Source organism: Pan troglodytes, chromosome 14 (genome assembly GCF_028858775.2).
Source record: "Pan troglodytes isolate AG18354 chromosome 14, NHGRI_mPanTro3-v2.0_pri, whole genome shotgun sequence".
Lineage (NCBI taxonomy): Eukaryota > Metazoa > Chordata > Mammalia > Primates > Hominidae > Pan > Pan troglodytes.
Window position 1 is genome coordinate 67,651,071 of NC_072412.2, and position 72,089 is coordinate 67,723,159.

Below are 72,089 nucleotides of genomic sequence, written 5' to 3' on the forward strand. Positions count from 1 at the left end.
ATAAATCCTGAAGATTCAAATAATATCTCAACAGTCTTGTAGTTATTAATTTGAATGTCTTCCTTCCTCTGGAATCAATAGGTGCTACTATTATGCAGAATAATGATTGGCTTCTCACCCTGTTCAAGGCCTACATGAATAAGGCTGCCTTACTACTCAGTAGCTGCTTTTTGATTACTAAGAAACTCCTATCTTAGTAAGAACTTAATAAATTATTTCTGTTTGCCTTCCTTTTTCTAAATCATTATCTGTTGTAAAACAAAGGTGATAGTCTGTACTGCCAGCTTTATTATTTTCACTGTCATCATCATTACCAGGCAAAGTTTAATCAATTATTTATAAGAAAAATGCTTAAATTAGTTAAAGACCACAATAATGACCTGAGTTTGCTTTTCTTTGAAGGTGTAAATATTGCATTTTTGCTTATATTTTAAAATTTAAACACCCAGATGGATTCTAAAAAAAATCAGAGCAGAAGGGAAAATCCTGTTTCTCTTTAGATGAAATATTTCTATAAATCCTCATTTTGCATTAAATTTCCTGGAAATACATTATGTTATTCATTAGTATTGACTGATTGTCAGCTACCACTTGTATATCAGCTTTATATGTTCACTTGTTCAGATTTTTTCCACTCAGATAAAATAAGCAGTAAATATTTTGGAACAAACCTCAAGAATATTTATTGATATTAAATGTATTAATGAGTTCATCATTCCAGCATGTAAATTGTGTTTTGGTTTTTGTCACATGGAGTGATCACTATTCTTCTTCCTATATAACATTCCCAAAATTTGATGCAAATATCTTTATACATGCCTTATGAAACTGCCTTTGCAAAAATTATAACAGGGAGAAAATTATGACAGTGAAAGAGATCTGTTCTAACCAACTCCATCTTGCTTCTCACCCCCAAGCTCCCCTTGTTCATTTCTGGGCATAGGCTGAACTAACTTTGGGAGAAATTTAGTTTATATTTTAAATGATAATAGCCCTTCCCTAAAACAAAACCAGATGACAGGGGCCAGAATTCTGCTAAGACGTATGGTTAGTTAAATCTTACCAGCCATTACTCAGGAAGTCACAATGGTTGTAATTTCCCCAATTCACTATCGTAGAACCTATGAATGCCCTTTTGAGATGTCCTTTCAGGGTTTTGCATTTCTGACCACCTAATGGCCCCACTCAAACCCACCATTCTTGGCTCAACTGGTCGTGTGACCCTCACCCAGAAGCATACTCACTACACAAGGACCATTTTCTATATCCCTATGATTGCATGCCCAACCAATCAGTAGCATCCATTCCCTTGTCTCCAAAACTATCCTTGAAAAGCTCTAGCCTCCGAGTTTTTTGGGAGATTGATTTGAGAAATCACTTCATCTCCTATGTGGCGTGGCCTGTCTCATGTTGATTAAACTCTATTTACTGCAATGCCATGGTCTCACTTAATTGATTTTGTCTGTGCAGTGGGCAAGAAGAACCCATTGGGTAGTTGCATTTAGATTATGCTATTAAAACAAGACTGAAGACAAAATCCTATGCTACATTCTCAAAATATTTCTACATTAACCCATTACATACCTACCTGCTTGTATTATACTCTATCAGTAGGCTCAGCTACTTTATATCCACAAATATTATCATAACCTCCCTGAGAAAATGGTGCTGAAATCTGGACAATTTCCACCAACTACCTGTACTACTCTAGTACTTGGAATGTATTAATCTGCTATGTCTTGCCATATGTAGAAAATATTTTTCACTTTTTATTTTTTGAATCATTTAAAACTTTTCCTGAGGCAAACAACTAAAATTGTAATTAATTAAATATAATATTAATATCAAGGAGAAAAGTTCACTCAGATGTGTAGTTCATATAAAGTCTCAATAATAATCATATTATTTAACTTTAAAGCATCTCCCCTGAGGCAGAGTTTTGTCCCCATGGCCTTTACCATCTGATGTCATGCCTATAAATATGTTATGTTACAGGCAAAATGGACTTTGCAGGCATAATTAAGTTTACTGATTAGTGACAATTAAGATTAGGGTATCATTCTGTATTATAGAGGTAGGCCAAATATAATCACATAAACTCTTACAAAACTTTCTTTGTCTGGAGGCAGGAAAAATGTGACAGAGTGAAAAGACAGATTTAAAACATGAGAAGGATGTGATGTGCTCCTGCTGTTTTAAAGATGAAAGAGCCTGGCCAGGCACAGTGGCTCAAGTCTGTAATCCCAGCACTTTGGGAGGCCAAGGCAGACAAATCAACTGAGTTCAGGAGTTCAAGACCAGCTTGGCGAATATGGTGAAACCCTGTCTCTACAAAAATACAAAAATTAGCCAGGCATGATAGCGAGTGCCTGTAGTCCCAGCTACTTGGGAGGCTGAGGCACGAGAATAGCTTGCACCTCTGAGGCGGAGGTTGCAGTGAGTCGAGACTGCACCATTGCACTACAGCCTGGGCTGTGACAGAGCGAGACTCCATTTCAAAACAAAAAACAAACAAAAAAAAACCCCAGGAACTTCAGTCCTGGAACCACAGGTAACTGAATTCTTCCAACAATCCTAATAAGCTTGGAAGTAATTTCTTTAAGCCTCTAGATTTGTTATTTAATTATTTATGTAAATTTGCTGATTTATTACATAGCAATAGAAAACTGTGTATCCCCAAATAATTATTAAGTAAAGATTGTGTCCATAAATTATACTCTTTATTTTGTAGTTTTCTAAATTATCCAGAATGGCAAATTAATCAATAAAAATGTAAATTATTTCACCATAAAATAGTTTAAACAAAAATGAATATTTTATTATGTTTATTTTTATGTACACACAAACACATATATTAGTCATATAATCAATGATAAATTATTGGTTAGACTACTTAAGAATGAATGTAAACCCAAATTTCTTCACTTTTCAAACCCTTGTCTAATTTGAGTGTAGAGGAAATTTTCTGCTTTAGGGATGATGAATAACTAATAATTAAACAAGATATTTTTTCTCAGTGAAATAATCTGTGCTGTCCATCTTCCAGGAGGTAAGAGAAAACTATTTCCCCACCTGCTACCATTACCACCCCACTAGAAAGAAAGAAGTCAACAGGTATGGGACCTGGTCTGGGATTGCAGTCAACAAAAAGGGTCAAAGTGTCTTTTCTTGAGACTAGAGCACTATGGTGGCAGACAGACAAGGCATGGCATTGTATTTGAGTTTCTTCTAGAAATGCAAGAAGGGTTAAATAATAAAAATCTTTAAATGGCATTTACTGCATTAGTAATTTAAAGAAGAAAAACTGTAAGATAGTCTCAATAGTCAATGATAAATTATTTCATGAAATTCAATAATCATTCATGCTTTTTACAAAAATACTCTTATTAAGATGGGAATACAGTAGTTCGACGACAGGTAAAACACTCCACAAACAGAATAGAATTCTGGAAATAGACTAATCTTGCGTAGATGGTCTGAGAATTTGAAGCTCTCATCGTTGGTATCTACTAATGCTGGCTGAGAGCTGGAACCTGGGAATTTAGGCTGGACAGAGACTGAGGGCAATTGCTTGGGGATGGAGCAATAAGCAGAACTTTTGGCAGTACCATAGAATGCAATGGCAAAATTAGACATCACTGGCATCGGCATATGTTTGACTTATCCTTCAAGACAGTTGCTGAATCCCATAGCTATTTTGGACAAGAGACTTAAGAACAAAAGTGAAAACCTCAGAAAACCCCATTAGGATTTCGGTCTTGCACTTAGAAGACAAATGCCTATGCAAGAGAAGGTCTAGAAGATTACATGTGAAGGATTAAAGTCCTCGAAAGAGTGCCAAATTGGTACTGAAAATTCTTATTCTTCCACCCTTTTGAGGAGTTATCCTGTTTTAGCAGGCTTGATGTCTCGTTGGGTACCACTCCTGGAAGGCAGAGAAATCAGCTAAATTTTAGTAGCTGAAAGTTAGGGATGGAAATATGAAATTGGAGATTTGAGGAATCTCAAGGGTACAAATTAAAGATATTTGCTATCTTTTCAACCAATGTCAGGCTAAGCCAAAACTTCTAAAAAGCAGCATAAATGTTTTCACTCTTTCAACACTGAGACATGCGAAAGTCACAGTGAAAAGTGCATGGAAGTCCATTCATGAGAAACAAGGGCAAAGTAGAGGTGGACTTGTTCTTCCCAAAACTGCAATCCAGGTTGAACTTAGGTGTCTGTGATTGCCTGCACTCTATCTGCTTAAGAAATAAACCTTCACTGGCGGGAGATATTGTCTCAAATCTCTAGATTCTGGTAAACACAAAAAAATTATTGAATTAAGAATGTGTTATGAAAATAGAAAGGGCTGTATAAGAGAACAAACAAGACAGTAAAGCCAGACACAAAAGGAACCCAAATATTGAAATTAGCAAATAAGAACACTGATTTATTTGTGATTATTAAAATCAGGAAAATATTTTTAAAAACATGTAGAAAGTAAATGAAAATATGGAGAATTTTTACTGATAATTTGGATAAAAATAGGATCATATAAAAATTCTAGAACTCAAAAACACATATTTAAATTGAAAAGCCAATAACTATATTGTTTAGCAGCAGACTGAACAGAGAAATCAGCATTAGTGAAAGGATGGCGGGTTATTAGAAATGTCCAAACTAAATCAAATATTCCTTTTAAAATGAGAGAAAATTGGCTGGGTGCGATGGCTCATGCCTGTAATCCCAGCACTTTGGGAGGCAGAGGCGGGCAGATCACTTGAGTTCAGGAGTTCTAGACCAGCCTGGCCCAAATGGCAAAACCCTGTGTCTAGTAAAAATACAAAAAAACTAACCAGGCGTGGTGGCAGGCGCCTGTAATCCCAGCTACTTGGGAGGCTGAGGCAAAAAAATCACTTGAACCTGTGAGGCAGAGGTTGCAGTGAGCCAAGGTCGCACCACTGCAACTCCAGTTTGGGTAATAAGGTGAGATGATCAACTCCCTATGTCAACTATAATCAAACAAAATGCTATAACATTAAAAATAAAGTAAAAGTATAAATTTTCTGAAACAATATAAAACCAGAATTGCCTGTAGATTATGCCTTTGGTGATAGAGTATGCCGAAGAATCCACAAAGAATTTATTTAAAATAACAAGAAAGATATAAAAGTCAAAATAATAATAATGTACTATTAACAAGTAAAATAAACATATCTTAAAATTTTTCTCTACTTATTGAGCAATATACTTAAGAATACATTTTACAGAAGATGAAAAGTACCATAACTGGAAATTTATACAATTTTTCTGAAAGAGGTTAAAGGAGACTTAAATTATTAGAAATATTTTATTTACTCATGAATAGGAATATTTAATTTTGCAAAAATATTAGCTTTTTACAATTATTCCATTGATATAATCCAATTTCAATCAAATTAATAAAGAATTTTTATGGGCTCTAAAAATCTGATTGTACACATTTTTAATGATGAACAATGGTTCAAATACCTAATACTTTCTGTTTTTTAGGTTTTATCACACTGAGATGAATGTAAAGCTAGGTTTTATTGCCAATCAAAAATAACATTTGATATATTAATATCGTATATTTGCAAGTAGCTTGGAAAAAGAGGAGTACCTTGGTAAGAACTCTGTGGTTTTGAAGCTTTAAATTACATGTTTGAATTTATAGTTTACCTTTATTTTGAGTATATCTTCTAGATTTGATTGCATTCATGATGAAGAATTGAAATTTGAATACTCGTACCTTTTTGTAGTGGTAGTTTGCTTAAATTCTGCAAAATCACTGGTTTTGTGTTTCTATAAACTTGTAGAACTGCTTAATGAATTCAACAGACATTTTATTTTCCAATACCAATGTATTACTTTTAACATTACAGTTTTAGCTTTAGAAAATAATATAGTTCATCTAGACTCCAAATGTATTAGCATTTCATGTTTGGGATAATTATATTTAAAGCTAGATCACTTTAATATTTAACCAATTACAATTCATCTCTCAAATATTGTCTACAGTCAGTAGTAAAAACAGAAAATACATGAGGTCAAACTGAAAATCATGGAAAATCTAATTGAGATCTTTTCCTTGAGCCAGTACCAAATTAATTTTCTCTCAACCTTTTATAATTAAAATCAATATTCTGTGGAACAGTGCAATTAAACAGCAAAGCAGATGGTAACAGAGGGGATAAAAATTATTCCTTAACCACTTGTTGAGTTATGAGCTGCAGTTTCAATTTTGCAAGATGTATTATTATAGACTACCTAATTCACTAATGGGAATACTTCAGCTTCCTCTGAAGTCAAATAAGGATTGAGAGTATATGTTATCTTATCTATAAAATTTAGTACAATTTTTAAAATATGATATTAACTGTTCACAAATTATATCTCATGTAGCCATATAGATATCATCATAGGCTAGCCAAAGGGCATAGCTGATTAGTTTACTCCATGTTTTGAAACTTTTAGATGTGTATCCATTCAATTACAGCAGAGTTTCTGCACCTTGGCACTCCAGACATTTGGGGTCAGATAATATTTGTTCTGGGGCTATTTTGCTCAGCATGGTAACGCTGTTTAGTGGCATCTTTGGTTCTATTGCTATCTCCATGAGCAGCTCCAACCTCAAGTTGTGACAATCAAATTGTTTCCAAGCATTACCAAATGTTCCCTGGTGGGCAAAATTGCTTCCAATTGAGAATTATTTACCTACAGTATAAAGTTGAAATTATTAAACAGAATATGAAGGCCTGTGGTTACTTTATTTATTATCATTCTTTTTCCCTGATTTTTGCTGGGAAAATATTAGTCCCTTTCTGTTATTCTGCATTGCCCCTGTGATTTTCAAACTCTGTGTGTTTACTTCTTTTCTCCCTTCTATCTAATCCATCTTTGTGACCCCTTCACCTAGCAATGGGATTAGCATCTTTTAGAACTTGACTTAAAAGCAACCCCTTAAAAAAAAGTTTTCCTAATGCACCAAAGATGAGTTAAGTGGTTTGCTTTGGGGATTATTTACTTCCTTGAGTCTATCTCTGACTTTGCACTTCCACATTGCAAGCAAGGGTTACCAGAGAAAAGTGTCTCAAGGTCATTTAACAAAAACACCTAACTCTACAGACAAATTCTGGCTGTTATTCAAAGAAAGAATTGTGAAAGTAAAGCAGAAAGATGCTTTACTAGCAATATTAATTTTAGTGTTAAACTATCATCTGTCTGTCTTTCATCTATCTACTATCTACCTTCTATCTATCAATCTATCAATCTATCTATCTATCTATCCATTTTTTTAGTGTAGTTGCCTCCAGTCAAAGAAGGTGATGGTGATGCTATATACTCACACACTGATGCACTCATGTACACCATGAGTACATTCATATACGCATGCACACCCATCCAATGCACCAAGTCATGGGGCTGGACCTTGGGCACATGTGAGGATTTGCACTCATCCCAAAGGTGGTCCTATGCCCCAAGAAATTTGCCATTAAATAGCAAATACTAACACCATGACAGGTAAGGAAAGAGACTGCAGAAAAAGAAAAACACATTTTTAAAAAAATAGGGTCTCCACATTTTAAATTTGCTTTTGGCACCACAAATTATGTAGGTCGATCTACTTCTGGATGTAAGGAAAGATTCACTTCTGTTCAATTGAAAAAAATCAGACCAACACCACAACTTAAATTTTGATCATTTTAAATTTACTTAATACCACTAGATTTCTTATTTTTAAGTCTTTGAACTCAGAATCCAGACTTTGAAGGTTATTTTCTATATGAGCAGGTAATAGTGTCATAATACATGACACTATTGAAATTAAATATTGTCTTCAATTTTTAGTAGAGAATATCAAAATGAATGAACTACAGCTGTATGCATGTATGTCAATGATTCAATAAAAATATTGATGTGAAATGTTGTCTTTAAAATTTTTATAGCTCGATTTAATTTATATGACCTTATAGAGCCCATGTTTTATTGCCAGTATCACAAAGGTTCAATTCATTAAAACACTCATTTTCATTAGTAAGTCACAAAATTTAATATAAAATGAGGATATGCAATCTCACAATTGGTAGACAGCTATTAAGACTACATAAAATTTAACATCATTACATAAAAAATCAGACAGAAAAAGTGAAAATGTGAAAGAAGTGACTTTTAAAACTATTATAATAACATTATATGATTATTTCACATTTTATTAGTAAAATTAAGGCATTTTACTTTTTAAAATCTGTCATTATTCTTGTATTTGCAAAGCCAGTTATCCACACAAAATTAGGTAGCTAATGGGGACTAAAAATTATCCTCTTGCTTCAGTTATAAGAAAATTATAGCATACAGTACCTGTCATTTTGTGACTGGCTTATTTCACTTAGCATAATATCCCAGGTTCATTTCTGTTTTCATATATGGCAGGAATTTCCTTTTTAAGGATCAATAATTTTCCATTCTATGTATATCACACTTTTTAATGTATTTATCTGTCAATGAACATTTAAGTTGTTTTCATACCATGGCTATTGTGGGAAGTTGCCTTTCAACAGGTAAAAAGTTTCAGTTATTCATGATGAATAAGATCTAGAGATCTGAAAGGCCATGCTAAGAAACCATTCATTTGCCAAAAACGTTATTCAAACATTTAGGTCAATGGTCTCATGTTCCCTTGTTCCCTGTCCATCAAACTGCTATGCAGGGAATGCTATTAAAAACAGTTCTTGCAATAAAGAGCACCCATGCTTTTAGATGTTTTCTTCAAAAACACTGACATATTTTACTTAATTTATCAGATTGATTGCATTTTGTCCAGTAAATGTATTTTCAGGATGTATATATCTTCACAGAATAGCTTATTCAATTGTTCCACGCAAACCTTTGAATAATATACATCAGCTTTAGATAGCACTTGTTTCCATTTCTAGTGGTGGGAAGCCCTTCTTAGTACTTACAAAAAGAAATCAGGTATTGTCCATGTGTAACAGCCCCTGCACTCATCCACCTCTCATATAGTTAGCAGTATTTTTAAAAGTGAGAATGAAATTAAAAGAGGCTAATATGTTTGACAACACAAATTTAAATTGTCCTGATATCTTAGATTTATAAAAGTGAGATTATACACTATATGACCTTTCGTTTCTGGCTTCTTTTACTTAGCTTAATGTTATCAAATTCATTTATATTATAGCATGTATTGCTATGTTATTTATTTTTTATAGCTGGGCACTATTCCATTGTATGACTATAACAAATTGTGTTTCTTCATTTTTCAGTTGATGAACATTTTGTTTGTTTTCAAATTTGTGATATTATGAATAATGCTATGAACATCTGTAAACAAGTTTTTGGGCGGATACGTATTTTGATTTCTCTTGGTTATATGTGTAGTACATACATATGTATGAATTGCTTCAATATATGGTAACTCTATGCATAAAATTTAGGGACTGCCAAACTGTTTTCTGAAGTGGGTGCACCATTTTACACTCCTTCCAACAATATATGAGGGTTTCAATATCTCCTTAACCTTGCCAACATTTGTTATTATCCATCGTTTTGATTATAGCCATCATAGTATATGGGAAGTAGTTCCTCTCATCATGGTTTATATTTGGATTTTTATACTGGCTAATGATGTCGAGCATATTTTTATGTGATTATTGGCCATATGCAATAGAAGTTTCCTTCTGCTACTAGTTTGTTGAGCGATTCTCATAAAAGAGTGTTTGAATTTATTAAATGTTATTATTGTGTGTGTCTATTGAGATGATCATTTTTTGCCTTTAGAATATAATATATTATATAGATATGTTTTATTATGTTGAACTAACCTGGCAAGGCTGGAGTAAATCACACTTTGTTAGATTGCGTAATTCTTTTTAATATCTTGCTGAAAGTGGTTTTATACTGTTTTGTTGAGAACACTTAACATCCGTATTCATAAGTAATATTGGTCTGTAGCTTTCTTTTCTTGTGATGCCTTTGTCTAGTTTTGGTATAAAGGTAATACTGGCCTCATAGGGTGAATTGAGAATGTTTCCACCTCTTCAAATTTTGGAGAAAGTGGAGAAAGATAGGTGTTAATTGTCTTTAAATATTTGCAGAATTAACCAGTGAAGCCATTTGGCTCTTGCCTTTTTTTTTTTAATTTTTTTGTGAATGATTTTAAAATTATTAATTCATTTATACTTACTTGTAAGTACATTCATATTTTCTATGATTCTTGATTCATGTTTTATAGTTTGTATTTCTAGGACTTTGTCATTTTTTCTAGACATGTTACCATACAATTGTTCATACTATTTTCTTATAATTATTTTATTTTATCATTTTTTACTGATTTTAGCAATTTGAGCTTTCTTTCTTTTTAGCTTGATCAGTCTATTAACTTTTGTTAGTTGCCAATCTGTTCAAAGAAGCTGCTGTTGGTTTTAAATTATGTATATATATATATATTTCTGTTCTTCATTCAAGTTCTAATCATTATCATTTTATTTTAGCTGCTGGTTTAGAGTTTAATCTTCTCTTTTTTTAGTTTTTAAAGTGAGACTTTAGATAATTTTCTTAAAATATAGTCATTTACAATTATGTCTTTATCTTTCAGCTGCACTTTTGTTGCATCCCATAGGCTTTGGTAAGTTTTGTTTTTGTTTTCATTCATCTCAAAGTATATTCTATTTTCCCTTGTGATTTCTTCTGTGGTTATTAGGTTATTAGTTATTTAGGAGAGTGTTTGTGGTTTGAAAGAATAAAATTATTAACAGAATATGATATTTACATAATTAACATAATATTTTTGAAAAATACTGATATATTGGTTTCTCCTAAGAAATAATTGGGGCACAGAAATTGTGTAGTAATTATAACATCAAAGGATGAATGCATTTGAAGCAGTTGATTGAAAGTAGGTAGATAAGAAGATATTACAGCAAAATACAGGATTACTTTAAGAAAATTTAAAAATTACACTACATAAGAAAATTTAATAAAATGTCAGAAATTTTTTAAAAGACTTCTAAAATGTTATTTAATACAATGTTAGACTAAATATATGAAGCTATTATTAAAATAGAAGTCAGTTATGTTTATTAAATATAATTAAATTAATTTATGGAATTAAATTGAATTTATTATAATCAATGAATTATAATTACTTTATACTAAAACATTAATTTTATTATAATTTTAATGATTCTATTATATAAGATAAAATTTATAATATATGAATTCATTATAAAATATTAATTTGAAAATAAAATATTAATCTTGGTGACTCATAATAATTTGAATTATTCAACAAATTATAATTAATTTAGAAGAAAATATTAAATTCAAAGGATAAAAATGAAATTAACATTGAATCAAGCTATTAAAAATTTAATAGCATATGAGGTACCACAATTAGAATCACATGATTTTATATATTTTATTTTTACTCTTAAATATTTTGTATATATAATTTATAATATTTTTTCAAACTTTTAAAGCTATAAAATTTTGTTTTGAAATTATTATTTGGTGATCTTGATGATAACATATATTTTCCTATATGAGTCAATGAGAAGTAATTTGTAATATTACTTACAAAGAAATTAAACATTTCAGTTAAGTTTTGAAGTTAGTAAATGTGTTAGATAAGTTGGGCTGACAACTTGGTAAAATGATCCTTGGATGAATTCATTTCCAATAAGTTGGTTTCTGGAGAGCTTTTAGTAAATGTGGCTAGATCAGAACAGAAAGGAATTTTTAAAGCAACTTATAGTCAATTTCTGTGTGAACAAAGGGTGACTTTCTAACAAAGGGTAAAATGGTTTTCATGGTGAGATTGAACTTAATTTTCTTTTACTTGCTCTGGATATTAAAATAATGAGATTCATAAGCATAACTGTACATGCATGTATATACATTTGCATATTTACGTAAAAGAGTAAGGAACAAAGACAAATGGAGGAAGAAAGAATAAAGGAAGTTTGGAAAGAAGGAGAAATAAAGGGTGCATAATAATAGAAAAAACATAAGTTCTAAATAAAGATATATAGAGAATTAGCATTTGCTATTTAGTCTGTTTTGAGACAGGCTACCTATCTTTCGATCAACATACAGCAGCTTTGTTAGCACTTTGCAAAATAATTATGCTATTATTCTATTAGTTCCATTTACTCTCATTAGAAGGATAATTAGGTAATAAGATCATGTCAATGACTTTATATATTAAGATATTTACTCAGAAGGTAATGCAAACATACACACATGAATATACACGCAGATAGAAGAAAGAAACATACAATTTTATTCTGTATAAATATTACAAGAATAAAGACCTTCAGTAAGAGAAAGATATAAAACTTAAAATCAAAGTAGTTAATTTTAAAGACTATACAATTCTAAGTTTGAAAGGAAATACTATGAACTCATAATATATGTTCTTTTAAAATAATATTTCTTACACCTGTCAGCATAAAACATTGACAATTATGTCAGCTGTTTATTGTTGTACTAAAAAAAAAACAAAACAAATTTTTAGTGGCTTTAAACAACAGCATTAAATTGTTCACAGTTCTGAAGTTCAGAAAGTCAGGACCAGATCATTAGGAACAGCTCAGATCTGCTCCCATAGCATTGTCTGAGAGGCCTGGTAGAAGCCAGAGGCTCTAAGAAAGTTTCACTCTGGCACCTCAGCTGGAATGGCTCATGTGACTGGGGGGCTGCTGGGAATGGCTAAGCATTTTTCCTTTCTTGACCATTTTAAATATTTGGATCCTTATCCTTCATATGGTCTCCCTCTCCATATAGAGTCTTATCCTGCAGGTCTTATCTCTTCAAAAAGATAGCTCAGGTTTTATGTGGTGACTGGCCTCCCAGAGAGCAAACAATGGGAGCTGCAAGGTCTCCTAAGGCCTAGGTCTGGAAGTCACAGCATCATTTCCACCACATTATAAACGGCCTTCACATACACAGTGGCTGAAGAAATAGACCTGACTTCTTGATGGGAGGAGTCAAAATTTCATTACCCAAAAGTGTACGTGATGGAACTGTTGCCTCTACCTTTGGAAGCATTCTACCACAATCAAATGGCAACAGAACAGGCACTTGTAGCATGAATTTGGGTTAGCTAGATAACATTCCCCATTAAAAGGAACCAGGGCTTTTAAATAAACGGCCAAACCTAGCTGTAGACAGAAAACATCCAAAATAAATTTGTAATATCTTAACATAGGAAACAAAGAGAAAGACAATCATGTAGTGTATGCCTCTTGATGTGATGCTTTAGAAAGTACATAGCATATAAAATATTCTTTCAAAAAATTATGAATGTTCAAATATTTAATTATGACAAACTTACTGGAAATTCAGGAGTCAGAGGAACATGTTAAACAATAGCATTTTGACAGCATACCAATATCGTGCTAATTTGTGTTAGAAACTAAGTTTTATAATTAATTAGCTTTATATTTTTGAGAAAATTATTATATAGAGACAAATCCGTTGTCTATATCATGGAGGTAAAAAGATACAAGTTTATGAATACATAGCTTATGCATATAAAAATATAAATTGCATAAAACAGTAATTAGCATAACAATGCTGCCCAGGAAAAATAAATTCCCTTATCTGCCCTCTTCTATTTTTCCTAACTTGCCCAATAATACCAATAGTCAAATTCTCTCAGAGTTGGCTGTGGTTCCAAACAAAAATTGATCTTTATGGCTGCTATTCATCAACAGAATAAGCAGTAATTCATTCAGAAGATACCTCTCAAAAATAGATTATTTTCTAATGTGTAATGAATAGCCAAACAACGATCCCAATAAAAATCAAAGATTTCTCAGCAAACGCAGAAAACCAACAACTGCCCTAGCTTCTATTGCTCCAATGAACCAGCTGTCTACTTCCGTTTCTCTCCTGGTACATTAGATATATTTCCATGTTGTTTAGCAAAGACCAACACTAGCAGATCCCATTCCCTCTCACCTACTCTGACACTGCTCCCACAATCCTCCTCTGACACTGCTCCCATAATCCTCCTCTGACACTGCTCCCACAATCCTCCTCACTCTCTCCAGAGTCATTCTCTGTTCTCTGCACTTTCTACTGAATTTTTAACCACTATTAGGCAAATATCAGACCATCATTCTATCTTAAAAATAAAGCTCTGTAACCCTATTTTCACCTGCACATAATTGCTCATTTTACTTTTTCCCTTATATTAAAACTCCTCCAGTTTGACATAAACTTCTCAAGACTTGTTCATAGTCATTGTGTCCAGATGAGTCTTCTTTGCTGCTTCATCCTTAGCTCCCAACCTTTTTCATAATGTAAACCTCCAGGGCCTAGACCTTGGTCATTTTTTCAATGCTCACTTCTTTTTGGTTGTCTCAAAAACAGTCTGATAGCTTTAAACTATCTAAATGTTCCAAATAAAGACCATTCCAAATGTACAACTCCAGGACGATTTCTCTGTACTCTAGACCTATATACTCAGTTACCACTTGGATATCTAATAGGTATTTTGAAATTATAATGTAAAAGCCTGAACTCTTGATAGCTCTACCTTCAAATATACTATTCCTGCAATCTTTCATATTTCAGTAAATGGCAACTCCATTCCAGATTAATTTTTAAAAAATAATTATTAATTCCTTTATTAATCTTGTGCTAACATTTAATCCATCACAAATCTACTTTCAACGTATAATTTTAAATCAAACCAATTCCCAACCTTTTTATGGTGGATGGTATTTTGCTATCCCTCCCCGATTTCCTTTATGGAGTCAACACCCACACCCTAACTTTTTTGAATGTTGCCCCCAGTTGACTAAAGAAATGAATGTTGGAGGGTGAGAGCAGGTTAGATCTCATCTACTTTTCAGTTGGCTCAAATCAAATTCTTACTTACAGAGCCATAAAACAACTCTGAAATGTGGTTTGTGCTGCAGTGCCTACTCCTGTTGATTGGGTCAATGTCAGCACTTACCAGAATCATTTTCCTTAGTTTCCACTCCACACCCTGCCCCTTCTGTATCATGCTTCATTCCATACTTTACAGGGTATCTGTTTTGTTTTTCGTGAAAATTATTTCTTCAGCAATTTAGGCATACTACATTCCTATCTCTGATCTAGATAGTTAAAATATTTTTCTTTCTCATTGCTTTCACTCTTTCCCTTCTAGTTTTATCACCAATACAGCATCTAGCATATCTGTTAAAACAAAGGACAGGTCATTTTATGCCTCTACTCAAAATATCTCAGTAGTTTCTCACATTATTCAGGATAAATGCGTAAGTAACTACCGTGGCTTAAAAAGCATGGCATTATCTGAAGTCTACCTTCTCCTTTCCTATTTCTCTTCAATTCACATAATAATCTCCCTGGATCACTCCACTTCATTGACACTAGCCTTCTTGAAGTTCCTTGAGATAATGTCATATTTGCAAACTCAGGGCCTTCACACATGTTCTCTCTGCCTGGATTGTACTTCTCTAGGATATTTGTCTGGTTTGCACCTACACGTCCTCCTGATATTTCGTTCTATGTTAATATTCCACCATGATATTCCATGACCACTTTAATTAAAAGAGCAAACCCAACTTTTTACTCCATGAACATTACATATGCCTTTTATTACTTTTTTCAAAAGCTCGTAACACATTCTAAATTGATAAATATCTATAGCTAGAGCTATGTGTATTTGTGTGTGTACTTAATTTGTTTACTGTTACTGTCCACTCACTACAATAAAAGATTCATGAAGACTTTAAGTTTTAACTTTCATTCACTGATCTATCATCATTCCCTAATAGGTTCTCAATAAATATTTGTTAATACAAAAACCAGTTCAGAGAGCTTAGCGTTAAAATCTTATCATTGTAGCTACAACTCTATTTGATTCCATAGTACATGTTACTTTTGGCAACAATCTTCCACTGCTTACTTGTCAAAATTTAGATTTAGGTATTTAAGAAAAAGTTTAAAACTACTTTTTACATTTTCCCCTAATGGCATAAAATATGTGCAAATGTCATTTGTTTTGCATCTCACAATTATTCAAGACGTAAATGAAAGCTAAACTTTATTAATGCTATCAAAGAGCTGTAGCTGTTTCATTTTCTTCTCATCACCACCAAATCATCTTATTAAAATGCCCCTCCATGCATTATTTTTCTATAACTTTATATGACTACAAGCACATCAGAGATATTTTCATGTTGAGTCACGGTTTAAAGGTTTGCATTTATTTATCATTTTCCATTTTTTTATTTCTCAATAGACATAAAATTGAATGTATTTATTATGTACAACATGATATTTTGAATAATAAAGATTTGTAATCATGTTAAAAAAAAGAGCTGTAGCTAACACAAACCCACATGCATTATTTCACAATAAAGAGAAAGGAAACAAAATCTACCATTCTCAGCTTCTAGTTTTCACTTTTCAGCACTGTGATATTACAAACCTTGATTTTCTTCTCAATACAATTATCTAAAATATGTCAAAGGTATTGTTTTATGGCTATAGAATATATGGAGATGATATTGAAACCTTGAGACATAACTTTATGCATTGCTAGGCTATCCCAGAGGTTGATTATTGCTTTAGTATTTCAATAATTTTTCTTAAAATATATATATATGTATATGTATACATATGTGTGTCTGTGTGTATATACATACAGAGAGAGTGAGAGAATATACAAGAAATTGAAGGCCATAAAGGTATTGTTAATTGTCATTGAATTATTGTTAGACATTTTCCTGATACAAATAAAGTATTTATTATTGTCACAAAGAGGCAGCTATTTGCACAAAATAATCTATTTATTTGATGTTGACTAGTTGTTTCCATGTCAACTGCATTCAATAATGAGGCTTAGTCACCATATGGTTTGTAGAACAATCTGTGTACTCCATGGACTAGCATATTGATGCAAATGAAAGCTTCTTTCCTAAAAGGTTAAAAATGACAGAAATATATATATAATATATCAACTGAATTGCCTAAAATGTATGTTTCCAGCTGTTCATGTTCAGCATTCGTGGTTAGTATTATAGAATGACATTTTACTCTAGGTAATAAACACCAAAATGCATTGAACAGATTTTTTTTTTCAAAGAAGGAAACAACAACAACAACAAAGTTTAGTGATTAAGTCGATTTCACCAGAAATTACTTTACCACAATACTCACTGGACATTTTAAGATACCACCATTAAGTACATTCTAGTACATAACCGTATGTAATGTTTTTCAAGCTTAAAAATTTTTTGCTCTATTTATGGAAGAAATTATAGTGTATTTTAGTAGTAAAACTTTTAATTCATCTTACATTTCTTTCCTATAACCCAGTGGGAATTAAGGCTACTTCCATGAGTATAACTCTTTGTTCCAGGACATTCTTGCCCAGGAAGATACTCTTATAAAGAGTAAGTATTCTTTATGCTTATACAGAAAAGTCTTTCAATCTAACTGATTGGATCAAATAGTTTGCTCATCTGAGTAAATACCTCCATTCTCAGAAAAAATAACTTTCTCATTCAGGCATTCAGCTCATTTATCAACAGTGTTTAAGTTATCAAGACATATTTAAAGACCCTTGGCTTTCTGAGACCATAAGTTCTAACATTATGCCACAATATCAAATTTTCCCAATTTCATTTAGATATTCATACCAAAAGACTCAAATTAAATCTCTTGAACACAGACCCTCCTCCAAGCCTATGAATATCCACCCATGACTTACTTGAGACATTACTAAATCTCTGTCAAGATAGTGTTCTCTCTTCCTGCAATAGGCTTCATAAACAGCTTTATTTAATCAACCGTTGTCATTTTGGTAAGTACGCTGTCAGCCAACCCAGTGGACTCAGGTACAGATTGTCTTCAACTTAACAGTGGTTTGACTTAAGATTTTTTAAAAAATTTATGATGGGTTTATAGAGGCATTTTTGACTTACAATATTTTTTACTTAATTGTGGGTTTCTCCCTTATTGTAAGTTGAATGGCAAATGTCCAATTGAAAGCCCATGTCTCTGGGGCTCAAGCAGCTTTACTTAAAACTCAGAATGCTCCTCTGAGATTCCTTTGGCCTTCTTCTTAGGAGTCCTTCAACTGAAACAATTATTGTGACTCTTTTCTACTATAGTTTGGTGATTGGAAGGGAGTGGTGCCCAACGACTTCTCCAGTCCCATTGTTTACCAAGTGGGAGGGAGGATTACACCTCGTTTACTTCCACTGCCTGCAGCTTGGTGAGCAGGAGGGGAGTGTTACAGGTCTTTCACCCCAGCAGTTTGGAAAGTTCTGGGTTATTGTCCCATGACCAAGAGAAATAAGGTAGGTGGACACCAGAGAGTGAGAAAGGCAGAGTAGAATTTTACTGAATGACAGAAATAAAGCTCTCAGCAAGGACAGGGGACCTGAAAGCAGATGCCATCTGTGAGGCTGAGTCTGGGGTTTTTATGGGCTTAGAATGGGAAAGGGCATGCTTGTTGGTCCATGAGTGGTCTTGGAAAAAGCACCATTTGATTGGTTAAAAGGCATCATTCAGATAGAACCAACTGAGAGACAGTGGGTAAGATGTAGATAGAAGTTCTCACTCTGGTTGTGGACTCTATCTGGAACTGGCAGCAGCTCAGTTTTCAGGCTTCAAACTGTCATTGGCTTAAACAGCAGGTTTCAGTGGGGACCCATCCCTGTCTGCCTAGGAATTTGTTGGTTTCCTGTCACTATCACGATGAGATAAATCATTCAATGATTTGTGCTCTGATTTCATCTTGCCATGCTCTGAATTTTGACTTTATTTTGATTTATAAGTTTGAATTTTTTTTTCTTTTTGAGATGGAGTTTCACTCTTGTTGCCCAGATTGGAGTGCAGTGGCACAATCACAGCTCATTGAAAACTCCCCCTTCTGGTTTCAAGTGATTCTCCTGCCCCAGCTTCCCGAGTAGCTGGAATTACAGGCGCCTGCCACCACAGCCAGCTAATTTTTGTATTTTTAGTAAAGATGGGGTTTCATCATGCTGGCCAGGCTGATCTTGAACTCGTGACCTTGTGATCCACCCACCTCAGCCTCCCAAAGTGCTGGGATTACAGGTGTGAGCCACTGTGCCCAGCCAAGATGAAAATACTTTTTAGTGTTTCTTTCATTAACTCCTCTGATTTGGAAGTTTTATCCTTGATGCAAATCTACCTAATTATTAGCAACACTATTCTTTCATTCTCTGATTGTCCTTATCCATTTTTGTGTGTCTTTAAGCAAATATTCATAGCTAAGAGAACATACATAGGATGGTAGCATCAAAAGTTCTCATCAGATTGGCCACCTTTTAAGACAAATTTTGCCTTGGGTCATCTATTAAAACTTATGAGTATTGAATTCAGACCTGTCTTATAATATCTGTAGGAATATGGCCTTGTAAAAAACCTCCTCGCCATATTTTTAACCTGCCAAGAATAGTAGATTTTTGGATGTTACTAGAGGAAATTATGCACCACTTGTTTCAGACCCCAATAAAACCCAAGGTATAAAAGTAATATATCATACCAACTGTTGCCAAATTTTCATGAGTTTAACTGATTCTAAGTTTACTCACTCATGGATAGTCTCCTATGGTCCTTTCTTAACCTATGCTCTACCCGTCTTATATAACTATTTCTCTTCCCTGCAGGCCATTGAAATAATACTTCAAATGTATTACGGTTCGTATTAAGCACTTGTCTTTTTCAAAGTGATGAAATACTGTTAGAGACTTTTTAATGGTTAGACAAGATACACAGACATTTAGAGATTATTTAGAATAGTTCCATTAACATGTGATCTAAGGCTCTAAAATATTTATCCATTTGTTTATAGGTTAGTAGGGTCCTCAGATTAAAAAAAAATTAATGGAAAAATCAGAATGAAAAAATCCTAATAGTCACTTCAGAGGTCATGAATTTAAGAGACAACATCTTTTGGAGGCCATCCCCAATTCTTTCCTATGAAAACAAAGCTCTAATTCAGTTTTTAAAGTAGTAAAGGATGAATTCACAGGAGAGTTCAAGAGCAAACTCTAATGCCTTAATAGAGATTTGAAATAGATCCCTAAACAAATGATCCAGCTATCTCTTTACTTTTTTAAAAAATAGACTCACACCAGAAATGTAAGATTTACCATAAGAAACAGTCCCATTCTCAAGTCTCCAAATCCTTGGAGATTCTGGAAGGGCTTTAGGACAAAAGCAGAAGAAACTGATGACCCGAGAGAAACAACTAGATTCTTACACTCCGGTGATCAGACATAAGTGGTGAGATTCACTTGATGAGGCCATCTTTTGATATTATAAGCAAAAAGTATATTGAAAAAAACAATTGTCTTGCACTAGCTAAGAATCTGAAGAGAAAAACTACAGTAAATGATCAATGAACATCTTCTGAGGGAGAAAAAATGATCCAATTTTTCTTTTTACTTTTAAACTTAAAAAAATAAATTTCTCCAAATATAAAAAGTCAACTGTGATGGTTAAATTATTGTATCAACTTGATTGGGCCACAGGGTACCTGTATATTTAGTTAAACATCATTTCTGGCTATTTTTATGAGGGTGTTTCTGGATGAGATTAATATTTGAATGAATAGACTGAGTATAGCAGATTGCCCTCTCCAATATGGGTGGGCCTTATCTAACCCATTGAAAGCCTGAATATAATAAAAGGCTGAGTTGGAAAGAATTCTTCCTCTCTTACTTGAACTCTGTCTCATACTTATATCATTGGCTCTCCTGGTCCTCAGGTTTTGGACTTGGACTGAAGCTATATCGTCAGTCCTGATGGGTCTCCAGCCTGCCAACTGCATATATTGGGGCTTCTCAGCCTCCAGAATTGCATAATCCAAATGCTTATAGCCATCTCTTCCTATATTCTCTATTCTGTATCTATATACCTATATCTATTATTTACCAATTAATCAATTTATCTGTCAGTCTGTTGATAATATATAGTTTTTCTGGAGAACACGGACTGGCAAATAGCTTTTTAAAATTTAATTTTGTAAATGTATAATTTAGTTTCTAGGAACACTGCAGTAGTATCCTTAAGCCACAGTACAGTACACAACATCCCCCTAAATAAAATACTCAGTTGGTATCTCTAATAACCCTCAGTCGTTACTATGTCCTACACCACAGATATTGTCACTGAATATTTCAACAAAATATATTATTTCTTTTTTTGATAACACATTCAATAAATTGTAGGATATGATATTTGGAACAATTATAATTTATAAATCAAGTGTTTCTCTTGCATATTTTTCCTTGGAATACTGATAATCAGTATTCGTAGCTAAATTGAACATTGTCTTTGATATACCTGTAACCATGTGTCTGACTCAAACCCTAAATAGATTTCTAGGTCACCACGACTTGAACTTTACAAATTATTGTGATATAGGCAAAAATAAGGCAACTGAACCCACGAAGCTTTAGATTGATCCATTTAATTTCTACTCAAATTTAAGCACTATCTCTAAAATCTAAAACTAAAGAAGGACTAAAGCTATCATTGAAGTCTATGGGAAAAGTATTCATCATGTCTTATACCAGTTATTGTAATACTATTTTCTAAGATACCAAATAGATCTGGATACACATATATTTAGAAGTGATATGTTAAATAGCCATTCTTTGTCTTGCTGTATACAAACATAAATACTCTTTAATTTTGATGTCCCTGTTGTCTTCATGTTTTACAGTCATACATGCATGTTTTGCTTCTTTATGATCAGTAAATCAAAATAGCCAATATCTGTTTTCCTTTTAGTGGGAAGGTCAACAACCTTCCATCTAGTTATGAATCATGGGTTTAGAGAAGCCTTATCATATTTTTCAGAATTTATTAACTAGGACTTAAATGACCTTAAATTTTCTTGTAATTTTTCTTTTAGTCAATATGTGGGTAATCTTTTGCTAGATACCAATAATAGTTGAGCTCTAAGATTGATTCCATTTGTCAGTTTGTATCTTTAGTCCATATAGGACATATATACCCAAAAAAAAATAGCTTTGTTTAAACAAAGTGAATAATTTAGAAAATGATTTATTCCAGTGTAATTTCTTCATTCCTGACATGCAACTTCCTGTTTAAAACTTTAATGTCAATTATTGAAAGATGGAATTAATGAATTAGGAATTAACAGAATTAATAAATTCATATTAAATAAAAATTAAAATAAGCTTTTAAAATATGCTCAAATAACTAAAGGAAGGCATATCTAAATTGAGCCAGTTGAATTAAAGTATAGCAATGATTTCCACTAAAGAGAGAATATCAATAAATATATGTGTGTGTGTGTTCTTGTGTGTGTATACACACAGAACCAAATCGAAGTACAACTGAAAAATGTTTTAAATCTGTAGAAAAACTCAAAAGCATGTTTGCGATGATGAAATAATCAGCATCTGATCTGAGAAGCAGAAAGATAAAAAAGGATAAAGAAAACTTAGAGCCTCAGAGACCAAGAGGAAACCATCAAGCAAAATAACATGTGCATAATAGTAATCCAGTTGTTACTGGGGGAATAGTTTGAGAACTCTCATGACGCTTACTCCTCCAGAAAGAGATTATGTTCCTTTGTGTCATGTGCCCAGTATAACCAGAAATCAAGGCTTGCCTTAATTTAATTTCACAAAACGAGATGATTTTAAGCCTTGCTATAATATAGGCTCTAGTAAGAGCACTACCTACCTGTTACCCTTATTTATGGGGAAGTCTTTTGAGTCCTAACTTAAAATAAATGGAAAATTTACTAGCTGCCTTCAAACTGACAAGACTTGGGATTCCCTTTTTTTTTTTTTTTTTTTTAAAAAAAAAAAAAAAAAAAGCTCTAGCACCTTGAAGTTGTTAGTGGTGCTAAGCATCTCTGGTTCTTAGTGCCCTTTTCAGAGGATAAGAAAAGCAGTCCCTAATTCTAGGCTCACTTCTACATGTTTATATCATCTCTTAAGTTTTAGTTCAGTAATTTGTCACTGACTTTTAAATTGTCAGATGCCTTTCAGCAGACATGTTAATGTTTCAAATAGTATGTTTAATGATGTTTACTGGCAAGACCAATAAAACAAACACACACACAAAGAAATAAAAACTAGCGACATTTCAAGGTAAAGTTTCATCATTAAAACAGGAGTAATGTCAAAGGCTAAGATGCAAGCATACAATATGAACTCATTTTACTGTTTAAATTATTTTACTATGCCAAAGTTATATTAAGATTTAAAACTCCTGTAATTTAGTATTGCAGCTTAGTCACTATGATCAATTCTCTCAAAGATAACAACAAAAAAAGGATGGATGAAAACTGCATGTTAAAACGGATCAAAGAGTTAATGATATAACAAGGGATTACTGAAAATCTACAAAAAAAAAATGCATTTCCAGCTTAGAATAAAGAAAAGTAAGCCTGGTATTTAAAATTGCTTTAGTCTAAAGATCAAAGAAAGTGGTAAATATGTGGATAAATCTGAGAAAATTTAACTTTATTATAGAGTATTATCAATATCATGGAGTCTTGGAATTACACAACAAAGTAATCCATGCATTTGAATAGAACTAATCCTAAGAGAGGTTAATATTCTAAGATATTTGTAATGTTCAGGAGATGGGTAAACATATCTGTTAATATTAAGCTTGATGGAATGCAGAAAACTATTGTATATGTTTCTATTAGTGACTAATGAAAACAGTGTAAAACTTTTAAAGTAGTTGAGAGAAAAAAGAAATTATAATACATATTATATCCAAAAGAGTGTGGATTATCTTTTATCCCAGCTCTGGCTGTGACTCCCAAACTGGGTCATCCCTCCAGGAAAATGGTCTCTCCAACCAACTGGGATCTGTAACTCCAATTCAGTCCTCATCTTTGTGGGTTGCCCCTTTCATCCTGTTCAGGCTCTGACTTGCTGAACTGAGCTGCCCCATTAATGGACCCACTGTTCACCTGGCTCAAGCTCCAATCCTCCAGGCTGGAGAGCCATAACCCTCCACCACCGCATGTGAATATCCGTCTTCTCCTGTTTGTAGTTCCACACCCACACAAGCTCAGCATTTTGTGAAGATCATCTCTTAACACTTCTTGGTCTCTAATATCCCACAAATGTCAGTTGGAATGGGATGGCTGCCTCCACTGGACAAAGTAGGCTGTCCTGTGAAACATCAAGTAAGGAATTTGAAGATTTCATAATTTTTGTGAAGTTGAAAATAAATTATTCCCCAAATTAAGGAAGAATAGAATAAAATACGTAATCAGAGTCCCTTACTATCTGAAAGTATTCTTTTTAAACCTCTGCATGGCATTTGGGACTAGAGTCACACTTTATTTTTACTGTCTAAAGAAAGCAATAGGCTAAAATACTATTAGTTTGGTTTTAGTTCATTGACCTTTTGAGGTGTGTAATTTACCCTATTTTTTCTAACTAATCGTTTTGAGTTATATCAAATTCATAGATAATTATTCATTTTAATGTTTCCCCTTTTCTTTCTCTGTGTTACTTTATCTTTCCCTTATTCTTTCTTACTCCTTTTCTCTCTTTTTTCCCTTCTTTATTTCCTGTTTGCCTATCAATTTTAGATTATTTGTTTGTGTTACATTTAATACAGCTTTGTAAGCCACATTAAAATATTTCTGGAAGATGATCAACTTTAAGTAAATAGATTAATTAAATAAATAACAGCATAAAGGATGATTTACATTGGAATCCATTTGGTTTCCTGTTTATACACTATATTAAAATTTTACATCAAAATTATATGGCAGTAAGAGGAAAATACCAAAGAGAAAAAAAAGAATAAAGTTTGTAAATACATTTGAGAAGCATAAATAAAACAGAAATAAAAAACTGCGAATAGTTAAAGCCACCAGCCTGTTGAACTCTATGCCTGGAGGCCAATAGAGAGAACCACATCATATTTTAATTACTACAGAATAAGGAAAGGTAGTCACGTAAAGGATTAGTTGCTTGAAAACAATGACTGGTGTAATCTGCTTGCTCCTAATATAAGGCTAAATATTACATTGTTGATTGCCTCCTTGGGATGTAACTTAGATTTAAATGAAGTGATGTGAGAGATTTGAACACAGATCACACACACACACGCACACACACAAACACACATTCTGAATGTTTATGTCCCCACCTCCCAATTTGTATGTTCAAATTCTAACACATTAGAATGAGGACATAGGGCCTTTGGAGGGATGATTAGATCATGAGGTCAGGGCCCTCAAGAACTGGATTAATATCCTTATAGGAGATCCAAAAGACATCCCTCTTGCCTTCTGCCATGTGAGAACACAACAAGAGAGCACACTTATTTTCTTATACCAGTCCAAAAGGACTAAAATATGTGGAATAATATGTACATGTGTGTGTTCATTTGTGTTTGTGTATGTTCGTATAGTTCTCAAATCAAGAACTGACATATCCTACTGGCTTTTTGGCAGAATCCAAGATATCTTCACTATCACTCTGGGGCAAGGTATCTGAGTTCATCATACAAGCTTTAGTTCTAGATTGAAGGCCTCAGAGAACTGAGGGGAGACAACTATAAAACCAAAGATAAGCCATCCCACTCAAAATGATACTGCACACCAAAATTCTAAATTAGATATGTTAGAAAAATTATTCAACTCTCCCAAGGCAGCCATCACAAATAAACAACTAGATAATTAACAAATAACTTTAAAGAGTAATATCATAAAATAATTTAAGATACTTAAGTAAAAATATATGGAGATTACCCACAGAAGTAAATAGCAAGAAATAATGGAGCAAAATCACACAGAAATGAAAGAAATGAGGGCATAAAAACATAAATCATAGAATGAAGAACATAGTCATTGAATTAAAAATATAATGAAACAAGTATATAATATTAATCCTTAACCAAACGAATTCTTATCTATATCAAAAGCAATCAATCTGGAAATTTAATATATTGAGATTAATATTCTTATTAATAACAAACATTATAGAGTTTATCGAAATAAATTGTGCAAATGTGCAAAACTTTTAGGAAAAAAATGATAAAGCAGCATTAAAAGATAAAAATCCATTAATAAATGGAAACAATATCACAATGAAATAGAAAATCCAACTTCATGAAGACAGGAATTTTCCATGTGTTAATGGGTAAATTCAGTGATACTCCATTCAAAAATTTAATAGTTTTCCTTGTTTGTTCATAAAAATTGTCTAACATACTAAAATCCATAAGAAATATTAAATGGGACTTCTATTTTGACCTAAGATTCACTAACAGTGAGTTACCTTCCTTAATGAAACAAACAAAAAAAATTACCAAAACACGTTAACAGCAGATTTCAACACACTGAGCAGCACAAGGAAAGTGATTGTAAGAGATGAAAATCAAATGAGGTTACACCTCTGATTGTCTAAGCTCCCTTCCTTTAGAGAGTTTCCAGGCCTTGGCACAGAAAGAAGGAATACAGGCAGAGCCGAAGAGACTTCCTAATTTTGAGGAGAGAGCTGAAAGGTCACTGACACCAAGGTGACAACAGTGGTTCACAAATCAGAGTAATAACGAGGAGGTAACATCCAGCAGAAATATGCATAGGGTTCCTCCTGAATAGTCAGCTGAATATTGATCAGTACATATGTGTGAGAAAAACACTTGAGGCCAGGGAAAGATCTGCATTAAATGATTAGTGGCAATAATACCAGTGTCCTGAACTCACAGGGCATCTTTTCATTAGCCAGTTTGGAAAACTTCATGATTCACAGGGCACTGAGTGAGTACACAGAAGGTTGCAGTCTCAGTAGTGGGAAATAATTACCCCTAAACTGAGCGCTGTTCGGGTCCTACCTAACAAATCTTACAACTATCAGGTCAATTATCCCTCCAGGATGGTAAAGAAACTAAGAAACCTAGGGTAGCCTCATTTTGGAGGGCTAACCATAGCCACCTGTAAGTTAAATAATGGCATGATGGGTTGTTGTGTTTCCTTAACACTAAAGGTCTCTTATACACTAAGGTACAAGTGGCTATGTTTTCAGAAAAAGGATGTTTTCTTTTTATTTTTATTTTTTACAAATATTAACAAAATTTTTTAAAATTTTATATATATATTTTTATTATTATTATTATACTTTAAGTTTTAGGGTACATATGCACAATGTGCAGGTTAGTTACATATGTATACATGTGCCATGCTGGTGTGCTGCACCCATTAACTCATCATTTAGCATTATGTATATCTCCTAATGCTATCCCTCCCCCCTCCCCTGACCTCACAACAGTCCCCAGAGTGTGATGTTCCCCTTCCTGTGTCCATGTGTTCTCATTGTTCAATTCGATGTTTTAATGACTGGCTTAAAATAAGTAATACAACCCAGTGGTCTGATATCCCCAGAAAGAAAAAGTGTTCATTGAAATTATTGGGACTCCCCTGTCCCCACACGCATACAAGGGAAATACATCAGTTAGTAGGTACAGGTTGACAGTGTGTCTAGTATGGTCTCCCAGCCACTTGGTAGGCCATAAGTTTCACAGTCCACTTTGAATAATCAAGTTTTGTTTTTCAAGAACTGTCTAAGGGCAATAAGTTCAATCTGTCTTCTTGTCCTTGACATCAGCCAGGCAACAATAATCTATTATGCAGAATGACAAATGACAGTAACAAGAATGGAGACGGAGAAAACATCCATAGTAGTTGACAGGTGTTTTGTATGAGAAGTGCAGGATCTGGGGACATCTCCTGTTGTTTCTGATAGATGAGAGTCATCTGGCCCACATGACATTTTCAAGATTGAGTCCAATTTAAAGGTCTTGCAATGGTGTGAAGACCTGAACCAGGGTGTCTTCCTTAATGAGAAAGGATTCAGAGGTGGCTTCAAAAGAGAAACACCACTAATGCCCCTCCCAGTCCCAGATGTCCTGTGTTCTAAGGTGATTCTTCTCTAGGGTACTTGAGTTGTTGCTCTCCCTCCACCACTACAAAAATCATGGTGTACCACTACAGTAGCTATACATTTTTCTTTTGCCCAGTAATCTTATTCTCATACATAGATCTTTCTTCTGGAACGTCAGATGTAAGAGGGACCAGGTAATTTTACATAACTTATAAAATCTCATTACATCTCTTACTTTGACTAAGTCTAAGGGGGACTCAGCAAGGAGTGTATTCAACAAATGGTAACTATCATTGTGGTTAGTTACCATGTAACCATAGTGGTTAGGACCATGTAAATCCAATAAGAAAATGCAAGTGATTGAAACAGAGATAAATTTGAATCACTTAAGTCATCTTTTTTTTAAGAGTTTATTTTTAGAGTAGTTTTAGGCTCATAGCAAAGTCCAGAGAAAGATACAGAGATTTCTTTTATATCTCCTCCCCCAACACTTGCATAGCCTTCCCCATTATCAATATTCCCCATAAGAGTAGGTACATTTGTTATAATTGACAAACCTACATTGAACATCATAATCACCCAAAGCTCATTATATACATTAGGGTCCATTCTTGATATTTTACATCCTACGAGTTTGTATAAATGTATAAAGACATGTATCACTGGGTGCAGTGGCTCACGCCTGTAATCCCAGCACTCTGGGAGGCCAAGGCGGACAGATCACCTGAGGTCGGGAGTTCGAGACCAGCCTGACCAACATGGAGAAACCCCATCTCTACTAAAAATATAAAAAATTAGCCGGGCATGGTGGCACATGCCTACAATCCCAGTTACTCTGGAGGCTGAGGCAGGAGAATCGCTGTAACCCAGGAGGCGGAGGTTGCAGTGAGCCAAGATCGTGCCACTGCACTCCAGCCTAGACAACAAGAGCAAAAGTCCATCTCAAAGAAACAAACAAACGAAACAAACAAACAAGCAAACATGTATCTACTATTATAGTACTATACAGAGAAGTTCTCACTGCCATAAAAATTCTTTGTTTTTTGCTTACTTATCCTTTCCCCCTACACAACTCCTGGCAACCACTTGTTACTGTCTATATTTTGCCTTTTTTCAGAATGTCATACAGTTGGGATCATGCAATATATAGCCTTTTCAGATTAGCCCTAGGCCTTCTTTTAACTGTGTGACATTATTAGGGCAGGACACGTTGATACCTGAAAGTTTTACTAACCATTTCAGACTTGGTTGCCGTAGGTGAAAGAAGAAAATATAATGTCCAGAAGCAGTCAGGATGGAATTCCAAATTTCCAAAAAAGCCTATGTATTACCTATACCTTTATCTTCATCATTATCTAGACTGAGAGGAGATAATCACTTTCTGAAGGTAACACATTTAGAGACCAAATTGCCTTAGTAGGGTCAAAGAAGTCAACAAGACAGTCAGAATATTTGAATGCATTTTTAGGAGACCATTCAAGTGCTCAACAATACCAGTTATAAATGAATGGTGGAAATGTGGAAGTCCCATTAAATAACTTGACATGAGCATTCAGTGGCTTTTGAGATAAAAGGTGCACCACTGTTAGTTGGGAAATGACCTGAAAAGCTGGAATTATGATCAACAATAGTTTCAAGAGTTAATGTGATGCAGCCAAAATCAGCTGATCACCCTGCAGCAGCAGTAGCGTCATAACCTGATAACCTGAGAAAGTATCATCACTGGTACCTCTCAGACAGGGCTCAAAAATCATATGCAGTCAATCTTCCAGTAACAGGTGGAACAATGACATCCCAATTAGGTCAACTTTTGTCAAATGTCTATATATATATATATATATATATATATATATGTGTGTGTGTGTGTGTGTGTGTATATATATATATATAGCAAGTGGTGATATATATATATGTATATATATGTATATATATATATCAAGGTAATTTATATAACTTATAAAATCTCTTGTCAATCTTTTTTATGTAGTTTTTATAGATTGGCTTTTTATATATATTTGCTATATATATATGGCAAGCAGTTGTAGTTGTACCCTCTGCATTGGAAATGCAGAATTATTTACTTAGAGCCCAATCTGTGTGGACAATGTGTTTCCATGCCTGGTATGATGATGAATATAGGCAGAAATGTTGGGAACTTGGGTTTTATTTAATCAGCAATTTGTTTTCATTCAGCGTCTTCAGAGACTGTTCCCTTACAGTTGTCACCTAAATGTATAGCCCAGATGGTTTGTTCAAAGACTGCAATTTGTTCTATAGTAAGTGGTCCTAAAGATGTGTCTTAAATCTACCAGCCTATAGTTTTCTGCATGCCAGATAAAGAGCCAGACCATTAGCAAAGACCCAAGGGTCAGTAGAAGGATAACAAATTTCATTAAGTATTGGGCAGAGCTATAAAAATGACCTTGAGGGAGACAACCATATCAATTTTTGGTTTGTCTTTGAGGATCAACAGCAATAGCAACCTCATGGACACCATCAGGTTTCAGATTACGTAAATAATTGTTGAATCAGGCATGGAATTTAGTGGAATCTCTGTTAATTGAGAGTCCAGGTGATTCAACAGCTTTGCATTGGGTAGCACAGTCAAGAGTAAATTTTCCTCTAAAGTGACAGCTCCTAAATTTTCATGCAAAGGTGAGATAATCTGTTGTCTGTATTCTTGAATATTTATACCCATTTAACAAGTAAGTCTTGTTGGATACTGCTTGACTTGCTAACTCTTGGGTTTAAGTTGATCCACCTCCAAATGACAATATCATGTCAGAGAGTCACAGACCTCCATGTGTCAGAAGTTAAGTTTCAACAGGAACAAAATAGCAAGCTAACAGATTATTCTAAAAATCAGTACAATTAGTAACAACAAATGTGTGGAAGACTAGCTCAAAACAGAAGGCGTTCCTCTAAACAGAAGCTGTTTCTCTTTTCCAGAAGCCCCAAATATCAGAATCATCATTCATAGAGACATGTGGTTCAAAGAAGTTACAAGTGTTGTGGTGCCCCAAATATAGAGTATATTACAGCTTGCTGGACAGTTTCTATTGGGTTATGTCTACTGATTTGGATGCTAACCAAAAAATTTAATGTGTGAGTTAGCTTAAGGACTAAGGAACAAGTAGAATACCCAAGTGAGGCACAAGCCTTTTCCAATAATAAAGAGCATAGTAGGTGGGAAGCTATTTTTATGTGGACGGCAGCTGAGAAGTTGTTTCCTGACTGCCAGAGGAATTAATCATTGTGAATACACTGACACATTTCCAAGAAAGTTTACTTGCCAATCAGTGCTCTAACTTTTGTCAGGTTTTATCATTCCAACCTTCTGGAGGAGGTGTGATAACGCCAAGGTCAGGGGCATTGAATCCGAGTCATTGCCATCCAACAGAACATTATCTGCCTAGTCGAAGCTTTGACATCAGAAGGTAGAGGCACTCACACTAAATCTTGGCACACTCAAGGCTGGCTGGAAAGTTTAGATGGTCCTGTAGGAGTACTACAAAAATACATTGGAGCCTTTGTGACATGCATGTTAATGGATCTTGATCCTGATATTTCTGAGTACAATGGAACAGCCAGAGCCGTAGGAGCAACAACTTAATCCATTGCAAGCTTCCTATATCACTGGGAACAGACGGCATATTGAGATATTGCATCTCATACTACTTTCTACTGCCTTTAAATCTTTAATTAAGCTAGTGATTTCTCCTTTCTCCTGCTGGCATTCTAAACTGATTATGTTGAATCCCCCAGGAGATTATAGGGAGGCATATTGGCTAGCCATGTATTTGTCTCATTAGCACTTCTATACATGTGGCTTTTTCTGATTGAAAGAATGCTCTCTGGCACTATGGGACGGGAGGCACAAGCATATGACGTATTCATTTCCAGTAAACTTTATTATATCAAATCAATAATAATAAAATGAATTTACCCAAAGGACCCTGCCCACGGGGTCTTATTAGCTTTCTTACCTCACTGTGAATCCTGCCCAAACACTGATATTTGAATAAGTGTACCTTTGTCTTCCACAGTTATGGGTAGGATGGCAAGTTTGGGTCTCATATCCAACAGAACTATAATTATTTAAATCTCTTCGTTCAAAATTCTGAAGCATAGTCAGATGGATACATATGGACTTTGATTCTCTTGATGTTAATGTCTGCTTAGCCCAATCTTTATATCTTTCACCTTTTATCTTTCAGCCCCACCTTATATCTTTCACTATAAAGTCCCAGCATTCTGGATATAAGGGAAATGATTGATAAGGGCACACAGAGGGAGTGAAGTCTCCAGTGAAAAGGGCTTTGCATTTACTTTGTGTACTGAGGGCATAGTAACAACTATGGCCTAACCAAATAAATGTTCCCATGTTTTCATCCAATGTTCCATATTAGACAGTGAGAATTTCATTGCTAAGACCATTTTAGCCTTCGGTATCCCTTGGCTCTTCTCCAGAAGAAGCCACTTATTCTACTTTCCAAGGTTGCTCAGTATGCAAACGTCTATGAAAAGATAGTTCAGAATAAAATCACTGCCTCGGTTTGCAAGATATGCAGTAATGTAAGTGATCCAACATGAATTCTCTTTCAGCAGTTGTAATAGCATAATTTTTTGATGTTTTTCTTCTTGTTTTCAGAAATAAAGTAAGAATTAAAACCATATTTAACTCTTTTTATGTTAAACAATTCTCAGCCAAACATGTATACCTGTCCCTGTCTAAATAATAATTTGATAAAGTATACTTAGCTGTGTTTGTACTAACCAACATAGGAATTAAGTAAAAATTGTTTTCATTCTGCAAAATAATTTCTTCTTAACACTCGACTGTGAATCAACTAAAATAATTTCATTATCAAGACTTATACATGGCTCAACCATCAATACACATATCAAACAAGTGCCTCCCTATGCCCATCAATGCAAAATTATTAGATAATAAGCTACATTGAATCCTAAATAGATCCCCATATGGAAGAAGCCTTCTTAAATTTATACAGACCGGAGCTAAAATTCATCTGAAACACTGTTTCCTCCTTGAAAGACATGATAGGCTCTGTCAAGGTGTTGTTGTTTTATGGCAGTAATATAATAAAGTTTGCTTTGTTTGATCAACAGGAAGAATGCTCAAGCTATAAATGAGAACAAAATAATTTTATATGGTTAACCTTTGCTATTAATGATTTTGAAACTTGATATTAATTGTCCTTAATGAATCATCACTTGACAAGATAATCTAACAGCATAAGTAGAGAGAGATAAATATTCCATATTTGAACAAAGCATCCCTAAGAGTAATTGGACTAATACTGAAAACAGACACATTTCATTTCCAATATGAAATGCACTAATATTTTGTAAGGTAGAATAGTATTAATAGATTTAGATTTTAATTTATCTTGAGTACTGAAATGTACCTGAGCACATTACTAGTGCTCAAGTCCCCTCACGTCCTAGATAGTTATAATACAACTTGCAACTGGGATTCTGACACTTTCTAAATGGCAAATTTGAATACAATTTTAGTGTGATTTGAGTTTTGCCATTGCTTATTTTTGCAAATCACATATATTTTAGAAAATTAAATATCTAAATAGTTAACCCCCCCAAATGTTGACACCTAAAATTTGTGTTATTTTCAACAAATATTTTAAGCATATATATGTATGCAATTTTATTCCTAGTAAACAATTTATGTGTTGTTTTCATGTTATCACTAAACAAAATGATTTTATTACATGAGTTTATAAAAAGTGTTGTATAGCAGTTCATTTTTACTTCACTCAAGTAACAAATATTTTAGCTCACAGCACACTTTTTAATTCTTCAAATTTCTACCAGCAAATTGAATAATATTGATCATAAAAAGTATAATTTATGCTATTAGAGTAAAATTGTATATATTGTGGAATAAAATTAAAATAAATTGCTTTGTAAAATCATCTCTTAATTTACCTGTTTTATGTTATCAGCATTAATATAAAGAAACACAAGAAAAATAAGCATAACCGCAAAATCTATTTTTAAACTTATCTTTGTTTTTTTTTTTAATTTTTGAAATGTAAGCGTTTCAACAGTTCTTTAATAAACCCTGGGGATTCTAGGATGTACTTTTTGTTGGATAAAACTGAGGCACTTAATTAGTCCTAATATTATTCCAGTATTGTATTTTGTTTTGTCTTCAACGATCACTGTACAAGAAAAAATAAAAATTTTACCACTTGGTGGTGCTGGTGGATAATATAAAAACCGAACTATTCCTGGAGCATATGTTGAGAGAGCTGGTTACGGTGATTAAATAAAATTAAGGGAAGGACAGCTTCATTCACCTCTGTCATTCCCTATTTTTCATTTCTCCTTTTGACATAAAGAGTGTAAATTAGACACAATGGTTGCTACCGATGGCTTGGGTCCTTGCTAACTAGCAAAGAGAAACAAGATCTTTAACACAAATTTCATGGCATTGGAGACTGACGATGAGGCTATTATTTTCATTTTTAAATTGTCTCTGCTTCAGTGTAAAAGATTACTTCAATTACACACATTATTTTTACTCTCTCAAAAAAACAAGTTTTTGTAAGACCGTTCATGTTTTTACGTGGCATGATGACCACTGAATTGTAACATTCTGTTCTTGGTGGAAATGCAAGTATTTTAACATGTAATTGATGTGTTTGTACCAAAATTAATAGTAAATGCATCTACAAACATGAGTAACTGTTCAATTATATTTGATGTCACAATATTTTCAGATACTGATAAACAAATAGCTCAATGACATACATTATGTATAATAATTGTTAAAACTTTCCTTCAGAAGTATATTGCTCTCTCAAAAGAAAGCTCGCCTAAAGTGGTCACAGTTTTTCATATTTACTTGGCAGTGTTTTTTACTTAGCTCAGCTTCAGGTTTCCAATTTTAAAAATGTATATATTATACAATTTTTATGAAGTATCCAACCACATATTTCTTCAGCCACATAAACACAAGAGATTATGTCACTGATATATATATATATATATATTTTATATATTATTTATTAACCGGGGGAAAGTCCATGAATTTCTTATGCCCAGAGTTAACGTAGACTGTAGTGCTCTATAGGGGGTGTGATATGGCAAAATTATATGGGAAAGATTTTTAATGATAAAATGAAAGTTTTCAGTGTTTGCTTCAGTTCAAAGAAAATAACCCAGCCGATACATATTCTTTGTCACATTGGTAAGCAGATACATTATTAACATCTTTGACATGGAAGAAAGGCAGCCTGAGGGCCCCAAATTCTGCTTCTATACAGGTAAAAAAATAAGCATTTAACTCTTCTCCTGAACAACAACTGTTTTAAAGATAAGGCAAAGGATGACCCCAAATCCTATTTGTAACTGTACAAGCCCGTTCAATCCCAGGGGTCATATACTGCTTGATTTGAGTTTCCATTAATGCTTTTGATTATTTTAAATACATTTGGTAACAATGAAGGTAGTTAGTGAAAAACCGACCCACTTTGAAATGCATGCAATGATCATTATGAGAACCCGCAGTCTAAAAATTCACTGATAGGACTAAAACTCCATCATTCACCTTCTCTAATATAAAACATAATTACAGTGTGAGGGGTATGTTCATTAGCAGGATCTACTCAGAATCAATTAAAGAAAATTCTACTAGGCTGCCTAGTATAAGAACTTTTATCACAAATCTGTTACCATTAACTATGGTTTAGACCTACTGTACATTAGGTTTGCCGTTTTCCCAGTAATAAACTTTTGGATTGTTATTCTTATTCTTTGCAGATACAGCAAAAATAATTTCTTTATTTGATAAATTACTGAAAGTTAGCTTTTTTATCCAGGTCAATTTTTGTCTCTCCCCTTCTTCTTCTTCTTAATTATTTTAAGCATAATAAACTAATTAAATAAAACATAACAGATAACATGAAACAATTGAAAACTACTCCAACAGAAGAAGCTGGACATCATTTCCCCCCCCATTGCATACATGCTGTATCATTTTATTTGCCAGAGAGGATAGAAATACTGAATTGATTACATGTCAAAGAAAGTCTATTGCAATCATAGTTCAACCATTTACAATTTGGTCCATCACTTCAATTCTGGAATGCCATTTTCTCACTTATAAAATGGCAAGATTTGGCTATCAAGAGCCTAAAATATGATTAGTCTGAACTGAAATGTATGTAAGTTTGAAATATAAAACAGATTTCAAAGAATTAGTATAGAAACAAGAATGTAAAGTACTTCATTAATAGTCATCATATATTGATTCCATGTTAAAAAGATAATATTTTGGATATTTTTGATTAAATGAAACATAATTAAGCCATTTTAATTTATTTCCTTTTGATGTTTTATATGCCTATTTTAAAGTTTAAAATTACATTGGTTTACAATTTTGGCTTGCATTAGCTTTCTATGGGATAGTTCTAGGACATAAACTTTAAAAGATTTTTTTGGTTGTTTTTTTTGTTCATGTCAGAACAATAGATCTCAATTTTTACCAGTTATTTTGAACATGATATACTTGCTATTTCAGAATAGTCTTTTCAGTTAGTTAGGAGGAATGTGTTCTGATATTCTGTTGCACAACAGCGTAGCTATAATTAATGTTAATATGTTGTATATTTCAAATTAGCTAAAAGGGGATTTTAAATGTTCTCATAAAAATACATAGGACATACTTGAGGTGATAGATATGCTTACTCTGATTTCATCATTTCACAATGTATATATGTATCAAAACATCACATTGTACTCCATAAACATATATAATTATTATTTGTCAATTAAAAATAAAATACAATTTAAAAATATTTATTCATGTTTAATTTATTATTTTTATGGTGGTGTGTTTTCTTAATAAATTTTTTTTTAAGATTTCAGAACTGTATTATTATTTGTACACTCAAGGTTGACAATCCAACCAGGGTCAGTCTCTCAAAGAAAAAGAAAAAACATTCTTACCTGTGAGTTTATCTTTTTGCTAAAGGACATAATTTTGAGGGTAATTTTGGCAACTGTGAGAGAGGAAGGACACCTACTTGTTCAATGAATGCAGCCATCTCAAACCTACTTCTTAATTATCCAAAATCCTTACATGTTGTACTCTTTTCAGTCATGAAAATTAAATTGAGATGCTAATTGTACCATATTCTATCACAGTATTGCAAATTATGTAGTTTAGGCTTAAAAACATACCTAAGTTTTAAGAGATATCCTTTTATAGCTCAATTTATGTGTGTGTGTGTGTGTGTGTGTGTGTGTATAGATAGATTGATTGATTGATAGATAAAGATAAAAACACTTTCTCAAACACTCAATTTCTTTGTTAGCTTGCATCATTTTCAGAAACATAATCTATTCAACCTGCAGTAAAAGTTATTCTCTCTCTTATAAAAGTATGGTTTTATTTGTTAATGTATGCATTCTTTTAAAATATAATGCCAACTTCCTGCTCTCTGCAAGGCATTGAACTGTCTATGTACAGCACTGGAAAATAAAATAAAACCCACAAGATGGGAAACTATTTTCTTAATGGTAACTGTTTCAGATGATGAGTTTTGGTGCACCAAAGCCCAATTGCATTTCTGTTTTTTCTTAAGTAAACAAAAACTACTGAAGAATGCTGATATTAAACAAAATCATTAAGAAATTCTGTAGTTTTCCAATTGAACTCTTTACTATAGAGCCATACTGGTTTATTTGCATATTTTATAATGAAAAAGAAGAATGACAACCAAAAAGAAAGAATTATTTTAATCATGATACAAAACTGAAATACTAGAACATTGTAAATAAACTATTTTTTGAAATATAAGTAAAAATCATATATAGTAAATATATCAAAAGGCATTTCAAAAACATGAATACTAGTTATTATCAATGCATATTATAAATCATTATTTTTCTTTACTTAGTTTTATAATATTAAAGTTCAATAAGGGAGTACAAGTGGAATATTTACTATATAATATTGAATAATTATTACTGATTTTAGACTCAACTTTTCTGCCTTGTCTTACTTTTTAATAGAGAAGAATTGCTTATGGAGTGAATGAATATACATTTTTGTTTAAATACTATAAATTTAGTGAAAATATATGATGTACTATAATGTGTTTGATATGAGAGGTTCTCAGTGACATCTTGAGCACCATCCCATTAAGAGACCAATTATTATTATTATCATTATCATTGCTTGGTGATGGTTTTTCATATTCTTTAGTGTAAATTTTTGCAGCACAGAAGTTAAATCATGTTGCTACAGTTATGGTGCATTTAATTGGTGGATTTATCATTCAATATGTGAAAAGGTAATCCATAATTTAACTATAATATTTGAATAACTCTTTATTTATATATTATTTTTTAAATGTCCTGATTAATAAATTTTTACTTTTCTTTGTTTCCTAAAGCAATTCCGATGGGAGTGTTTTTTTACCATGATGTGTAATGGTGAATGAAGAGAAGCATTTATAATCAACACTAATTTCATAGACATAATAATTTCTTTTTGCTTTTCACTGCAAAATTTATATAGTAAAATCTAGTTATGCTAAAAATATCTGGCTAGCTCTCTTTTAATGCTTAAAAGAAAATATAATCAAAATCAACAGGAAGTTACAAATCTAAAATGACCCATTACGTATTAGAAAATATATTTTCTTTCACACATAAAAGGTATTTTTCTTGGCATTGTCCTAAAGCAACTGAGCAGTTTGGAGCCAGAAAGAAATTGAATCTGTAACCAATGCAGGGACGTACAATATATGTGACCTTGAACAAGTCTCATTATTGTTAGTGTTCTTTAGGATTTTTAAAGCAACCAAATAATACAACTTTGAAAAGCAAATGTTTTGATATTGTTTATGCTTTAAAAAGAAATATATATATATTCTTTTTATATATATTTATTCTCTCTCTTACAAAAGAATAGTCTCTCTCTCTCTCTACCTCTCTCTCTCTATATATATATTCATATTAATTCACAATGCGGTAATATCATTCAGGTCTTTCTTACTTGGGCCATATTGTCCTTCTCCTTAGCAATAATGTTGCCCTAGAATTTTGATGTATACAATTCCTGAAGTCTCTCTCTCTCCCTGTATATATATAATATATAATATATAATTATATACTATACAATATAAATTATATATAAGATATAATATATATTCCTGATATATATTCCTGATATATAATATATAATGTATAATATAAAATATATATTCCTGAAGTCTCTCTATATAATTATATATATAAATTATATATAGCATATATTATATATAATATATAATTTATATTATATATAACATATATTATATATAATATAAATTATATATAATATATACTTTATATTATATATTATATACAATTAAAAATATATAATTATATATTATTTATAATTATATATTTATAATTGTATATAATAATATATAATTATATATGTTATATAATATATATTATATAGAGAGAGACTTCAGGAATATATATTATATATAATTATATATTATATTTTATATAATTATATATTACATATTATATAATATATAATTATATATTATATTATATTTTATAATTATATAATATAATATGTAATTACACATTTATATAATATAATATTATATAATATAATATATAATTATATAATATAATATAATATATGTAATTATACATTATATTATATATAATTATATATATTTCATACTATATAATATATAATATTGTATATACACAGAGAGAGAGTGGATTTGGAGTACAATGAGCTTACTTATATTGACTGCTTAGTTGCTATTGATATTATAGAATAAGAATATGCAATATAAAGTACAGAGCAAACAGTCTTCCAGATAATGGAAGAATAGCTAATGATCATTATGGAAAATTATCTAAAACAATTATTTAATGGAGGCATGAAGACTTCAGGAATTGTATACATCAAAATTCTAGGGCAACATTACTGCTAAGGAGAAGGACAATACGGCCCAAGTAAGGAAGATCTGAATGATATTACAGCATTGTGAATGAATATGAATGGGTGAGTTAGTGTTAAAGATGATGCTACCTGCAAGTAGCATCTTGTTCTTCTCTGTGAGGAAAAGAATCTCTGAATACCTGAAATTTTGACTTAGCATTTGCAAAGTATCTCTTTTTAATTGGATCACAGTTTTGTTGTTTGTAATTATAATCTTAACGGAAGCTTTTTGATTAATTCTCTTAGTTTCAAGTCCTTATTGTGGCCTCCAAATGAGCTGGCCCCTAGCTTTTTCTCCAACATTCCCAACTTTATCCCCTTTCACTGTTCCTTATCCTCAGCAAACTAACACAGGAACAGAAAACCAAACACTGCGTGTTCTCACTCATACGTGGGAGCTCAACAATAGACCCCATGGACACAGGGAGGGGAACCCCGCACACCAGGGTTGGGGGACTGGAAGTGAGGAGAGGGAGAGCATCAGGACAAATAGTTAATGCATGCCGGGCTTAAAACCTAGGTGATAGGTCGTTATGTGCCGCAAACCACCGTGGCACACATAATCCTTATGTAACAAACCTTCACATTCTGCACATGTATACCAGACCTTAAAGTTAAAAAAAAAATGTGAATTACAGTTTTGCTTTATAGCATTTGAGGGTGTTTTGTACCTACAAATTTTCTTTTCCCCAAATATTTACATGGTTTCTTTCTTCACCTCTTTGTTCAACCTTCAACAAAAGACAAAAGCCTTTCCTAATTGTATTATCTAGAATAGCATGGCCTTCCTCTACACATCCTCTTCTCTTAATTTTTACGTATCTATAACTACCTTTCAGTAAGTTACACATTTGCATTAGGGAGTGTAATGAACTCCAGCTTCTGTAACAATCTACATGGCCACCCCACCCGCAAAAAAAAAAAAAAAAAAAAAAAAAATCCTGGTTAAGTCCAGTAAAAGTAGATTTCTTGCTGACATTACACTTCTGACTCTTGTTAGAGGGTTCTGCTCCAAGCAGTGACTGTTGGCTCATAAATCCTTCAATTCTGTGCCCTGCCATTGCCATTTTTTAGAGTATCCTCAGCAGTAAGCCAGTAAATTAGCTAGGAGAGAGAGAGAGAGAGAGAAACAATGCAGGGCTTGTCATGGCTAGGTTTAGGAGTGGCATATATCAATTCTTTCCATTAGCCAAAATCCAGTCCCATTGTAACTCCCATTGTAACTGAAAGGAAGGCTGGAAAATGTAAGTCTCTATGCTGTGTACTCAGAACAGGGAAATGAAATTTGTGACCCTTTAACAAAGGTCGACCATAACATTTATTTGTCCAAGTGTTTATGTCTCTTGAGTTACTCATATATCTTGAGGGCAGAAACATTATTTGGTTTGTTTCCTGCTCTATTCCCATTATCTAAAACAGAGCTTTGCACATGGCAACTGCTCAATAAATATGTGTTAAATGAAAAAATAAATGCTGTCTTTTATTTTTCTCCAGATTGGCCTACAGGCTGATAACATAAACTAGAGCCACAAGAATCTGCTAATATTCAATATTTCTGTGCTAACTGGCACTGATAAGTATAGTTGAAAGATAGCGGGTCTGTTTCACCCTGATGGTGAGCTCAGGTTTTTAATATGATTCATTTGGTAACATATTTGCATCAAGCTGTTTCATATGTGAAGTAACCTGACTTTCCCTAAATATTTAAATAAAACAATAGAATATTTAATTTCATATAAAATTATATTACAAAATACAGTTTAAAATTTTGATTGGAGTTTTAAACAGGAAAGTAGGCTAAATATTACATTTAATTCATCAAAATACTGGATAATTTTTATAACATCTGCAAAGAACTTAACACTATAACTGTTCTTGATTTCTGTAGCAATATAAGAAAGCTAGTGTCTTAATTACTATATTTTACAGAAAATAAATATGGGGCTCAGAATGTCACTTCCGTAAGATCACAAATAAGTTTTAAACTGGTCATGAACAATTAGGTTTTAAGCCGATGCTTATTCCACTGGAGTAATACACACAAGCATTTATTAATAAAGCTCTCAGAATCTCCACAACAATTTGCTGAGAAAAATTACCAGAGTTATTGATTTTTAGGTGCATTCTTTGATACCATTGACCACAGTTTTGTAATCTATTTGCTCTAAAAAAGCATTAATTCAAAGCTCACATGGACCCTTTTGTCTGATGGGATGAGACCTTCATGGTGGTTTATCTACCAGAAATAAGAATAAGCCAGAAAATGGAGAAGGGGAAGAAATGTTCAACTCTACAGAGGAAGATGTAAGCTCCAAAACGTGGTTTTCAAAAGTTGGGTTTAATCACTTTGTATAGTTTGGTGACCTTCTGCTCTATGAGAACAGCAGTCTCAGAAGGCATACTCACCAAAGAGTGGTTTGGCAAGAATGTTCATTCATGTTAAATTAGAGTTCATGTTCAAGGCAAGCAATCAAATGCAAATTTTACTGTCCATGAAGGATGTAGAAGTTCACAAAATGAACTGTACCTCAGGGCGGGTTACAGACACAATAGGAAATTAGATCAAATTGCAAACAAAATCCTAATATTGTAGATGAAAACAAAAATAAAATAAAGAATGGAGTACAGGTGGGATACTGCAGCATATGCCATAATGGGGCCTCTGTAAACTTGATGCTAGCACTTCAGATTACATGGCTAGGCTGCAGAATATTTTCAAGCCTTACCTGTCAGCAAGGATACAAATCTAAATACTTAGAATTTCTTGGTGCTTATTTGTCCAGGTCCTGGGCAAGGCTAAAGCCATGAGCTAATGGCTTCTGGATATCTGCTTTAGGGCAGGGAAGTTCTGAGGAAATCAGAACTAGAGGGACGACCAATGGCAATTTTAAACATTCTAAGAGGGCGTGCTACTGGAAGGCAGGATAATTGATAAAATTCTATAGTATTATTTTTTAGAATTTGTTTGTTCCATATTTTCAAATCCTTTGTATGTATTTTGAAGAGAGAAATAGTACGATGACATATAGAAAACAAATTGTGAAAGTACATGGAACTGTTTCTTTGTTGAGAGTATGTTTGCATAACAGCTATAAAATATTAAACAATGGAAAAGTCTTTCAATTAAGAACTTTTTATTTCTATGTCATATGCTCAGAATTTTTAAATTTCACAGTGTCTTATTTGATAATAATTTAAATTTGCTTTAATACAAACTATAGTAAGATATTTATGTTTATGAATTGTCATATTGCAATGTTGTTGTAGACAGAATAAAATAAAAAACTGATAGGTCCATGCTTATTTCCTTTTTCTAAGGCAAAAGTAGATTTTAGTCATTTTGGTTTTGCATTCTTTGTTTTTTTAAATGATGTATTAGAGAAATTTTGTCACTATCTTGGCTATTATTTGGGAACTGCCTGGGTAACCTTGGCTATGAATCAAAATTTTTGAAGCTGGATACAGTGGCTCACTCCTGTAGTTTCAGTTATTTAGGAGGCAGAGGCAGGAGGATGGCTTGGGCCCAGGAGTTTGAGGCTGCAATGAGCGATGATCTTGCCACTGCCCTCCAGCCTGGGATACAGAGAAAGACTCCATGTCTTAAAAATAATTGGAAATTTTTCATTCTTAAAAAAAATAATAATAATTGGAAATTTAATGGTTTAAATGAGTTTGATATGTAAACATTTTGGATATTAATATTTGCTAATTTTATGTGCTATACCATCTTCCAGGGTGTGTTTGCTTACAGTTTCTTTATGACATTGCCTATTGTGTAAAACCATACATTTTTTGTATCCTAATTGATCTAGTTTAACTCTTCCTTAATTACTTATAATACCTCTGCTGCCCTTTATCAAGTTTTCTATATATGGTTGGTCTAATTTAAAATGTAGTTTCTGTTGCATTGACTGATGTTTCTACCCCTCAGCAATACTGAACCATCTTCATTTTTATAATTTTACAGTATATTTCTGCTAGGAAAAGTCTTAACACTTTGGGAGATTAATCTAGGAGATGGGAGACTGTATTATCTCATTGTGTATTCCAGTCCATGAATGATAAGACTGCCTTTTATATCTTTTTATTATTTCGGAACCATCTCCTAAGAAGCTTTGTATGCCTTTTGTTAGGTTTATTCTTAGCTATTATTGATTTTGTTATCCATTTTGAATGGGATCATTGTCTGTAATCAAAGAGCAATATTTATTTTATTTGATAATTTTTATCTAACAAATATGATTAATATTCTTATTAACTTAAATTGCTTATATATGGGAGTTTCAGGATTTTCTATGTAGTCAATCAAGTCAATTAAAATTAAATATGTTTTTATTCATTTTTATGAATTATTGTGATTTTTACATTGTTTTTGATTTTATTGCATAGCCCAGGGCCTCTAATGAAAGTTTGAATATGCATGGTGAAAAGGGCTATTTTCTTCCTATTTTAATTTCAGTTCACTTCGATGCTAAATATACTGTTTATTTTCAATTTATGTCATTTCTTAAGTTAAAGATATTTTATTTCTTTTTCCTACATTCTCCTTAAATCACAAATTAATGTTGACATGTGTTAACTATTTTTAAGCATCTACTTGTGAGGATCATAGTTTTTCACTTTCCAATTAATTGCTCAATATAACATATTTAATTGGTTTTCAGACTGGACCCCTTAAAAATGTTCAAAAACTTTCCAGGGACTGTACAGGCTTAAACGATTTTAAGAGAATCAATTTAAATTGTGTTTTTTCTTAATATAGATGTGTCTGAAAATAGGCACACATTCCCCTTTCCCAATTGTTCTTCTTGCACGTAACCAAAGGAAATCTTAATTTTAATCTTTCTAGAATATAATGAGTTGACACTGGTTATAAAATATCCTAGAACACAAAATTAGGGGGAAAATTAAACATATTTGTGTCATTTAGTCAAGGTGCCCTTAAGCCAAGAAAGACATTATGTCATTCCTCATCCTATGCATGTTTTGCTTAAGGGTGGGTAATGTGATATAGGAATGTGACATTCTGAATCCAGAAATGGTGTAACAATGTGGGAGAGATGACCACCTTCATTTAATAACCTCATCTATTTACCTCCACTATTATTCTAAAAGAATGCTTCACTGCTAATGGAGACTCCAACAAGAGAAAAGTCCTTAAATAAAAATGAGTGCTATTTAAGTGGCATTTATTTTGTTCAGGTTAAATATTTATGGCAAGCCTCTCTACCGTATCTGTCTTTTAGAGATTATATTATGGTTTCCTACCTTTTACCCCTTACTTGGAAAATGAATGAACATCCAATGCCTCTGTCATATGGCATTGCTTTGGCTTCCATTAGAGTCACCTGAGTATTTATTGCTGGTCGCTTCACTTGGGGTTTAGCCTTCTTAGACCAATGGAATATGAAAGAAAGAAAAGTGGCAGTATAAGTGTTTCAGGCTGATGTTTTAAGAAACATCAAAAGCTTCTACTGAACTTTTTGAATGCTCACTTTCCACCACGAGAAAAACACATTGCAAAAGTGATACTGCTTCTTAAGTCTGGGTCCCAGAAGGAGAACAGGTAGAGCAGACTTAAATGGCCAAAGGCCTAGCCTACGTTCAAATAAAAACCAAGAAGGCGAAACTGAAAACACTCACACTGAAAGAGTGAGGGCTGAACAATCATGTTATCTGTCTTACACAAGACAGATATCTAAGATAGTGAGGAAAATTAACAACTAAAATACTTGTATTCACATGTGTATTTGTGTGATGTTTAGTAACTATGAAAAACCCTCCTTTTAATCATTGTGGATAATGAACACTGTTCTATGTAAAATTAGGAATTACTTTCTTTGCACTTGCTATTCTCTTTGCTCTGTGAGTCAAAACAGGGCAGGCAGCTCTAGATTTTCCCATGAACACACATGGGAACACTTGAAAAAATATAACACAACATAAACCCACAAGGCATGTAGAGTTATTTTATGTGAATAAATGTGGATAAATGCATCATGTTCCATTATTCTTTTAAAGAATAAACTCATCTTCAGTGTTATTATAAACTATGCCTAAATTTAAGGGACAAAAATCATAACATAGTGAATTCCTAAATGAAGATCTATTCACTAACAGGGAGAACCATCACACTGTGAAGAATAACAAGATTTTTTAAAAAGGCTTATGTGACAGCTAATATTTCTCTGCAAAGGACTTGGCTGAAATGGAACACTGAGGATTATATTTAGATACTGGTATTCTTGCACTCAGACGATGCACAGGAGAAAATAGAAATGATTGAGACTGATGTATGTGTTATAAATTCTAGTTCCGGAATTATAAATATCCAAGGAACAACCTGGATCATATGGAAGGATAAATTTAGGGCAATCAAATATTGCTTCAGGTTTTCATTAAAATTTATTATATACATACAATACAGGAAACCTTACAAACTGTATGAGAACTCACAAAAGAATTAAAGCAGCAGGGCATATGTATACTAAATGCTTTTGTCAACATTTTTTTTTCGAGAACTACAATCCAGGATGCATATTTCTCTAGGTTCATAGATATCCATTGAACATATTTTGTTGTCAAGCAGATTATCACAGAACCTCTTTTACAACTTTGTCTAGCAACGTCTTCAACAGAAATGAGAGAAAAAAAGATTAATTGTTTAAAGATCCAATAGCTACTAATGCTATTTTGGAACTATGTATATATTCAGAATCATACTGGTCATTGCACTGGTCAAAACAAAGCAGTTATTAATTAAGGTAATTAAATAACATTATTGGCCGGGGGAAATACTAGGAAAAACAGAATTGTAGGCCACAACCCTCAATTATTTAGAAATATCCCTCGGGAGAGAAAAAACAAAATGGTTGGTCACAAAGAAAAGCAAGGTAGCATTTGATAATTTATGATTGTACCTAAAATATCAGTATAAGAAATGGTGGAAAATCAGATAAGGCATGGCTTAGATACAAACCTTCCTTAACTTCCTCTTCTCCTCAGCTCACACTCAAAACTAATGATTATCGAAGGCCTGAGAAGGAAATATCTCAGATCACAGGAGAGAATAGAGGGGTCTACGGCCCTCTCTCATAAAAGAGTATAAATCTGGCCAGGCGCCATGGCTCAGGCTTGTAATCCCAGCATTTTGGGAGGCCGAGGTGGATGGATCACTTGAGGACAGAAGTTCAAGAGCAGCCTGGCCAACATGGTGAAAGCCCTTCTCTGCTAAAAATACAAAACTTAGCCGGCCATGGTGGCACACGCCTGTAATCCCAGCTACTCAAGAGTCTGAGGCATGAGAATCACTTGAACCCGGGAGGTGGAGGTTGCAGTGAGCAGAGATCACACCACTGCACTCCAGCCTGGGTGACAGAGTTAGACTCCTTCTCAAAAAAAAAACATAAATAAAATCATAAGTTCATTTTTCACTTATGAAGTTTGTGAGCAAAAGAGATAAGATTTCATGGGTCAAATTATTTTATAAGGATCCAGATGATGAAGGGGGCACAATGTTTGTTCTAGAGTCTTACCATTTAGATCGGGGTAAGATAAGAAAATGATAAAGAAAGTAGTGAGTAAGCATAAATGTATGTTTGTCAAAATCATGTTTACTGATGATTTTGATAAATACTCACCTTAAAAAACAACAAAAGAAACAGTGTGCTATTTATTTTCTGAAGGTACTGGAAAGTCAACAGTAACTTGGTATTTCTAGTGTTCTCTGGGACTTTGAAAGGACAAAGAAATAGTTCAGGTCTAATAAGAAGTTGCCAAGAAAATTCATGGCTTTGTAATCATGAATTAATAAAATAAAGATATAAAGAAGACATATGTGATAAAAACCAACATGGTTATAGCAACCATGCTGTAATAGATCACAATAGATGGTTGGTGAAGAAGAGGAGACTGTCTTTGAATAGAAACACTTAGCAAATAAATGTACATGACTAAAACAAAACATTAAGTAAAGGTTAAGCCAAATGTGACTCAAACTTTACAAAATTTTAAGGAAAAATTAATGATTTTAACTATATCCAGAATATATATCTTGACTAGAATAATCTTTAAACCATAAGATAAAGAACAGAAATATTTATGAGACATGAAAGTCCTATATCAGGCTGGGCACTGTGGCTCACGCCTGTAATCCTAGCACTTTGGGAGGCTGAGGCAGGCAGATCACCTGACATGAGGTATTTGAGATCAGCCTGGCCAAACACCTCACCGCAGGCAAAACCCTGTCTCTACCAAAAAAAAAAAAAATACAAAAATCAGCCACGCGTGGTGGTGAGCACCTGTAGTCCCAGCTACTAGGAAGGTTGAGGCAGGAGAATCACTTGAACCCAGGAGGTGGAGGTTGCAATGAGCCAAGATTGCGCCACTTTGCCTGGGTGACAAAGCAAGACTCAGAGAAAAAAAAGAAGGAAGGATGGAAAGTAGGGAGAGAGAGAGGGAGGGAGGGAGGAAGGTAGGAAGGAAGGAAGGAAGTCCTATGTCAGTAAAGAGTTATTCAAATGAAATCAGCTTCTGACAAATATTATCTAAAAACAATAACAACAAATGGAGAAAGAGAATCCTTACTTCAAAAAATGTAACCTCCAAAACTTAAGAACTCAAGACAAATTAGAAAAGTGCAGGTAGGGAATATTTTTCTCAACAAGAGCATAGTGAGCAGTCAGTAAACTTTAGTGAATGATTATAAGAATCACTGCAATACATCAGCAGAAATGGAATGAGAATGGAAAGCAAGGAGCAGGTACATATGAAAGATATTGTGGGGGTATGGGTACAATTATCAAAATCTGTTCATCGCCCAAATGTCATAGCATTAAAGAGTAAGAATTCAACACTTATGTTTCAAGCCTTGATAAGTAGAAACAGTACATATACCTATAAACTAGAATATATTAGAAAACCTGAAGGAGGGTTACTTTAATTTGTGCTTCTGTAAGTTGATTATCATTGTTGTTAAATGCACTGAATTTGCAAAGCTGTAGCTATAATTAGGTACATTATTCATTTTCTTATGAAGCCTTTATATAACATGTACAGAGAACATATTATGTACAAAGAACCCATGTGTATATCAGAGTAGAGAAAATACTGAAGCTATGAGAGTTTAAACACTTACCAAAGGTCACAGAGTTAGCAAGGGTAGAATCAAAACACCTGCCTATTTGACTCTAAATCCCATGTTCTTTTCTTTAACCTAAACATATTTGGAAAATAAAGTAAAAAATAACAAAACGAGAGCAAAATGTCTACTTATTCATTGTTTCATTTCTAAATTCTAAGCTTTTGTCCTGGCAGTCATAGAGTTAACTCAGTTTTTCAAGCAGTTATGTTTTCTGAGCCTTCAAAGCTGTAGGTGGAATTAGATTCAGTCAGATGTGGGTTTGAAGCTAGACTCCCTATTAACTAGGTGTGTGACCTTGAGTGAGTGCCTTAACCTCCCTGAGGTTGAACAAAGCTGTTAATGAGCTCACAAAGCTGGTTGCCTAGAGTAGTCCTCACAAAGTGCAATTAGGAGAAGGAAGCAGGCCAATTAGTAATCTGAAACAGGAATTGATTCAAATACGCATCAGGAATGCATAGTGCTGGGTTATATCAATCAACCGATCGATCAGTCTGGGTTAAGAAAGGAGAAGTGACAGATAGCTTGGAGATATATATACTAATTCTGACTTCTTTTATATCTTAACTCCATGTCACCTCTTTTTAAAGGGCTATTCATCAGAGAAGCAATGAGCAGTTTGAAAAACTAGAGCACTAAACTCAGACGAAACAATTTAGTTTAAGATTATTATTTGCTCATTGCCAATATTATGGCTTAGATTATAAAAATAAGAACTAAGGAGATTACATCCCCAGTACCTATTTTTTAGGAATATACTGTTGACCTTTACTGCCAGTCTTTGACTGTATCTCTGAACCCTAATTATCTACCTGTGAAATGAAAGTTAAGGAATAAATAATATGATATGTTTTTGATATGAAAGTTCTCGAATTCTATTGCTTGAATTTTAACAAAAGTAACAGAGACAGAAAAGAAAGCTACAAAAAATTAAAGCTATGTACATATTAAATATAAACTGTGATTGAAAAGAAAAAGTCCCACATTAAGAAAATGTTTTTCAGTTAATGCATCCTGCAATCAATCATACTATTGGATTTAAAGGGTGATTACATATAATATACACATAAGTATATAAAATATATGTATATAAATATACATAAGTATATAAAATAATATTAATTGGGTAAATAGAATATTTGAGCAAAATGTTAATATAAGAATATTTGAGTAAAATGTAAATTTGTAGTAGAAATGGAAGGAGTAAAAGCAACTATTGAATCCTACCAAATAAAAAAATAACAGAGGATTGCCGTGTTATAATTTAAATTTAAAAAATCTAAATATTACATGTAAAATAATAATATACATGCATATGACCTATCACATTTAATTGAAAAGGAGAAAGCTTTTGTCCATTAAAAGAAGGAAAAACAGTAAGTCAAAGATGTAAAATTTTAGCTAAGTATTTAGTGAAATTTCAATGGGACATTTTATGGTACTAAAAAATCGTCAGTTTCCTCATTTTTATGAGATAATTATAAGAATTAAAAAAAACAAGTGTACTGTCTTTCACCTCATTGTTTTTATCATTTCATGAATCACAGAATGCCCAAACACTGTAGAGGCTTATATTCTATGATCGTAAGATATTGACAATGAACTACCTTGCCACCTGGTCTGATTCCATTATTCAATGTCTTTTTATTTGCTATACATGGGATTTTTCTATCATCCTTATTTAATTCATCCAGAGAGGGCTGTTAAAAGTGCTGTGCTTGTTGTTTTTGCATCCAACCAGCACGGTTGGCCATGAAACATGGTTTGAAATTGAATTTCATTAATAGCTCAGCAGCCTATTAGTATCCCTTCTGTATGAATGCATGTCAGATTCATAGAGAACAAGCAGGGACCTGTCTTAGTTTGATCTCACAGACATCCCTTCTAAAATAAGGTAAAATGCTTAATCAAACCACAGGCCTTGATGCCTCCTCATTTCTGAAGACCCATACCCCAGGCATATGGGTTTGTCTCATTTTTAGATACACATAATAAAATGGTCATTCTGAAAGTTCATTCATGTGGGCCTGATAACAACTGCTGACACAGTGGGCTTGTATTCTTTTAGAACATGGGGCACAGTGGGTGTTTGCAACAGGCTCTATTTGCTAGTCAGCTCTCACAATGGATCACAGTCTAAGTCCTTTCACCCCAGGCTTCAAAATTGAAACATGAACCCTCTGAGAAATCTTTCATGTATTTCCTTTAAACTAGGCTGCAAAAATAATGAGCAATTAGCTCTTGTAATGATGCACTGCTGTTTAGATGAACGACTTGTAGATATTTCAAGTAGCCCATTTGGATCCTGGAGAAAAGAAAAGAAGTCTACCTAGGAAGAGCCTTCCTATTTAGTCTTCAAAGTCTTAGGTTGCTCACCAGCAAGCTGAGCTTCTGAATAAAATGGTTGCTTTTAGCCTCTATAAAATGTTGGCACCCTGTCAGAATCATGTTTTTCAAGTTTCATTTCCTAGTGCCAAATTTTCATGCTATGTAACTTTTTAGGTAGCCTCCAAGAAAAGTCAAAACTTTAATATCAAAAACTGTCTTCCTGCTCTACAGATTTAGTTTGATTAAACAGGTTTGTAGCTTTTAAAGTATGTAGGATTTTCATTAAAAAAAAAAAAAGAAACTCAACCCTTGATCCCTTTCTCTGAAAGCTAGTCAAGGGTACATCTGTCAGCTGATTATTTTTGTTTGTGCGTTTGTTTGTTTTCCTACCAACATGAAAAAAAACCCCACAATACATCTAGATCATATTAGATTTAATACATCTGAAATATCTGAAACATGTTTTCCCAGTTCATAGAGTTTGGTCATCCATGATTAATGGATCAAGTTTACTTTGATTTTTTTTTCCATTTTGTAAATGGTGGGAACTCTTCTAGAAAGCTCTAAAATTCCAATATGAGCTTTTAACCAGTATAAAGTCTCAGAGGGGAAATATTTTTCAGGCGTAAATACTCATATTTTATTGCCAGAAACCAATTCCTTATGGTGAGTAATGATTATTCACCTCTAATGTTGGATAAATAGTGCTTCAAAATAAGGTTTTACGACAAAAGGGCAAAGAGTTAAAAATGCTTTCTCTACTGACGCTATAACTTCAACACATTACTTAACCTCTTTAAGTTACATAATTAAAAAATTAAATTAACTTGGTGAGGCAAACATTGGTACAATTATTTATTAACACCTTGGATCAGATTAGTTTATCAGATCCCTAAGACTATTATAGAAAAAATAAAATGGGACACTGATAAGAAAATCTTAAAGGAAAAAGGAAAAAAAATGCTTAGAACATGGGGCATAAGAGACCAACTCTGAATGATGTACCCTAACAGATTATTAGTAACTAGAAAGCAGAGGCTCTCATGAGACACCAAGCTTCTTTTCATCAGAATCTATGTTTTTTCAACTTTACCTAACACATGATACATCATTCAATTGCAAGCACCTAGCATTTAGCAAGAACTCAAACTTTACTGAATAAAAATTTATGGCATTTTGTCTATGGAGTCACGAGTACACTGAGTAATATCAGGTACAGAAAGTAGAATAAGATGCTATAGACAGAGTTTTCGTATATTTTTTCCATCATATTCCTTCATATATTCTGGTTTATGGCTTCCTTTCTGTGAGTGTATAAAAAAGGCCAGTCTTTAGTATCTGCCAAATTCTCCCTCGAATCTTATTCTGCTTGGACCAGAAACCAGTTTAGTACTCGCCGCCCCTAAATTGCTGATGGGAGCAGAACGTCCAGGGTAGAAAGCCCTGTTTGAAGCCCTGTACCACGCCAGGATAGTAGGGAAGGCACAATCTAGAAATGTTAATGGCTCAGAGATACAACATAGGAATTGGAGGAGAGAAGTTCCCTACGTACCAGGCTCTATGTTTTTTGTAAATCTATTTTATCCTCTCCAGGGGATGATTCAGTATGAATGACATAATTCTCATTTCTGCAAAGCAGGAATATATTTCTAGTGAAGGATTAAGGACTAAGAAAATTAGAAACACTCCAGGAGCTGAAGAGGGTGGGAAGTTAATACATGGCTGGTAATGGAGAGATCAGAACAAAAGGCCTAGGGGGATTATGAGTCTAAAGACCACTTCATCAAAAATTTGAAGTGAGGAGAATCTATCAAGTAGGAAGGCAACAGAACCATTTATTCGGCTCACAAAAGAGACTTTAGATGATTCTTGTTGAGACTTTCTAAGCAAAAAACTTGTAGTGAGGGCACAGCAAAAACTGTACACATGGGGAATCAAACAGAATAGTAAATCCACCATTTTTCTGCATGGCAGGGCTTTAATGTTAGAAAATTTCCTGACAAAGAGGGTACAAGGCCCACAGGCTCCTTTTTCTGCCCCTAGTAATGATCTCATGCATTCCAGAGCTACAGGCGCTTAGAAGCACAGAATGCTTACACCTGGAAAATAAGTTTCTGGGTTCTCTAAGTTTTAAGTAGTGCATATCTTTCTTATTTTAGGTATGTTTGTTGGTGTCAAAATATTCATTTTTAAAGCCAAGTTCCCTGAGCAGTTTCAGCGCTATTTCCGTCCAACTGCTTACAAAATTTTTAATTTTTTTTGTTTTTGTTTGTAATTTCAGCAAAGCAGCCACTTGAATGCCTCATTTTATCTAAACATAAACTCTTTAGAGTGAGCAGGCGGGAGCTGGACAGCGGCTTGCCCAGCTGTCACAAGCAGGCAGCTTCTCTGTGGAGCTCCGACTCTTCAGTCTCTCTGACAGCCTGTGATCCAAAGCTCTTTCCTGCTCAAATGGAGTTCCAATTCAAAGGGGAGCATATAACACTAAAACTATGGGATTATGGTAGAAAAAATACAAGTGGATAAATCTTCTCACCTGTCTCACAAATTTCTATTGTTTTCTACATTTCCAGAGGATGAAATGAGTAAGAGAGAAGCAAACTGAATGCTTTTCCATTTTTTTCTTTTCCTGAACTACATACCTAGACAATATTTTGGGGGGAATGAAAGTATGAAACTCTTACTCTTTTTTTTCCTTTTTTTTTTTAAGGAGTATCACTCTGTTGCCCAGGCTGGAGTACAATGGTGCAATCTCGGCTCACTGCAACCTCCGCCTCCCGGGTTCAAACGATTCTCCTGCCTCAGCCTCCCAAGTAGCTTGGATTACAGGCATGCGCCACCACGCCGGGCTAATTTTTTTTTTTAATTTTTAGTAGAGACGGGGTTTCACCATATTGGACAGGCTTGTCTTGAACCCCCGACCTTGTGATCCACCCGCCGCAGCCTCCCAAAATACTGGGATTACAGGTATAAGCCACCGCGCCTGGCCAAAAGTGTGAAACTCTTATACCCTACCCTTGAACCTTGCTCCTGCTGAACTCTGAACATTTAGCTTTCACCCGTCTTTGACCATCTTGCCTAAGACCCTGCATTCCTACTGAATGTCATATGAAAAAAAAATGTGTATTTGCCATTTCAAACATGAATACCTTTGTCTGACAACTGAGGCACACCAATTTTTTTTCTTGTTTCTTTATATGTAAACAAGAAAACAATAATGGTGATATGAGAAAGATGATATCTTTGGGGTGATATCTTTAAAATTAAATTCACAGAAGTTACTCTTAAAAGGAAGTTAAGGCACTGTTTTTTAAAAATGAGTGAGAAAGAAGTCTCATTTTATTTCATTAAAATTATATTAGCCTTTCTTCATTTAATTAGAGTCCATCATAAAAGGGAAGCCATCTGAACTCTGAGAGGACTACCTGGAAAGAGAAATCACTTTCCAACTACCATTGAAGACATATTCTATAAGCTCAATTACTGGAAATTTTCTTTAAAAGAGAAAGTCTAAGTCAATCAAATTTCTCTAATTGCCTCCTCAATGGTCTCTACTAGCAACAGATGAAAAAACAGATGAAGTTGACGTATTAAAAAGAGAAATGTCTGTTTTGTCCTTTCAAATCTGCTTTCGACAATTTCACATTGAGTACTGTTTCACTTTGAGAGCAAGTGTCTAAAATGGCAGGCGTGACATTGAGACACCCACCGTAGGAGCTGACTGATGACAAAGACTGTACAACATAGAATTTTTATTTTTTTCATTTTTCTGCCAGTCTGAAGTCAGATTGACCTTTTATCCCTCTGGTTTTTACCCTTAAACTTTTTTGTCTCATTAAAGAAGTTATTCTAATTTTAATGATTAAGCCTTTTTATAAAGTTAAACATGTTTACAGGAAAGGGATCTTGAATTCCAAATGAGAATGTCTCAGACCTAAGGAGAAAGAGGTCAAATTCTGAAATCAGACTAGAATCATCCTATCTATCACAGTGTTCTCTTTATCCTTCTACACTGTTGTCCAGTCTCTAAGCAGAATGAGCTCTGCCTAATAAAATTCCTCCAAGGGGCACGGCAACAGGAACTTGATTAAAAATACAGGCTGAGATTTCAATTACACAAGGGCCACTAATTAGTAAAACATTCTTTACTTTTGTGTTTTAATGTTAATATTTATTAAACCTCTTTAATATTTTAATTTTTTATTTTTCTCTGTTCTATTGTACTCATGAGGGTCTTATTTGCTAAATCATGTCCTTTTTATATTTTAGAATACTGGGAAATCCTAAGATATAAAAGTTAAACACTCAGCTCATATGTCATCTTCTTCAGTTGGCTCTCTTCCCTTATCTGCTCACAGACAGGGAACAACAGTCGTTTGGCTTCCTTGATAAGTGCTTTCACTCATGACAAGGAGGTGGTTATTAGCAGAATTTTCAGAGTTCAAGTGCCTAGGCTCAACTTGTAGATTGCCCAATCACAGGTTGCATTGTGTGATAGTGAGCAAATCCATTTATCTCCACCTGTTTTCTTTATTACTAATTTACGTGTAATAATAATAAAGTGTATCTCACAGAGATGTTGTGATAATGAGCTAAGATATTCTAATTAAAGCACTTAGTGTAGTGTGTCACACCTGTGAAGTACTAAAACTGGATTTTATTAATTAGCTTGAAGTGTGGGTAAATGGTATTGATACAGACTTGGGGATCTCAAGTGCAGTGTGTGCTCTATAAATATGTAATCAATTAAAGGTAATTCATCTCATGCGGTAGAGCAAGCCTAGAAAATGAGGCATTGGGCAACCACCTGGTGCCCAAGTGTCTGTGTAGGAAGTTTGTATCACGTGCTTTGGAAATAATACACTGTGAAAAATAAGACTCAAAAAGGTGGAAGATAAAAATTATTTACCAAGTTCAGTTTTGTTGTAGGGGTAATGGATGACAATATTTTGTGATACAAATAAATGATTAAACATGTTATAAGAGTAAATTATATTTATTGTTTTCTTATTAGGTTCCAGATATGTTTAAAATACACTATAATTTTAATAAAATTACTACAGGTATTGTGTTAGGGTTCTCTAGAGGGACAGAACTAATAGGATAGATGTATGCATAAACGGGAGTTTATTAAGGAGTATTGACTCTCACAATCAGAAGGTGAAGTCCCACAATAAGCCATCTACAAGCTGAGGAGCAAGGAAGTCAGTCTGAGTCCCAAAACCTCAAAAGCAGGGAAGCTAACAGTGCAGCCTTCAATCTGTGGTCCAAGGTCTGAGAGCCCTTGGCAAACCTACTTTTCACACTAGTGTAAGTCTCCGCTGAAGAACTTGGAGTCTGATGTTCGACGACAGGAAGCACCCAGCATGGGAGAAAGATGAAGGCCAGAAGACTCAGCCAGTCTAGTCCTTCCACATTCCTCTACCTGCTTTTATTCTAGCAGAACTGGCAGTTGATTACATGGTGCCCACCCAGATTGAGGGTGGGTCTGCCTCTCCCAGTCCACTGACTGGAAATGTTAATCTCCTTTTGCAACACCGTCACAGACACACCCAGAAACAATACTTTGCATCCCTCAATCCAATCAAGTTGACATTCAATATTAACCATCACAGGTATAAAAATTATTTCTTCATGCACTTAAATAATCTGAGAGAGATATCCTGATTATAGGTAAAGATTCTATGACACAGGGTGTCTAAGGTAGTGAGTCTAATATCATGAAACTAGTGGTTAGTTGTTATTGAAATTTGAGTCAAGGTGGTAGAATGTCTGATTCGATTAATCAGCAAAGCAATGCTTCACCTAACAGGTGATATTTTAAAAATCTATATGAATTGATTTATTAAATATTTATTTGATATTTACTATTGGTATGTGCATGTTCACCATTTATAGACAGGATTATATTCTTAAATAATTTACCATGCAAGGAGAAAATGCTAGGTACATAATTAAGTTTAATGCAAGGTATAGTACACTGAAATAATTAAAATTGCTATGCATGTTAAGAGGGCAAGAAGTTAAAGTGACTAAAATTTTTGGAGTATCTCACTTGGCATAAATTGCATGATCATGTGAATGTATCACATCAGTTCTGATGGGTGAATTTTATTATTCTCTTTTCTAGATGAGATCACTGAGAGTGAGAACTGCTAAAGTTGGCCCAAAGTCACACAGCTGGTGTGAGGCAGAGCTGTATCTAAATTTACTGGTCTAACTTAAAAGCTTGGGTTCTTAAAAACTTTTGAATCAACTTCCACATCCAGGCACTGGAAGAATTAAAGGCCTGATGACACTGGTAGCATTTATAATGATTTATTAAAAATGGATAGATTTTTTATAGAACCATAGAATTTCATAGATGAACAGGGATTTTTGGTGTTTTCTATTTCCACCCCTTTGTTTTACCAGTGAGATCAAGAGAATTTTGACAAGCAGATATTTGTAGAAAGATGAGTCAAAAAGTGTATTTTATGCAGGGAAAGTAGCATAAACAATCGCACAGATCTATTAGAGAAGGTTGATATTTTGAAGTAAAATTGGGTAGATCAATTTGACTCAAATATGGCCTATATATATGTAATTAGTGGAATATAAGACTGGAAATGATGGTTGTGGCTAGAAATTGAAGAGTCTGAAAATGACTGGCTGAGGAGTTTAGAAATGACTCAGTAGGCAAAAACTGCAATTCCTTTTGCACAACCTATTAGGTTGTAATCACTGAGAGTTTAGAATTTAGGAGAAGCGTAAAGCTAAATATATTGTTTTGTGAATTGGTAAATACAGGTGCTATTTGAAGTTCAAGCGGTTGATAAGAAGTGGAAACAGTCCTAGAAGAGAAGAAAGCAAGGAAATGCACTTATAGGAATGCTTTTATTTGAAGAAGAAAAAGAAATTGGAGAAAAAGAATAGAAAGAGGAAGAATAACATAAAATCTTGTGACAAGGTGAGAAAGAGCAACATAAGAAATAGATGGGGAATTAGAGAAAAAGAAATTGTCTTACAAAGTAAAAATATGAAAAGTACTATTTGCAAATCTAGATTACTATCATATGCATAGTCTACATCCTTTATTTAGTTATTATTCTACATTTTATGATATATTTAAATGAAGTGTTAACAGCTATGTAGCTTGTAAGTTCAACTAAATAAACTAATATAACTTTTAACTTAGCATGTGTCAGAGTCTGTGGTGAAATCTGGAGCTAAGAGGCTGAATATGGCACAATTTCAAACCTCTACTTATTCACTCTACACTATCTACCTAGGGAAACAGACAATAACGCATCATAGCTGTTCATTTCAAATGGAAATGCTATAGCAGAGGTCTGTAAAGGATTTGTGTAAAAGTGAGATTATCCATGCAGTCTGCAAGACATACGTTCATGGAATGATAACCACAGATACCATTCAGAAGATGGTTCAGAGGAGATCATAATGAAGAGGTGGGCTTTTGAGAAAGTGAATTTTATTGCAGACAGATATAAAAAGTTCTGCAGCTTATTGCAGGAAATTTTATGACTCAAGAATAGGAAAGTAGTAAACGTGAAGCTAGAAAAACAGACAAGAGCTGGAAAATTAGGGAGATTTTGAGTTATATTCAGAATTCAGCTTTAATTCTATATAGAAAAGGGTATTATAGAATGGATTTAAATAGAACTTGACATAAGCAAATTGACATTTTTAGAAAGACCATTTTACAGGTAGAGTTCGGTCAGATTATACACAAATGATACCAGAACTATAGAGGCAGGGCAGCTGCTCAAGCAGTCGTAGTGGTCACTGGGTGAGGGAGGTAGAAATTCAGAACTATAGCAATGACAGTGGAATTTAGAAGCAAAATATTTATCGTAGTTAGAGAACAGAAGTTTTATATTTATAAAAGATGGACTTCTGTCTGAGTCATCCAAACATAATAACTTGCAAGAGTGAGTGTGGTTACATATTCTAGACATTTATATTGTGGGGGAAATATTTGTCAGAAGTGAAGGTTAAATCTCAATCTAGGACATGTATTTAAGATGTTTATCTGTAACACTGTGAACATTATTTTTGGAGAAAATACATCAACTTCTCCAAGAAATGCTATCAAGTGACTTGTAACTCTCTGGACATGTTCGATGTGTTACTGGACCAAAGTGCTGTTTGATCATGGAAGACTGAGCCTCCCTGCCTATAGTTAAATCTGTCTCTCTCTCTCTCTCTCTGAACGGAAGAGAACATAGAATTGATTAAACTAACTTATTGCACAAATACCATATATTGTTATAGTGCATTTAAAATTATTCATAGCAATAGATGGTATCAACATAATATGAATAATGAATGCATGCTAAATGCAAGTCTTTACTAAAGTTAGCAGCTTCTTGAAGGTCAGTTTTACATACCAAAGTCAGTGCATGTGATTCAATTTAATAAAAACTCATTGATCTCTTTCTATGTGCCAATCATTACACTAATACTGGGACTGTAGAGGGGTCACAGAAAAAGACAGACTCAGCAAATTATGGCCAGGATGTAAACCAATCCATTAAATTAAAACCGATTGGGGAGATATATAGTATACCTCTCTTTACAGGAAAACGATGCCAATTATGAACTCTAGAGATGATTCCAAAATCTAATTATGAATTAGGATTAATAATTGTATTAATATATCAGAACTTCCTAACAGTCAGAGATTCTAGTAGAAAATATTCACATTTGTCAAATTAGAAATATATGTTATTTGCTGTGCTGAATGAATGTGGACATATTAACATTCCAAAACATAAGCTTGCTGTGTTATATATATTGAGACTGAATATTACCTTTTAGCCATATTCATGCTCTCATATTTTGCTTTTAATGTTTATAAGTTAAGATTAATTCATCATTCCAATACTCAGAAAGGAGAATAAGTGCAATACATAGAGTTCAGAAATGTAACCACTGAAATAACCCACGGCTTTACTCTGAGTTGTCAGGTCTCCATGAGTCTTGTTTAGCTTCTTTTTTCCCTCTGATCTTAAAGGGATCTAAAAAATCCACAGAAGTACTTACACAAATAGATATAGAATTCTGATTTGCGACACTTTGGCCTGTCAAGGAGATCAAATCCATTCAGTTAACCTGCCATTTCTCAATGATAAAAAGGGGGTAAATATTTGTTTTTAAGTTTTAATTCATGCTAGCACAATGCAAACAAAACAAAACAAAACACAAACATTCTTAGTCCCTAGCAAACAACAGTAACATTTCAACAGTGTAGAGCAGAGCAGCATGCCCGCATCATAGTTCAGTAGCAATTACTGTGGATGATGGTGTTGGCTCTCTCCAGGAAATGTCACTAAAGAGACTGGCAAGAACAAGCTTTACCTATTTGTGGCAAAAATAAAACCAGAGGTGGTGGTGGTAATGGGGGAGATTTAAAGCTTCAATCATACTAAAAATACGCTTGCTCATTTTAACTACATTCTTCCTCTGAGTAAAGAAAAATCAATTAACATGTACCTGGTCTTATAAGAATTTTTATTTGTACTTTTCATTAAGGATGGCCACTTTAATTTACATTGACTGATATATTGCTGCTGAAAAGAGAAGTCCTTGATTGTCATATACTGAAATGAAAGCATTTTCTTTGTTTTGAAGAGAAGCCATATCTATTTATTAAAGCCTCATGGCAAGGGTTTGCTCATGAGGTCTTAAGCATATGATTTTCATGTCTTTATTCCATTGAATATAAAAGAACATATAGAAATTATATAAAATTATATATATATTTACTTGGCGAAGCTGAAATTTTAGCTACTCAACTTAATAGATCAAAATCTTTAAAACATGTATAATTCAGATCTATTAAAGAGATTGCAGATTTTAACTTTAAGATTTCATTCATATTTTGTAAGTATTTGAGTTTTATTTAATGTTGACATTAAATATTGTCATGAAAGTAGCATGTGTGCTATTGATTACAATTGTCAGAATCAGATATTATACTTCTGTTTTCCATTATTACAAAATTAATTTTACCTGATCAACTTAATCTTTTTTAAAAATTAGAAACAGCCTCACTGTTCTTTTTAATGTCTCAGAAAATGTTGTTAATTCATTGATACTTAACCAAGTTAGACATATCTAAAGGCAGCTGAATTTTATAAAGTACAAAATTATTTAATGTCATACTATATCTATGTTTTTCAGTACTGTACATCAGCACCTATCATATTGCTTTTAATTTTTTTTATTATTATTTTTTGAGACAAGGTCTCCTTATGTTGCTTGGCTGGTCTCGAACTCCTGAGCTTAAGTGACCCTCCTGTCTCAGCCTCCCAAAACACTAGGATTACAGGAGTGAGCCACAATGCCCAGCCTGTTATATTGCTTAACGCATGATGTGGGGACTCAGTAAATATTTGTGTATAGAACAAATGAATAAATGAATCAGCTAGAAAATCAGCTTTATGAAAGTTGAAACTCATTAATTTCTGACTCACAATTTTCATATAAGCCAAAGAAAAAAAATATTGTGAAGGAAACCTTTTTTCCAAATAAAATTATTTGCAAAGACAATTATATTATCTAGGGGAATGCATCACCTCATCTGACTCCTTCCTTATTATTCACATCAATTCCTTTTTCAAATGGAGGAAACTAGGCTCAAAGTAACTAATATGAGAAATTTCTTTTGTTAAGCGTAAGAAAAATCTTGACAACTTATAAGGATTTTTGTTTTTGTTTTTCATCAATGTAATTATTTTATATATGAATAAATAATTTGGTATTTAATAAACCCTCTAATGTATCAATATCATGATATAATACTTCATAAGTATATAGTATTCTACAGTGATTAAAAATAACTATTTTCACTAATCAAAAATTATCTGTATGTTTTGTTAATTTTATCTCGATAAATTCATATGTATAGGTATCATATATATGATAGTATAGCTAAGATGAGATAGAAATTACTGTATCTTTACAGTGAAATTTATTATAGGTGTGCATAGGTGAGTTTAATTTAGGCAACTATGATCATATGTTTTTGGAGACAGAAATACTAAGTGAGTGAAATATCTAAATAGAGCGGACAAGAAAACATATTTAAATAGAGTGCTCAAGCCGGTTTATGCAGGTGAGCTGACATGAGGTGGAAAACAGAAAACCGAGTTCCATTTATTAAATTCAAATTCTGAAAGCCCTGTAATGGTTTGAGCATTTCACAAAGTAGTGTGCAATTCGCGTTCTAATGTACAATACAGATTTTTCGTATTACTTGGCTGCTAATATTTTTAATCACTTTAAGAAACTTCAATCTGTTTCAATGTCAGATGAAAAACCAACTGTTGAAACTAATAGGTTTCTTAATGGTTGGCTTAAGTGACTTTTAGATAGATTGCTTATGCGAATTCACTTTACCTCCTGTATGTAGAGCTTCATCTCCACATTTTTACTTGGCATCAATGTATTTATAATTTCTAAGAAACTTTCTAAGGTGAATTTTTATAATTATAAGATACTTACAAAATAAGACAGTATGATGCACTTTTTGTCTTTGAAGAAAATATCACGATTGTGCTGAGATGCAAAAAGAGAAAATTATTCCAACTAGCATCTTGATTATCAATGAACAAATTACCATAGCACTCTCCAGATTTCTTTTCACCACCCTGACAAATTTGAGAAACGTTCCACAGTGCCCACATGGAAGGGATTTCCAGATAGGAATGAAGTACTCTGAAATTAACATTGAACATGAAAGAGACAGGGAACTATCACTTGGGAAAAAAGAAAGCATTCACAAGTGATTCTTTTATATTTTATTGAGAGCTCTCATAAGAATCATTCCCATTAAAGACTGGTGGGCGTGCTACACAATTATAATTCACACTTACATGCATACATGTACACACACATGTTCAGGGAAGAAGAATGTCAGTAAGGAAGAAAAGGGACATGACGCAATTAGAGGCAAGAAAGCCCATAAATCAAATACTGAATACTTTATAGGTTTGTCTAGTAGTAACTTATTTACATCATCTCCCTCATCTTGCTCAGGTACTTCATGAAAATGTCTGGAATGATGAGATTTATGATAGATTCTTAGTTGGAGACCTTAGGCATAAGGATGTAAAATTGACTATGTGGCCCTGGCCTCTTTAGTGCTGTCTCCCAGTAATTGAACTGCCCAGCCAGGCACATTCCATATTAAATACTTTTTAATACATATACTTTTATATGTATATAATGTAATTGCAATAAAATACATGAAAAGCTTCTTACTATTGGGCAAATGGATAAAGACTAAACAAACTAAAAACTCTCCAGACTTAAATGCAGATGATAAATCCATGAATAACAAACAATAAATACAAAACAAAAGACTATGCGTAAGATAATGGTGGCTTTTTCTTTTATTGCTTTAGCATTCAAATCTTAGACATATTTGATGTAACTTTTAAGTTGTATTTATTGACTGCTTTATTCACAATAAAAGATACCAGAATACTATAATAAACAAATCTATAAATTTAAAATTAATTCCAAGAAATAATGTCCAAGACAGCCTTAACATTTCTCTTAGCTTCTTGCTGCCTCTGGGCACCTGACCTTCCTCTCACCCTGGCCCTTTCAACATCCAGATTGCCCAATCACAGAGGTCTCTTCCCTCCCTTTTCTTAAAGCATTGACATTAGAAAATTTGTCATTGTAAATTCTTTCTTTGCCTCTTTGAGATGTAGGTAAAACCTTTGTATAAGCCTCTTGTAAGTATTACAACTTAGGAATGTGTCTCTCCAAAACCTGAGAAACATCTCTTTGAAATGTAATCATCAAGGAAGATAGCACCCCTATCTCTCGTGTTTTTCTGAGTGAGTAGGGGCCTAACTTAGGCCCTCTCTCAAAGTAGAAAAACTTTCTCTTGTCATGAGATATAAGGAAATCTACTTTTCCTATGGGTTGGGCCAGTTAGCAAACAGATGGCCCAAAGAACCCTCTACCCCATCTCTTAAAATCTATCCTGCTCCTTGTTTCAATGCAATTCAGTTCACTCTGGTTTCTCTCCACAACTACAATAGCCTTGAATAAAGTCATTACCTGCTTAACTGTTCCAGAGCAATTTTTGACTTGGCAGTCATTATGAAGGATTATAGAATATTTTAACATGTTAAAGGCTGAAAATAAATTTAAAATTATACTGACCTTTGAATTCCACTGAGAAAAATCATTTATTTGAAATTCCTTAATGATGGTCAGGCACGGTGGCTCATGCCTGTAACATCAGCATTTTGGGAAACCAAAGAAGGCTGATCACCTGAGGCCAGGAGTTCCAGACCAGCCTGGCCAACATGGCAAAACCCCATCTCTACAAAAATTAGCAGGACATGGCGGTGCATGCCTGGAATCCCAACTACATGGAAGGCAAAGGCGTAAGAATTGCTTGAACCAGGGAGGCAGAGTTTGCAGTGAGCTGAGATCGCGCCACTGCACTCCAGCCTGAGTGACAAGATTGAGAGCTTATTTGAAAACCAAAAACAAATAAAAATCCTTAATTTTATAGTATTCATATATTCATATTATAATTATATTCATCCCTGATTATTTAAAAACAAATCTTCTGTGAATCTTGGAATACTATACAGTGTCATTGAATATGAGTGTGTCCGAAACTGGTGAGTTCTTGGTCTCACTGACTTCAAGAATGAAGCCACGGACCGTGGCGGTGTGTGTTACAGTTCTTAAAGGTGGTGTGTCCGGAGTTTGTTCCTTCTAATGTTCGGACCCGTTCAGAGTCTTTTTCCTTCTGTTGGGTTCTTGGTCTTGCCGTCTTCAGGAGTGAAGCTACAGACCTCTGGGGTGAGTGTTACAGCTTTTAAGTAGGTGCGTCTGCAGTTGTTCACTCCTCCCATTCGGAGTTGTTCATTTCTCCCAGCGGGTTCATGGTCTCGCTGGCCTCAGGAGTGAAACTGCAGACCTTCGCAGTGAGTGTTACAGCTCATAAACGCAGTGTGGACCCAAGCAGTGAGCAGCAGCAAGATTTACTGCAAAGAACAAAAGAACAAACCTCCCATGCTATTCAAACACACCTAAGCGGGTTGCCGCTGCTGGCTCCTGCAGTCTACTTTTATTCCCTCATCTGACCCCACCCACATCCTGCTGATTGGCCCATTTTACAGAGAGCTGATTGGTCCGTTTTACAGAGAGCTGATTGGTCCGTTTTGACAGGGTGCTGATTGTGCAGGGATTTACAATCCCTGAGCTAGACACAGAGTGCTGATTGGTGTATTTATAATCCTCTAGCTAGAGGTAAAAGTTCTCCAAGTCCCCACTAGATTAGCTAGACACAGAGCACTGATTGGTGCGTTTACAAACCTTGAGCTAGACACAAGGTGCTGATTGGTGCGTTTACCAACCTTGAGCTAGACACAGGGTGCTGATTGGTGCATTTACAATCCTTTAGCTAGACATAAAAGTTCTCCAAGTCCCCACCAGATTAGCTAGATACAGAGTGCTTATTTGGTGCTTCCATGATCCCCGAGCTAGATACAGAGTGATGATTGGTGTATATACAATCCTCCGGCTAGACAGAAAAGTTCTCCAAGTGCCCACCTGACTCAGGAGCCCAGCTGGCTTTGCTTAGTGGATCCCACCCCAGGGCCACAGGCCGAGCTGCCAACCAGTCCCGCACAGCATGCCTGCACTCATCAGCCCTTGGGCGGTGTATGGGACCAGGTCCTGCAGAGCAGGGGAGGGTGGGTGCCTGACGGGGAGGCTTAGGCCACGTGGGAGCCCACTGCTGGGCTGGGGGGTGCTCAGGCATGGTGGGCTGCAGGTCCTGAGCCCTGCCCAGCAGGGAGGCAGCTGAGGCCAGGTGAGAATTCGAGCATGGTGCAGGCAGGCTGGCAGTGCTGGGGTACCCGGTGCCCCCTCTGCAGCTGCTGGTCCAGGTGCTAAGCCCCTCACTGCCCGTGGCTGGAGGTGCCAGCCAGCCCCTCTGAGTGCAGGGCCCGCTGAGCCCGCTCCCACCTGGAACTCGCGCTGGCCTGCCAGCACTGCACGCAGCCCCAGTTCCCACCCATCTCTCTCCCTCCACACCTCCCCACAAGCAGAGGGAGCCAGCTCCAGCCTCTGCCAGCCCAGAGAGGGGCTCCCACAGTGCAGCAGTGGGCTGAAGGGCTCCTCAAGCAAGGCCAAGGAGGTGCTGAGAGCCAGCAAGTGCTGCTAGCACATTATCACCTCTCATGAGTATCTACATAGCAAGTGATAATAGGAAATAAGATTTAATAAACAATTTATTCTGCAACAGAAATTGTGATTAATGGTTTCCATGTATTGCCAAATGGAATCTTTGTATAACCCTCTAAGGGAGATAATGTTATCATTTTTATAGGAAATTGAGGCTTAGAGTAGTTAATTTAACTATTTCTGATTAAAATCATCCAAGTTAAAAACATTTATAAAGTATGACAGTCTACTTTCCATTTAATATAGATATATAGTACTGATATTATTTTAATATTTCAATGATATATAATTTTTGAAGTATATAGAATCATTTTTCCTCATGCTAAATGGGTCCAAATTGCTTATCTTGCTTTTGCTGCACAGATTAATGTATTCCATATTTCTTCTTTTGGGGTTTCATAAAAGCCATCAAACACAATGTTCCAGCTTTGAGCTTATCGTTTAAAACTGAAGTAAAATTGGAAAAGCCAAATAGCAATTTTTTGTGTGTGTGCAAAGTGTAACCCTAAATTAAACAGAATATTAAGTTAATGCCTCTGGTTTCAAATAATCTATGGATTTTTCTTTGTTAAAAATATATTTTTTCTAGCTCTCAAATTTTTATAAATTATACCTTTGTGTACTTCACAGTATTATAGATACCATATGAACTTTGGAGTCAGATGGAATTGGGTTTTCATTCAGTCTATTGGGCATAGTTTCATGGATCACATAATTTCTCAGATACAAAAGAATCTTCTGTACTATATAATGGGAATAGTAATAATAAAATGTTTATACAATGAGATTAAGATGAATTTAAAATACAATACTATTTTCTATTTGTTTTTATCTTAACTGAGTTTCTTCTGCTTTTCCTTCACTCTGAATTTATATGATAATCAATTATATCTTGTATAACCAGACCTATTTCAATTCCAATTAATGGAAATCTAAGTAGTTAAAACAACAGAAGAAAATTATATTTCTTAATTTAAAAAATTATGCCAGCCTTAGAAATAGCCAAGGATTTTAATGAAATCAGAGACTTTATCCTCTTATCTCTTTTATTCTTTGATGACTTTATGATCTCAGTCTAGCTGGATTCATGGCTCTCTCTTCATTCAGGCTTGCATACTTCTAGTTCTATGAGCACACAGGAAGAAGCTATGTCATACTCAAAACAATTTGGAAGTTTCTACGAAAGGACACACACAGGCCTGGATCACATCCATTGTCTACACCTTGAACCAATGTCATTGTTGAAGAAGTGGCACTTTTTCACCTCTGTGACAGAGATGAGATATTATGAATGGATGGCTGATGTGTGATTGCAGGTAACTGGTGAGTCAAAAATAATATCGCAGGTTTTTCATGCCCTAGTAACAGAAATAACTGACTAGGGCATATGTCAAACATCTGAGTTTGAAATTTCCTCTGAAAATTATGCTGTGCTTAATTTCTACGTTTTTAAATCAAGAATTAACATTTTGTATACAGCATTGTTAATTGCAAATAAAATAACATATAACACCACATATAACACCACTGAGCAATATAAATGCCACAGGCTAGCTTCATTAATGAGCCAATGACTCCAACCTTGATGTCTCTTCTAATTATGCACAATGCACTGTTTCTTTCAAAAGAAAACGTCTAATTAATTAGATACAAATGTCATCTATAGGTCATTAACAGCTAATGCGATCACTGATGATTCAGTTTTGTCCAAGGCAACTTAATACTCCTCTGGGATTTCCAGAAAATGTCATCTTTGAGTCAGAAAGTTCTTCTGCAGCTGAAGGATTACAGAAAAGAAAAATAAATCTCCAAATCCTAAACTTTTTCATATGGAGTAACTCTTGTCTTAACCAAGTGATAAATACAACTTTTTTCAGACACACGTATGTGAAGATCTCCTGTTAGTCATATAAAGTAATTAGGTGTTTGAATTAAAGCATGTTCTTGAACAAGAAAATATTTGTCTTTGCCAATATTTAAAATGTCATTCTTCTTCAGGAGAAGAAATATTATCAAATTCATATTTGGACCACCACATCATCATGGCAAAATAATCCTTCACAAATTTTGGTTATGTTCACCCACAAATGTATTAAAGATAAAGTAATTTATCACTTGATAACTTGGGGAATACCTGTTAAATATGTATTATTTTAAGTCAAAATCTCAAAATAATTATTTTAAGTCAAAAACTTATTTTAAGTAACAAAATAGTAGTACTTCAAGGGAATGATTGAAAGTGGAATAAAAATTATTGTGAACAACCCACGGAATATCTAAAAACTTGTATTATTTTAAAGAACTCATGAAAATACTAAAATCAGAAATGGAATGAGTGTTTCATTTTATGCCCAACATTTATACGAATTGTACAAATTGCGTGACTTCAACTTGTAAACATAATTATTAAAATCATAGTTCACTTACAGACTATTAACAAAAGTTTTTACATTCTAGCTTTTATGGCATCTTGCTAGCTTTGAAAAGTAAATGACTCTTTAAAAGTACTCATTTCAGGCCGGGAGCGGTGGCTCATGCCTGTAATCCCAGCACTTTGGGAGGCCGAGACAGGCAGATCACGAGGTCAGGAGATTGAGACCATCCTAGCTAACACGGTGAAAACCCATCTCTACTAAAAATACAAAAAACGTAGCCAGGCATGGTGGTAGATGCCTGTAGTCCCAGCTACTTGGGAGGCTGAGGCAGGAGAATAGCATGAACTCGGGAGGCGGAGGTTGCAGTGAGCCGAGATCGCGCCACTGCACTCCAGCCTGGGAGAGAGAGTGAGACTTCATCTCAAAAAAAAAAAAAAAAACTACTAATTTCAAAAATGAAATTTAACCCAAATACATTTATTTATAAAAGTCAAACTTCACATATGATATTTGGCATAATATATTGAGTTATGGAAAAGGAAAATTTTTACTTTTTCTCAGTGTTTTATAATTCTATAAGAACAAAGTCTTATGCTATTTGTAGACTTAAATTCTTAAAATTAGAAGAAGTAAATTTATACATATATATTTTTATGCTTATTTTAATAATTCTCATTTAATAAAGCTATGATAGAATTATGTATCTGTTTTACTAAAATATAACTAAATTTTGTTGTTCTGGTTATATGTTCATTCAAATGTTCATTCATGTTTCTTCTATATACCTTTATAATGGATGATTTCCAACAAAACATTCCTACAAGAAGACATTGCTACATATGTTAGCTGAGTAGATTATTCAGGGCTTTGTGGATTCTAGCTACCATTGTCTAGCATTTATTGTTTACACGGATTTTTGTTAAGCATCTACAGGTCTGTATAAAAAAGATTAAGATGATATGTTCTTAAAAGTAATCTGGGATAAATAAGAATATTTTTTGAAAGACTATCATAGAAGTTATAATCTAAAAGAGTTACTCTGTGATATGATTTGGCTGTGTCACTGCTCACATCTTATCTTGAATTGTGGCTCCCATAATTCCCATGTCATAGGAGGAATCTGGTCAGAAGTCATTGAATCATGGGGGCAGGTCTTTCCCATGCTGTTCTTTGACAGCAAATAAGTCTCATGAGATCCTATGGTTTTATAAAGGGGAGTTCCCCCCAACTCTCCCTTTTACCCGCTGCCATGTAAGACAAGACTTGGCTCTTCCTTTGCTGTCCACCATGATTGTGAGGCCTCACAAACCATGTGGAACTGTGACCCAATTAAACTTCTTTCCTTTACATAAATTGTCCAGTCTTGAATATGTCTTTATTAGCAGTGTGAGAAAAGACTAATACAGTCACTTGGTACCAGTAGAGTGGGGTGCTGCTGTAAAAATACTCAAAATGCGGAAGTGACTTTGGAACTGAGTCACAGGCAGAGGTTGGAACAATTTGGATGGCTCAGAAGAAAACAGGACAGTCTGGGAAGATTTGGAACTTCCTAGAGATTGGAGGGCTCAGAAGACGGGAAGATGTGGGAAAGTTTGGAACTTCCTAGAGACTTATTGAATGGCTTTGACCAAAATGCTGATAGTGACATGGACGATAAAGTCTAGGCTGAGGTGGTCTCAGTTGGAGATTAGAAATTTGTTGAGAACTAGACTAAAGGCCACTCTTACTATGCAAAGAGACTGATGGTATTGTGCCCCTGCCCTAGAGACCTGTGTAACTTTGAACTAGAGAGAGATGATTTAGGGTTTCTGGCAGAAGAAATTTCTAACCATCAGCATGTTCATGAGGAAGCAGGGTATAAAAGTTTGAAAACTTTGCACCCTGATGACGCAGTAGAAAAGAAAAACCCATTTTCTGGGGAGAAATTCAAGCTAGCTGCAGAAATTTATATAAATAACAAGAAGCTGAATGTTAATCACCAAGACAATAGGGAAAGTGTCTCCAGGGCATGTCAGAGATCTTTGCAGCAGCCCTCCCATTATAGGCCTAGAAACCTAGGAGGAAAAAATGATTTTCTGGGCTGGTCCCAGGGCCTCCTTGCTGTGTGTAGCCTAGGGACTTGGTGCCCTCCATCGCAGCTGCTCCAGAGGCCAAGGTACAGCTCGGGCCATGGCTTCAGAGGGTGCAAACCCCAAGCCTTGGCAACTTCCATGTGAAGTTGAGCCTGTGGGTGCACAGAAGTCAAGAATTGAGGTTTGGGAACCTCCAACTGGGTTTCAGAGGATATATGGAAACACCTGGATGTCCAGGCAGAAGTTTGCTGTAGGGGCAGGGCTCCCATGGAGAACCTCTGCTAGGGCAGTGCAGAAGGGAAATTTGGGATGTGAGCCCCCACACAGAGTCCTCACTGGGGCATTGTCTAGTGGGCTGTGAGAAGAGGGCCATCGTGCTTCAGATGCAAGAATGGTAGCGCCACTGACAGCTTGCACCATGCACCTGTAAAGGTCGCAGACACTCAACAGCAGCCCATGAATGCAGCCAGAAAGGGGTCTGTACCCAGCAAAGCCACAGGTGCAGAGCTGCCCAAGAACATGGAACCCAACCTCTTGCATCAGCGTGATGTGGATGCGAGACATGGAGTCAAAAGAGAACATTTTGGAGCTTTAAGATTTGACTGCCCCACTGGATTTCAAGACTTACATGGGGCCTGTGGCCCCTTTCTTTTGGCCAATTTCTTACATTTGGAAGAAGGTGTATTTAACCAATGTCTGTACCCCATTGTATCTAGGAAGTAATTAAATTGCTTTTGATTTTATACGCTCTTAGGTAGAAGGGACTTGCCTTGTCTTCGATGAGACTTTGGACTGTGGACTTTTGAGTTAATGCTGAAATGAGTTATGATTTGGGTGGAGGGGGGCTGCTGGGAAGGCATGATTTGTTTTGAAATGTGAGAACATGAGATTTGTGGGGGTCAGGGCTAGAATCATATGGTTTGGCTGTGTCCCCACCCAAATCTCATCTTGAATTGTAGCTCCCATAATTCCCATGTATTGTAGGAAGGACCTGGTGGGAGGAAACTGAGTCATGTGGCCAGGTCTTTC

General features: G+C 34.2%; 1 long non-coding RNA gene across 1 annotated transcript; it reads right to left on the reverse strand.

The window, feature by feature from the left end:
* Positions 1 to 16,772: 16,772 nt before the first annotated feature.
* LOC104001855 (uncharacterized) lies at positions 16,773 to 49,377 on the reverse strand. The gene is made up of 3 exons (XR_673848.4): positions 49,055 to 49,377; positions 23,984 to 24,188; positions 16,773 to 16,957 (listed from the first exon to the last, which is right to left on the reverse strand). It is a non-coding gene; the product is annotated as an uncharacterized LOC104001855 (long non-coding RNA).
* Positions 49,378 to 72,089: the final 22,712 nt, after the last annotated feature.